Source organism: Erpetoichthys calabaricus, chromosome 14, assembly GCF_900747795.2.
Source record: "Erpetoichthys calabaricus chromosome 14, fErpCal1.3, whole genome shotgun sequence".
NCBI classification, from domain to species: domain Eukaryota; kingdom Metazoa; phylum Chordata; class Cladistia; order Polypteriformes; family Polypteridae; genus Erpetoichthys; species Erpetoichthys calabaricus.
Window position 1 is genome coordinate 34,291,715 of NC_041407.2, and position 72,089 is coordinate 34,363,803.

Sequence of the window (72,089 nt, forward strand, 5' to 3'; positions counted from 1 at the left end):
AATTGTCAATTTATTTATTTCTTACTATATTGAGAAATTGTTCTGTGTACTGTACTGTATTGTATTGACCCCCTTCTTTTGACACCCACTGCACGCCCAATCTACCTGGAAAGGGGTCTCTCTCTGAACTGCCTTTCCCAAGGTTTCTTCCATTTTTCCCTACTAGGTTTTTTTGGGAGTTTTTCCTTGTCTTCTTAGAGAGTCAAGGCTGGGGGGCTGTCAAGAGGCAGGGCCTGTTAAAGCCCATTGCGGCACTTCCTGTGTGATTTTGGGCTATACAAAAATAAACTGTATTGTATTGTATTGTAATTGTTCTGTTGTTTCAATTTCAGCCGTGAATGACTGCTTAACGTCATCCAGCTGACCGGCAAGTTTTTTCAGTTTGGATCTATTTTCTTCAATGTGTTCCTCTATTTTCCCCACTATACCTTTAAAGGTCTAATCAAAACGATTAAATAGACGCATTTCCCGGTCTTTGTTATCCTTCTTAAGCCCCTTAAGCTCCTTCTTAAGCTCATTTATGGCTGTGGAGGTGGCAGTCACCAGTGTTGCGATCATCTCTTTCAGTTCGGACAGGTCGCTTCGGCTTTCATGCTCTGCGGGTGGAATTGCCGCTCCTATTACAGCCAATGCTTCAGGCTCACGAGGAGTACATGAGAGCACGTACTGCAGGGCCTTTTCTAGTTTCAATTGATCTTCTTCTGAAATCAGCGATCCATCGTGACCTGCATCACTTGCATGTTCACTCCCATTTTTGCTCTCGACTGGAGACCATGCGGTGGAGCGAGGTCCTAGAAAGTCTGCGCATTCGTCTGCCAGTTCCAGGTCAGTCTCCGTGAGGCCGTACCTCGCACTTGGGCTTGATGTCTGTCTAGACTTTGATGTAGTTTTAAGTTTCTTTTCCGGTTCTTTCTGACCTCTCTTCTTGTTATTCATGTTTATATACTGTAGTGGAAGCTATCTCTGACTAATAAGAAATACGTAAGAAAATAAAGCCGCTGCTAACGGAGCTCCGCTTCAGACTAACATCTCCTGTAACGGACGAGACCAACTGTTCTTCTGCCTTAGTAGATGGACATCCATCATTATCTAACATCATTAAAGTATATTTTTTTATGAAACTATAAAATGTATATAAGGGTTGGAAAATGGACGGATAGATATTATGTATATAAAATACAGTTTTGAGACCCCGACTGCACTGTGTGCCAACACTCAGTTAACGCAGGCAGGGACTTTTTTTTGCTGCTAGTGCAACTGCAAGTTCGCAGGCTTCCCGTGAAACACACTGCTGCCTGCATGTGTAAAACCGGCCACTGACCCAGCCATGTCTTTATTTTCTGTCTCCGACACTCAGTTAATGCAGGCAGAGATGCTGGTTGTCTACTGCCAGTGCAACTGCAGGTTCACTGGCTTCCCGCGTAAAGTGTCTGTCGCCCGCTGGTGGTTGTGGTGAACATTTAAAACTAGCTGCTGACATGGTTGTGGGCTCACTCTCTGTCACCTTGCTTGTTCAGGAAGACTATCTGTTGTTTGAATCTGAGAAGGGAGCCAATGCAGGACGACGTCATCATCCCTGCTTGCATGCTACATTTGTTTGAGTGACAGCTACTGTTTGAATAAATGCTTTCAGAATGTTCCTGTCTTTACAACAATAAAGCTGATTTTTTTGGAAACCTGAACTCACCTCCTTCTCTCTTGTGCAAGTTGTTTAATGTGTATTTATATTAATCTCCTCCTCAAATTATTATAATTGTTAAGAAACCTAAAGTCCTGCCACACTATATGATGTTTCGTGTTTTTCGGTTCAAAATTTCAAATAAAATTAACTGTATATTAATCACAATTTATCCAGTTTCCTTCAAGCATATTAATGTGTTTCTATAAAGCAGAAATAACTCAGTGTTTAATTTTTAATACAAAACAGTTTTAATAGTGTCTTGCCTATGCATATTAAGTGATTTCAGCTAGATTATTGAGTGATTTTGTGAAAGAGAAAGAATTGAATAAACAGTGATGCACTAATCAATCAACATCTCAAAGTATTTTTTGAACCACATCACAGTGCAAATTATTCTAGCACTTTGATTGTTTTTGTCAGTAACTCTGCCTTTAAAATTATATAAAGATGAAAAATAAGACATTCATTTTCTGTTTATTCAGAGATTTGCTTAAGCATATCAATTTATTTCCACTAGTTGTTCAAGGCATGATATACAGATACAGAAAACAAATGTTCACCAGGGGCCGATGTTGGTAAAAATTACTTTTAAAATTAACTGTTATATTACTCATTCCTTTCAAAAAAGTAACTAAATATTTTATGTAGTTACTTAATATAAAAAGCTTTACCAACAGTGATTTTTCTTTGCATTATTTTTTTTTTTTATTAGAGATGTGAAATCCATACTTGCAATTAAAATAAATCTATTTCCTTGAATAAAGACAATAAAGACTGTTGCAACATTCATTACTACTCCATTCCATATCAAGAAAGAGGATAACAAAATGGGGGACAGACTGAAAAAAAACTTTTAAATATGTACCTTGGTTATGAATCATACAGGATATTGCAGGATAATCTGATAGGGTTATCTATTTAGATATTTTAAATTGCCCAATGTCATAGAATGTATCATTAACACTAGAATTACCAGAGCCTACGAAAAAACTCGTATATCCGGCCCACCTTAAATCGCTTCTTAAATCCGTTCACACCTCTCCGCCAGCATCCTTTGTCCTCTAAATGTGCTGATAAAAGACAAGCTGCCAGCAGCCGGCTATTCCATCCCCCCACCGAGTTAGAACGTGAGCGAACTTTTCCCAGCTCATGACTTGATTGATTATGTGGGAGTGAAGTGGAGTTTTACAGTGGAAATAAGAGATTGTTATTCTAAAGTAATCTGTGTAAACACATTGTTAAAACAGAAACTTTGTCATATTTTAGTAATAAATGTTACAAAATGTAGTAGGCATAAACTATAGAATGTGTAAAGCCCGAGTTCCAAAGATCAAATAAACACTTTCACAAAAGCTTCAAGGACGATACAACAGCCTCCGTGGCGTAGTGCGTTAAGATTTGCCTCTTAGAGCACAACAGCTCTGCCGCCTTACAGACCTGAGTTCGATTCCCCACTGGGGATAAAATGTTGCTTTTTTTTTTTTCTTTTTAACCTCAAACGGACATAAAATTTCTAAATTGGTATGCACTGTCAGTTAATGAGATCGTGTTATTTTCATGTGGGATGCTCCTTTTAAAATATTTTTTTAACAATTGAGACTGCAATTAACAGGAACAACTGTCCTTATAACTGTTATTTTTAAGATCCATAACACACAGACAGACGAGCACTGCGTAATAGAGAGACAGACAGGCAGAGATATATAAATAAACAGGGAAGGCACATGTACTGAAAGAAAAAAAAAGATCAACGTGCGTTGTTTCTGCAGCACTGAATGAGCTCACCTGCTCTAACATCACCCTTCCCCCCGATCTGACTCTCTAAGTAACAGCGCAAGTACAGACACAAATCAAGTGCATGTGTGTACTGTATAATATTAAGAAAAAGAGCAGCTTACTACTGAAAACGGCAAATATAGGAGTGAGTGGGGATCGAACCAGAACTCTTGATTACACTTGGTTTGTGTCTGTACTTGCGCTGTGGATAGAAATATTAGCATCATCAATTAACACTAAATATTGCCCAGTTTTTTGTGGGAACAGTATTCTATATGCTAATATCGGATATAATTTAGGCTACAGTAGGTAATATACAATACAATATTCTTACTGCTTGTCTCTTCTTCTTCTTTCAGCTGCTTCCGTTAGGGGTTGCCACAGCAGATCATCTTCTTCCATATCTTTCTGTCCTCTGCATCTTGCTCTGTCACACCCATCACCTACATGTCCTCTCTCACCACATCAATAAAACTTCTCTTAGGTCTTCCTCTTTTTCTCTTGCCTAGCAGCTCTATCCTTAGCATCCTTCTCCCAATATACTCAGCATCTCTCTTCTGCACATGTCCAAACCAACGCAATCTCCCCTCTCTGACTTTGTCTCCCAACCGTCCAACTTGAGCTGACCCTCTAATGTAGTAATTTCTAATCCTGTCCATCCTCATCTCACCCAATGCAAATCTTAGCATCTTTAACTCTGCCACCTCTAGCTCTCCAACCCATATAACATAGCTGGTCTCACTACCGTCCTGTAGACCTTCTCTTTCACTCTTCCTGATATCCGTCTGTCACAAATCACTCCTGACACTTTTCTCCACCCATTCCACCCTGCCTGCACTCTCTTTTTCACCTACTTTCCACAATCCCCATTAGTCTGTACTGTTGATCCCAAGTATTTAAACTCATCCACCTTCACCAGCTCTACTCCTTGCATCCTCAACATTCCACTGACCTCCCTCTCATTTACACACATGTATTCTGTCTTGTTCCTACTGACCTTCATTCCTCTCCTCTCTAGAGCATATCTCCACCTGCTTCCTGCTATCGCTACAGATCACAGTGTCATCAGCAAATATCATAGTCCACAGGGACTCCTGTCTAATCTCGTCTGTCAACCTGTCCATCGCCATTGCAAATAAGAAAGGGCTCAGAGCTGATCCCTGATGTAATCCCACCTCCACCTTCAATGCATCCGTCACTCCTACAGCAGACCTCACCACAGTCACACTTCCCTCATACATATCCTGTACAACTCTTACATACTTCTCTGCCACTCCCAACTTCCTCATACAATACCACAACTCCTCTCGAGGCATCCTGTATTATGCTTTCTCCAGGTTCACAGAGACGCAATGCAACTCCTTCTGGCCTTCTCTACTTCTCCATCAACACCCTCAGAGCAAACATCGCATCTGTGGTGCTCTTCCTTGGCATGAAACCATACTGCTGCTCACTAATCACCTCCCTTCTTAACCTAGCTTCCACTACTCTTTCCCATAACTTCATGCTGTGGCTCATCAATTTTATCCCCCTTATTTTTAAATATCGGCACCAGTACACTTCTTCTCCAATCCTCAGGCATCCTCTCACTTTCCAAGATTCCAAGTAAACAATCTGGTTAAAAACTCTACTGCCATCTCTCCTAAACACCTCCATGCTTCCACAGGTATGTCATCTGGACCAACGGCTTTTCCATTTTTCATCCTCTTCATAGCTGTCCTGACTTCCTCCTTGCCAATCCATTACACTTCCTGATTCACTATCTCCACATCATCCAACCTCTTCTCTCTCTCGTTCTCTTCATTCATAAGCCTCTCAAAGTACTCTTTCCATCTGCTCAACACACTCTTCTCGCTTGTGAGTAAGTTTCCATCTTTATCCTATATTACCCTAATCTGCTGCACATCTTTCCCAGCTCAGTCCCACTGTCTAGCCAATTGGTACAGGTCCTTTTCTCCCTCCTAAGTGGCCAACCTCTCATACAACTCATCATGCACTTTTTGCTTAGCCTTCGCCATCTCTCTCTTCACCTTGCGCCTTATGTCCTTGTTCTCTCGTCTACTTTCTGCATCTCTCTGACTATCCCACTTCTTCTTTGCCACCATTTTCCTTTGTATACTCTCCTGTACGTCCCCATTCCACCACCATGTTTCCTTTTCCTCCTTCCTCTGTCCAGATGTCACGCCAAGCACCCTTCTTGCTGTCACCCTTACTACATCTGCTGTAGTTTCCCAACTGTCTGGTAATTCTTCACTACCACCCAGTGCCTGTCTCACCTTCTCCCTAAACTCAACCTTGCAGTCTTCCTTTTTCAACTTCCACCATTTGATCCTTGGTTCTGCCCTCACTCTCTTCCTCTTCTTGATTTCCAACGTCATCCAACAGACCACCATCCTATGCTGTTTAACTACACTTTCCCCTGCCACTACTTTGCAGTTTTCAATCTCCTTAAGATTGACTCTTCTGCATAGGATGTAATCTACCTGTGTGCATCTTCCTCCACTCTTGTACGTCACCCTATATTCCTCCCTCTTGTTAAAATTCTTATTCACCACAGCCATGTCCATCCTTTTGGCAAAATCCACTATCCTCTGACCTTCTTCATTCCTCTCCTTGACACCATACCTACCCATCACCTCCTCATCTTCTCTGTCCCCTTCACCAACATGCCCATTGAAATCTGCTCCAATCACAACTTTCTGTCTCTTGGGTACACTGTTCATTATTTCATCCAACTCACTCCAAAAATCATCTTTCTCATCCATTGCACACCCAACTTGCGGGACATATGCACTAACAACATTCATCATCACACCTCCAATTTCCAGCTTCATAATCATTACTCTGTCTGACACTCTTTTCGCCTCCAGGACACTCTTGACATACTGTTCCTTCAGAATAACCCCTATTCCATGGATTTTAATAAATATCTGCCTATATTCCTGTTTATTTCACTTATCTCATCAATACAAGTAAGCTACAATTGGCCAGAATGCCCTTCCTGATGTAACCCTCCCCCTTTATCCTTTATCCGAGCTTGTGACCGGCACGAGGAAACACACTGGTTTGTGCATCCCCTGTGGCTGGGTTATTCTGACTGCTTGTCTACAGGACATTATTATGGATGATACATAATTTTCTTCTGTTAAACAGTAATATAACAGAAGTACTCATTTTTGGTAAATGAATCTGTACAATTTTGCATCTCCCTATCTTATTGATCTTTTACAGACTTATACCCCTTCCCGCACTCTCAGATCCTCATCTGCATCTTTACTTTCTGTGCGACACAATAAACTTTGTTCTGTGGGAGCCAGAGCTTTCTCTTACAGTGCTCTACAACTCTGGAATTCTCTCAGTGCTCATATTCACCGACTAGATTCAATAGCAAAATATAAAATTATTATCTCTTCAAATTTCCATATCAAATATGATTGTATTATTTGTCAGTGAATTTGTGGTAATTTTTTTACTACATTTTTGCTTTATTGCTGTTGATTTTTTTTTTGTTTCTATTTTATTGTTTAATGCTTTGTACAGCGAACTTGAGTGTCAAGAATGGCACTTAATAAATAAAATTTATTATTATTATTATTAATGTATTTATTAATTGCACAACCACATCTCCGGCATGCTGTTTCAGTTCAGATATATCCCTCAGGGACAAAGCTGACCCCACTGACTTTCTGTCTCCCACTCAGACCTATACCTCAACAGCATCTCTGAATACAGAAACAATTATGCATGACCCATAAATCTTTATTGCACGGAAATTGCCTATTTGTAACATTAATGTGTCACAGAAATGAAACTCATTCACTCTGCTTATATAACTGGTTTGATTTTATTTGGTCTCATGTTATTCTCTGCATTTGGAAGAGCTAGTGCATATGTGAATCAATGCGTACGAAAATATACGATGGATCACATCTCTTATTTATTCAATATGGTACACAGTATTTGTGTTTCAGTATGGAATGATCCTGCATTATAAGTAACAGATGGCAATTCTACTGGTGATGAAGATACAAAATAAGAAACAATCAGGCACCAATGACTTGCTACTACAATTAATAGATTTGGATTAATTTTGGCACAGCTTCATTAAGAACACAGGAAGCACGGTCAAATTAACTGGAATAATTTATGCATTTAGGAGTTCCATTAACACTAGAATTACCAAAGCCTACGAAAAAATTTGGAATCCCGGCCCAACTTAAATCCATTCGCACCTCTCCGTCAGCATCTTTTGTCTTGTAAATGTGTCGATAAGCACAAGCATCCTGCTATTCCATCCCCCCACCAACTCAGAAAGGGCAGAAAGTCCTCTCAGCTCAAGTGTTTTTACCTGTGTGTGAGTTGCCGGGAGTTGTATAGGGTAAATAATATATCATTATTTGGAATACATATTTGGAATAATTTGTGTTCCGTGTCTACAACAATCTATATAAACACATTGTTAAAACAGAAACATTTTTCATGTATTAGTAATAATTGACAAAATGTAGACATGAAGTGTATAATGTGTGAAGCCTGAAGTCCAAATATCAAATAAACACTTTCACAAAAGGTACAAGTACAGTGGAACATCGGTTTGCGAGCATAATTCGTTCCGGAAACATGCTCGCAGTCCAAAGCACTCGTATATCAAAGTGAATTTCCCCATAAGAAATAATGGAAACTCAGATGATTCATTCTACAACCCAAAACTATTCATATAAAAATGATTAATACAAAATATAAGGTAAAAATACATAAAACAAATTAACCTGCACTTTACCTTTGAAAAGAATCATGGCTGGTGTGAGTGAGTTTCTAAACTCTTGTGGGATTCCACCCAATGGGACGACACACGGAGGAGCATCCCAAAGCAATCGCAGGCTCCCAGCGCTGTAGCAATTCAGTGTAATAGAGAATCCGAAAAGATCGCGGACATGCTCTAAGCGCCTGCCGTCAATGGGTGATACAAGGAACATTATAAATGCTCAGGGCACAGTACTGCTTGGCCATGACCCTGCCTAACTGCTGTGTCTGTGTATATGAGAGTGGCAGACCCCGCTACAATAAATAACCACGCTGTTGCTGTTTCAAGCTGAATAAAGCTGGTGTTGCTAAAGTACTGAGACTCAGCTTTGCGTTTTGGGGTGCAAGACGGGGACTCGCACGTCACAGCACACACATGTGCGCACACACACACTCACACAGTCACAATGCTGTAGTAAACAGTATACGCTTGTACGGATGTTGACTATATGAGTGAGGCATGCCGACTCAGACGTAGAATAGGAGATGATTGACAACAATCCCGCAGCGAGAGAGAGAGAAGAACCATCAGCTCAGTTGTGATCACATGACGCTCAGCAGACAAAGCGTATACATATTACTCGTATTGTAAGACCTCACTCGTTTATCAAGTCAAAATTTATTAAAAATTTTAGCTCGTCTAGCAAAACACTCGTAAACCAAGTTACTCGCAAACCGAGGTTCCACTGTATAATAAAACAAGTGCACTTTTATTCAAGAATATAACTTCAGAAAAAGAATTTGTGTTAGGGTGCGACATTGACACACCCTTAAAACGACCACTTTGGTGGGATAGCAGGCTTCTTGTGCTTATCGAAACATTTACAACACAAAAGATGCTGATGGAAAGGTGCGAAGGGATTTAAGGTGAGCTTTTTCATAGGCTTTGGTAATTGTAGTGTTAAAAAATTAAATTGCAGAAATTTTTAGTGAGTTAATCATACACATTATGTATCAGAGCTGTTGATTATTCACCACTAGACGAAAAACAACAACAAGCAATACAAAATATAAAATTACAAAAGCTTAGTTTCACTATTTCAACCCTATAGAATAGGCACATAACTTATTAGTTCTGATCTTTCTTTTCATATTTTGAAGACTGATAATTTCTTTTGCTATTTATTAGGCTTCTTGTGTTTTATTCTGTGGTTTTTCATTTGCTCACAGCAGCCTCGGTGCTGGTACACCAGCCTCCCCATGCAGTTCTGTCTCTCTCTCTCTCTCTCTCTCTCTCTCAGAACTTGCATGCATGTGAGATGCTGCTTTGCACTTATTGAATTTAGGATGAGAAACACAAAATAGCCAAAACTTATCCTTCACAGGGTATTTGCTTTGAGTGCAATGGACAGTACCAGTTTGCCAACATTGCATAGTATATGCTTTAATAATTATGACATTATATTGTTGTTGACAAGTAAATGCTGTTTCTCTACTTTACTCAGCATGAAAACCAAACAGATATTTTTCAGATAAGTTGTGATAAATAACATGACACTCAATCTGCAAGGCTACAACTTTTTCAACTTCAACCTTTTTTTTTTGTTGAAATTGGTATATATTTATTCAGCATATACCTTAAGGATTCAGTGCCCATATTTATCAAGCATCTCGGAGTAGTAAAATGGTCCTAACCAGCTCAGGCTTTTCAGAGAAAAATAAATGTGGTTCTACTCTTAAGAGAGTAGGAGTAAAAGCATTAATAAAATTTACTCCTAACATCACCAGGATTGAGAAGAGCTTGTGAGCTGCCGAAATGCAGTGTTCAGATTTTTTGTTTTTGAAAATGCAGGACAACATTGAACTCGTAAAAAGATATCTATCTGACAGAGATGGAATAATATTTGGAACAAATATTGTACGTTACATGTTCACTTCAACTATGTGGAGGAGCCGTGCACTATTTGCAGAATTGAGAGTATTGGTAGTGTTATGTGGAAACTGCAACTTTGCACCAGACTTTAAAAGCCCTTAAGACATATGAGGTAATACGTTGATTTGTGTATTTGCCAGTTCTCCATGTGTGTTGATTTTAAAGAAAGTTACATTGATACAAATTGGCACACACAAAATATTATGAGTGGTGGTTTACGGCAAGTGTTGCCATAAAATCGTGACATCATTCATTCTCTGACATGAATTTCTACTGTTTGCCTGGACAGTGACTAAGTAAACAGTTCTTATGTGGTAATCTGAGGTTGAAGAAATTCCTATCACAGTGTGACTTTTAGTGCAATTCCTAGGAGTAATCCTGAGATGCTTGATAAATACAGGCCCAGATAGGTTCCATGGGAACAATGATTAAGGTTTTTAGTGATTTGTTTGACTAGGTTTATGGGACAGAAAACCGGTTTGATTGTAGTCACTGCAGTTATGATTTGCTGCTTTGCTATTAAGTTGAAATTACTATAGCAGTGTGCATATAAAGACAATGTTTGACACTGCAATACTATGTGTCAGAAAAGACATCTTGAATCTTGTGTATTGTGCAAGACGTTCATAATGTCTGTGCTGCTAATGCTTGTTTGGCAACTGCCCATTTAGCTCTGCCTTCAGTCTTCATTGTCCTGTGTACTAACTCAACCAGGCATTCACTCCCAAGTAGCTCTCAAATCTACAAATGGAAGGGAAAACTAACTGTTCCAAAGAGATCTGGGATTATTAGTGTATGTATGCATGCTTCATAACAATTTTAATTCCATTTAGACTTATTATGGTACCCGTTTAATTAAGGTTAAGTTTAATTTTCTTTTATCTATGCTGCCTTATTGTTTGTATTGTTGGAGCATAATTAACAATGTTTTATAATGAAGAGTGTCAGTGAGTGACAGAAAATGTTTTCTCATTTGTGCGTTGTCCTCCTGTTTTTTTTTTCATTTTTGAGCTGCTACATTAAATATGCTCAGGTTATAAAGTGACATTAACCAGAAATGAGTATCATTGATGAATAAAATGTTTTCAATTGATTTTTTTTTTTGCTTAGGCAATTTAGGCTTGAAGCAACCAGGCAGTGCGATTCTTTTGCAAATATAACATTAATCTGGAGTGCACTGGATATTTCATTGCTTAAAATGTTTTCTGTTTGTTTTTTGTTTTTCTTGTGTCTAAGTGTGTTTTCCATTATAGACAGACTTACAGTTTTTTGAACAACTTTTTAGCCACTTTATTTTACTTAACTTTGCTTTGGACTGTGATGTATCCTTGTCTTTCAACAACTAGTTTTACATCATCAGATGCAAATGTTACTCCACCCAGAGAATACTTTCGCATCAGATAATATGCTATATATCAACTCATGGTCTTTTGAAAATAGTCATGGGCACCCTCTGCCATTTTTTCAGAAAAGAGTAATACAATAACTTCTAAATAGATTAATATCAGACGTAACCTCTCAGTAGAGATTCATTATTTACAAATAACCTAAATTTGGATAAAGTATGATTATAAAAGTATTAAAATATAGTCATTTGTGCCTCCATGTATACAAGCCATTTCCAAAAACAGAATCCACACATTATTAGTATATCAAACTCTATTAATTACTATTTTTTTTCTTGAAAGGGGATTTTACCTATTGTTCAAGCTTTCAGTGTTAGCTATATTTTTAAATATAATGCAGTTTATATGCACTATATATAAGTCAAAGTCAAGATGGCATCAACGTCTCACAAGGGAGCGAAGCGAGTGCAGAAAACAAAATACTCAGCAGACAATGTTTTTTCAGAATCTGATTTTGTTGAGAGTGATCAGGAGATCGAGCAAGAGAGTGAGGAACTGGCATCAGCTGATCGGACACCAGCTGATCAGCTGCCAGCTGAGCGCATTCGCACAGCTGATGTTCCTACGGCAAGGTTCATGTGGCAGGAATATCCAGACATTGATCCGTGGGAGCCAAACTGGCTACCGGACTTCACAAGATGGCATGGCTTGCTGTTGGACACGACAGATTACCAGCCGCTGAACTACATCTGGCTGTTCTTTCCTTAGGCTACCTTTCAGCTACTGTCAGATGAGACAAACAGGTACGCAGAGCAATTTTTTGAATCGCGGGCTGCGTTTGCACCGCATTCTCATTTTTCAAATGGAAACCCACAACAAAAGACGAGATGAAGGACTTTGTAGCATTACAGATATAGATGGAACTAGATTGGCGATATAACTTGAGGGAGCATTGGTCCAAACATGCTTTGTCCCCTGGTGGCTTTGAACAGGTTATGCTGCGTGATAGGTACCTGCGATAACCAGAACCAAATCCCAAGGGATGAGCCAGGCTATAACCCCATGTATAAAGTTCAGTCCCTGCTTGACATTGTGGAACCAACATATAACAACAACAACAACATTTATTTATATAGCACATTTTCATACAAAAAGTAGCTCAAAGTGCTTTACATAATGAAGAGAAGAAAAATAAAAGACAAAATAAGAAATTAAAATAAGACAACATTAGTTAACATAGAAAGGAGTAAGGTCCGATGGCCAGGGTGGACAGAAAAAACAAAAAAAAAACTCCCGAAGGCTGGAGAAAAAAATAAAATCTTTAGGGGTTCCAGGCCACGAGACCACCCAGTCCCCTCTGGGCATTCTACCTAACATAAATGAAATAGTCCTCTTTGTAGTTCGGGTTTATATAAACAATTTTATCAGCTTGGTCGTGATTTCTCTGTGGATGAATCAATGATAAAATACAAGGGACGCCTTATTTCCACCAGTATATGCAAGACAAGCCCACAAAGTATAGCGTAAAGGATTTTGTACTGGCAGAAGCAAACACTGGTTTCTGCCTGAAAGTAATCACATATACAGGAAAGTATTCCTTTCAAAGAGAAAACTGTCCCTTGACAAGTCAGGTTGTGCTGGAGCTGCTTCAGGGCTATGAACATTTGGGTCATGTTGTGTACATGGACAATTTTTTATACATCACCAGAATTGTTCATGGAGCTACAGAGCAGGGGAATTGGAGCTTGTGGCACAGTGAGGGTGAATAGGAGGTGCATGCCTTCACAGTTGAAGCCATACAGGCTGAAGATAAAAAATGGTGACAATACGGTTTTCATGCTGGCGGAAAACTTGGTGGCAATGGCATGGCACGATGTCAAACGGGTGACTTGTCTCTCTACATGTGTACCATCGCATGCGTGAGATTGCACTTACAAATGGCTGTATATTCAAGCAGGCAAAGAGTGACAGCACTATGACTGCAGCAGATTTCCACAAGAAGGTGGTTGACAGCTTGCTGGCAGAGTATGTTGCAGTGCCTTTGGCAAAGCAAGAAAGGCCATCACAAAGAGCAGTGCCAGACAAGCTGACTGAGTGCCACTTTCCTGCAACATAGGAGGACAAAAAATACAAACCTGGCTGTGTTGTGTGCAGCAACAGACAATTGAAAAGGAGGCACCAGTGCAACTAATATTGTAAGCAGTGCAATGTGGCAATGCATGCAATTGGCTGCTTTGAGCGATATCATACTTTGCAGGACTTTGCTGTGTAACATGTATGTGATATGTATGTGAAATCATATAGTATGCAGGGTCATACAACATGCAAGACAGTAACATTTGCCAAAAATAAATACTTTTTGTTGAATTGATGTGTTAAGCCATTGCTTTGTGTTCTTTTTTTAAAAAAGCTAGTTTTTGGAAAAATATTCAGCCCTGGGAGAAAAGAAACAAAAAAAAAAAATTAGCCCTAAAAAAGTTAAGCAGGCAAAAGGTTTGGAATTGATTCCAAGTGTGGAATTTGCATTTGGAAGCTGTCATTGTGAACTCTCAATATGAGGTCCAAAAAGCTGTCCATGCAAGTAAAAACAGGCCATCAATAGACTGAGAAAACAAAACCTCTTAAAAGAGAGAGAGCCAAAACATGAGGATTGGTCAAATCAACCATTTGGTACATTCTTAAAATGAAGAAACACACTTGTAAACTCAGCAACTCCAGAAGGACTGGAATACCACATAAGACAACTGTGCTGATAGATCCCCTTCACAACATTTAGCCAAACCAAGAACACTCTTCAGGAGGTAAGCCTATCATTGCCAAAGTCAACAATCAAGAGAAGACTTCATGAACATAAAGACACAGGGTTTACCACATGGTTCAAACCACTGGTAAACCTCCAGCATAGGAAGGACAGATTAGACTTTGCCAGAAAAAAAATTTAAAAGCCTGCCCAGTTCTGGAACTATTTTCTTTGGACAAAGGAAACTAATATCATTATATACAAGAATATGGGAAAGAGAAGAGAAGAAATGGATCATGATTTGAAGGATACCATAGGTAATTTTATGACATGATCATAAATGGCTGCGAATGGAAGTCAGTCACTAGTGTTTATTGATGATGTGACTGCTGGCAGAAGAAGCAGGATGAATTCTGAAGTGTATAGGGCCAAACTATAGTTTCTTCAATGGCCAAGTCAATAAACTGACCTCAGCCGAATTGGATATGCATTTCATTTGCTCAAAACAAATCTGATGGTAGAAAGTCCAACGAACAAGCATCAACTGAAGACTCGGCCCTTGGAGATGGCCATGTGTTCCAGCCTTCATACAGTCGACCAAGTATTGAAAATGATCATTATATTTATGATTATGTTAGTTTATCCAAATACTTTTGATCCCGTGAAAATTAAAATGTCTGTCTTTTCTAAACAGCTCATACAATGTTTTTGTTAAAACCCTTGAATTAAAGGTGAAAGTTTACACTTCAATCACATCTTGATTGCTTTGTTTCAAATCCATCATGGTGGTATACAGAGCCAAAATTATAAAAATTGTGTCACTGTCCAAATCTTATGGATCTGGACATAGATTACAGACAAAACGTCAGATTGCTGATTTTTACTTTATAAGCAATTTAATAATAAGGTTTTTATATTGTAAACCAGGGGTCTCCAACCTTTTTTCCCCTGAGAGCTACTTTTACAAAATGAAAATGGCCGAGAGCTACTCATGTTTTCTAACATTTATTCTCATAGCTTATTTCAATCCAAACAAACTGAATAAGCTTGCTTTGCCTGAACATTTACAAAATGTTGGTGTCTACAACTCACATTTTGCAATTAAACATCACAAAAAAATATTTAGTTCACCTGCAAGTGCATTTTGTATGTCTGTATGCATTTTCTAGTGTATCTCACACTATTGAATTAAAACATGAATGCTGTCAAAACAAAACAATTAAATTACAAATACACAGATATTACTTATTCTAGAAAGTTGATTCTGTTCATCTGGACATAGTTTTTTCCGATGGAGATACGTTACATCACTCATCCAAGTGACTTCCTCAGTCTCAGTTAACTGCAGGTTTCTCCAACCTTATAAACAGTACCTTTGCATAATTACCGAAACTAGCACCATTGGCTAACTAATTAATCAATGGCCATGAGTACCATTCACAGAGAGTTGGGGAATGGCTGCAATCACAGCATTGTAAGATGGTAAGTGGGCCTAAGGGTACAGCTTTCTCTGCACATTATTTTGAAGGTTTACTAATATATAATATATAAAATCCAATATCTGTATGTCTGTCTGCTTTTCACGAGAGAACTACTTAACGGATTTAGATCGGGTTTTTTCTATAATTTGTTTGAACATTCCAGTTGATTTTGTGACTTCTCATTTCGCTATGTATCATAGTTTCCTTCCATCCATCCATCCATTTTCCAACCCGCTGAATCCGAACACAGGGTCACGGGGGTCTGCTGGAGCCAATCCCAGCCAACACAGGGCACAAGGCAGGGAACCAATCCTGGGCAGGGTGCCAACCCACCGCAGATCATAGTTTCCTTGCAGAACCAATTTATTTATGCAAATCCAAGAAACATGCAGTGTGCCAAGGGGAGGGGCCTTCCTCACTCACTCTCCAGCTTCGGAGCGTGTTCCTTAATTCCGCTTAGCTAGCGAACGAGAGAACAATTGAATTCAACTTTGTTTGATATTTAAAATAAAGTGTTACTTAGGTCTTGATGAGTTTGAATCCGGAAATTCTCTTAAGTGTATGCCACATTGAAAAGATAGATTTCAATTCAGATTGTGGATCGTGATTTGATTTTTTGGAAAGATCGCCCACCCCTAATTTGACTAATCAAGTTTTCAAATTTATGTAAGATTCATAAACTCTTTGGTGAGCTACTTGGAAAGGGGCTACCAGTAGCTCGCAAACGACATGTTGGAAACCCCTGCTGTAAACAATAGTTTAAGTAATTTTAGAGACTAGTGCTTATATATGTTAACACTGGAATCCCTGAAGCCTATCAAAAAGTCGTAATGCCTGGCCACCTTAAATTCAGCATCTTTGTTTTGCAAATGTGTTGATCAGCTGTGGCAGCAAACAGCCTGCTATCCCATCCCCCACCAAGGCAGCTGAAGTCAAGTCAGACACAAAAGTTTCAGAGCTGAAGTCTGTTCATCTGGGTGTGAGGAGTCTAGAATTGTAAAGGGTGAATAATACAGTATATTGTTAGTTGGAATACATAAATTTCATGTGTGTTCTTTGACTACAACAATCTGGGTAAGTATAAGATGACAAGAAATACAAGGCAAGAAATGTTGAACACATAACTAAAACAGAAATGTTTTTCATGTTATAGAAATAATGACAAAATGCTGACGCGAAATGTATAATGTGTGAAGATTTTAAACCAAATATCAAATAAACACTTTCTCAAAAGGTATAACAAAACAAGTGTGCTTTTATTCAAGAATATAAACAAAGAAAAAAAATTATTCAAATTACTTGTTGCTGTTAATGAGTGACAGTTCATAGGCTTCAGGGATTCTATTGTTAAGTAAAGAGCCAGTTAATAGGAATAACACCAATACAGTATATACTGCTTTAATCTATACTCCATACTCCTATACACCTATGTACTGTACACTGGTCCTATAGATGTAGATACTGTTTTCTGTATTTCATTTATGTTATAGTTAGAGCAGATATTCAGGTGGAATGTGGTGGTTAGTGTGCCTGTTTTAGGTGTTTCTGTCCACATAAAACAGATCAGTTCCCAATGGACTAATTTTATTGAAATATGGCACAAATATTATTGGAAGAAATTTGTTGTGAAAGTTCAGCTCTATTTAAATATGCATACAGCGAGCCATGCAAAGTTTAAAAACCTCACATTTAAAATCATTGCCGGAATGTAATATCTGTCATCTTTAAAGTGGAAAAACATTCTATGCTGCTTGTTATAAATTTGTGTACTGTTTCAGATTTACCTTGTGGGAAGCTATTTAAAATTGAGTTTTTTTTGTATGTTTTCATCTTTTACTTGTCTGATAGCCACTCTGATGGCAAGTGCATCCACAGTATAAGTTAGTGAGATGACTGTAGAGTCATGTGTATGGCAGCAGCTTGTGCTGTGTAAGCCATGGAAGGAGCTTGAGAAAACCTCTGTCACACCATATTATCTGTCCTGCTGCTTGAAATAGGTTAACTGTATAAGATTAAAAACAAAAACAAAAAAATCAAAATATTACTTATCTAGAACTTAATGAAAAAAGAAAGGAACTATGTAAGCATTAAATGAACAACCATGTACTCCGTATTAGTGGCATCTCTATGTTGGGGACAAGGCAAGTGTGGCACTGCAACACCATTTATTTTTAATGTACGGTTAAACAGTTTATTAGAAAACTCAAAATAGTCTGTTTTTTCCATACTCAGTGAAATTTCTTACCTAGAAAAATATTCCTTTTTGGAGATTGAAGAATTTTGTTTGTGCCTGGTGCTTTCTGGTTTGCTTAGGCAGTCAGTACTTTTGGTCCCCCAGTGTTTTTGCCAGCTTATGTGTATGTATATCCTAAACCTTTGGCTTTTGCATTTCAGGTTGAAGAATGGAATCCTTTTAGTTGACCTTTGTTTGAATTTTCTCAGACATAATGCAGTGTGGAATTGTATATTTCACTGCATTGGAATAGTCCTCATCAACTTTATCATGCTGTGTTTTTTCAGTTTTTGCACTTTTTGTAAAGTACTTGAATAACAAAGATTCTTTTTACATCTTAGATGAAAAAGCTATTATAGAACACATGTAAATACAAAGCTGCAAGTATTCAAGGATGTGTTTTACTACATCTTTTATGGTTACTAGTAAGACAGAAATTTATATTGTTGTCCTCATATTGATCTGACAAAATTTTACACCAGATGTCCTTCCCAGCTTAACCCTCCCCAGGCTTGGGACTGGCATGAAGAAACACACTGGTTTGTGCATCACCCCATGGCTGGGTTCCAGGAGTATTCAAGTTGGAGGTGGGATTACATCAGGGATCAGCTCAGAGCCCTTTCTTATTTGAAATGGTGATTGATAGGTTGACAGATGAGATTAAACAGGAGTCCACGTGGACTATGATGTTTTGCATGACATTGTGATCTGTAACGCGAGTAGGTTGAGGAGACCCTTAAGAGGTGGGAACATGCCCTGAAGAGGAAAGGAATGGAGGTCAGTTGGTCGAAGACAGAATACATGAGTGTGAATGAGAGGGAGGTCAGAACAATGCTTTGGATGCAGAGACAGTAGAGTTGGCGAAGGTTGGATGGTTTGGAGACAAAGTCAGAGAGGTGAGATTGTGTTGGTTTAAACATGTGCAAAGGAGAGATGCATGTGTATATTGGGAGAATGATGCTAAGATTAGAGCTGCCAGGCAAGAAGAGAAGGTTTATGGATATGGTGAGAGAGGACATGCAAGTGATGCTTGTAAAAGAGAAAGATGCAGAGAGCAGGAAAATATGGAAACAGATGAACCAGTGTGGAAACCCCTAATGGGAGTTCTGAAAGGAAAAGAAGTAGTAAGACAGAAAATCCTAATTTCCACTAAATAAGAATAGAATGCCATTCATTTGACTACTGTTGTTATTGCTGTTTTAAAATGTTTACTAACACAAAGTATCTGGTGAAGAGATCACTGGACTATTGACATCATTAGAAAGCAGGCTTAAAAATGTTGTTCTTGAGTGGAGTATGACTTATTTAAGAATCATTCCACTTTCCAGACTCATTCATCCATTATCAAACCTGCTGAATCTAACTTAGTCAATTTCTAGACTTAAAAAAAAAAAAGCTACCCTACATGCCAGCTTATGAGAACTATTGAGCTAATTAATAGGCATGCAGTCACCTCAGCCTGCTATGAAAGTTTCAGTTGATTTGGAATCACTGACTTTTAAAGAATAAGTTCATTTTTTTAATTTGAAGTTATTTCTTTAAAATCATAGCATATAGGAAGTATTATGCCTCATGAAATGGCATTTTAAAGTGAAGCACATTTTATACATTTAAAAAAATAAGTAGCCTGCCCTTGTATTTTATAATGGAGCTTATACATACCTGGGTCCCATCATAAAGCAAAAGCTTAAAACTTCTCAAATACAGTAATCCCTCCTCCATCGCGGGGGTTGCGTTCCAGAGCCACCCGCGAAATAAGAAAATCCGCGAAGTAGAAACCATATGTTTATATGGTTATTTTTATATTGTCATGCTTGGGTCACAGATTTGCGCAGAAACACAGGAGGTTGTAGAGAGACAGGAACGTTATTCAAACACTGCAAACAAACATTTGTCTCTTTTTCAAAAGTTTAAACTGTGCTCCATGACAAGACAGAGATGACAGTTCCGTCTCACAATTAAAAGAATGCAAACATATCTTCCTTTTCAAAGGAGTGCGTGTCAGGAGCACAGAATGTCACATAGATAGAGAAAACAATCTCTAGCAAACAAATCAATAGGGCTGTTTGGTTTAAGTATGCGAAGCACCGCGGCACAAAGCTGTTGAAGGCGGCAGCTCACACCCCCTCCGTCAGGAGCAGAGAGAGAGAGAGAGAGTTTGTTTTTCAAGCAAAAATCAATACGTGCCCTTCGAGCTTTTAAGTATGCGAAGCACCGTGCAGCTGCACAAAAGATAGCAACGTGAAGATAATCTTTCAGCATTTTTAGACAAGCGTCAGTATCGTCTAGGTGTGCGAACATCCCCCCTGCTCAATCCCCATATGTCAGGATCACAGAAAGTCAGCACAATAGAAAGAGAAAAGTAAGCTTGGTAGCTTCTCACCCATCTGCCAATATATATATATGCCCTTGTATGAAATCAACTGGGCAAACCAACTGAGGAAGCATGTACCAGAAATTAAAAGACCCATTGTCCGCAGAAACCCGCGAAGCAGCGAAAAATCCGCGATATATATTTAAATATGCTTACATATAAAATCCGCGATGGAGTGAAGCCGCGAAAGGCGAAGCGCGATATAGCGAGGGACTACTGTACATCAGTTTTTCAGACCAAAATGTTATGAGGTGTTGAACTGCATGTTGAGATTACACATGTATTGCGAAACAGCATATTCGTTCCAGTGTAAGAAGGAATAAAGCAAAACCAAAACACTTTGTAAAATTCTGCCATTTTTAAAGGCTGAATAGTGTGCCTCACTTTGTCAAGTTCATCTTCCTATGTGATTCAAACGTGTTTATTGCAAACTTTGCAAAAATATGATGTGCAGGTAGCTTGGCTCTGTCATAACATAACTTATTGAAAATACAAAGCCTTGTAGTCAGTTCACTTGAGATTTACTATTATTTGTATTAACTACAATGAAACTCTTATGTGCTCTTTTCTTCATGCTGCTACTTGGCATGAATCTCACACTGTAGTCTTTGTAAAATAGCAACTCCAAATGTAATTGGCGAAAAGTCGGTGCTGTTTAGGAAAAAATAATTATATGATTTGACTGCACATCTGTCTGGGATTGCAAGCCATGGCAAAATATAACCACTAAAGAAACAGAGTTGCAGCAGCAAAAGTATGGATTAAAAGCAGAATATAGCTGGGCATTGGTATCTTGTTGGAGACATCATAATTTCACCCACAGTGACAGCTCTGAGTAAAATTGAGAACAGAAAATGCATCTTTACCTCAAGAAAAATAGTTCTAATAATGTGTGATAAAAAACTATTTTTAGTTTAATTTCATTATAACAAAAATGCTGCATGAATGTAGAAGGCATGTTTTCTTAAACTAAAACCTTGCTGCTCTAAGTTAGATATATTTGGTTAAGTTTTAGGGATTTTTCATTTACCTTTATGTATCCTGGTTCCTATTAGCCCAGATGTATGCTGCAAAAACATATAAGGTATTTTTAAAATTTATAAAAAAAAAAAAAACAGTTCACTTTAGAACACAGTTTTATGTGGCAAGATAATATAGAAAATAGTTGTGAAGCAGTAACTTTCACTTGAAAAATACCAAACTAATCTTTTAAATAAGGCAGAAATGGTTTCTTTTATAACCCGCCATTTTTACTACTTTGTTTGCACGTAAGCTACTGACACTCATGCTTTATCTTGATTAGGGAAGTATTGTCCTTATATCTTTCATTGCACATAGATTTTTTTCTCCTCCCATGATTATTTGAATACTAGTAATTAATTATGAGTTACAGATCACAAGATAATTAACTTTGGAACAGCATCTTTTTATCTTTAGCTGTTTAAATAAATAGATAAAAGGTTAAGAAAAATGAGGATATTGATTGGTTCTAGTCATGTTGATCACGTTATTTTAAAATTTGAAATATAAACTAATGAAAAAAACTTATCTTTGATTAAATGAGTGCAGACAATAATGGAATTATATTTTTCATTTAAAAAGATTTTTTTAAGTAAAACTCTGTTAATAAATTTACCTATAAACTTGGATGCAAACTATACGTAACTTTAAACAGTTTTCACCTACTGTATGTCTTTTTAGAATGTTATGGTAGTACCATTACTTCATAAATGGTTTAGTTATTGTATAATGTCAAGTAAAGAATAACAAGAAACATTTTCACTAAAAAAAAGTAATGAAGTTAAATTAAAAAGATATAAAAAATTTAAACACTCCGTATACTATGTTGGGTGGCACAGTGGGTAGCGCTGCTGCCTCGCAGTTGGGAGACCTGGGGACCTGGGTTCGCTTCCTGGGTCCTCCCTGCGTGGAGTTTGCATGTTCTCCCCGTGTCTGCGTGGGTTTCCTCCGAGCGCTCCGGTTTCCTCCCACAGTCCAAAGACATGCAGGTTAGGTGGATTGGCGATTCTAAATTGGCCCTAGTGTGTGCTTGGTGTGTGGGTGTGTTTGTGTGTGTCCTGCAGTGGGTTGGCACCCTGCCCGGGATTGGTTCCTGCCTTGTGCCCAGTGTTGGCTGGGATTGGCTCCAGCAGACCCCCGTGACCCTGTGTTTGGATTCAGCGGGTTGGAAAATGGATGGCTGGATGGAGTATACAATGTTTAAATTAAATTAACAACTTGCTCATCTAACTGAGTTTTATTAAACATCATAAACTAAAACTTAGAAAATGGAAAGGATTCTGATGTATTATTAAGGGATTTGGGTTTGAATATAGACCCTTCCTTTGTTAAACATATGTCACTCATCTCTGTATTCCTTCCACTGATACAGAAGTTTTGCTTGCACATCTGTAATTTAAGGTAATTGATGACTCTTAATTAACCTGGAGTGAATGTGACATGCAATGAAATGTTTCACTTGCAAGGCCTGGTTTCTCTCTTGCAACCTATGTATATTGCTGTTTTTTTCATAACCTTAGAAATGTTTTCAACTGTTTTAATAAATACATAGATGAACATTGATTGAAATATGCAAATCACATGGGACAATCAAAACTTTGATTCATTTCCATTAACACTAGGTGTACCAATTGGCATGTGAATAGTTTTGTTCTCAGTATTGGCCCATCCCCAAAAACCATTTGTAACCTAATACAGTTTGAGTGAACATAAAAATATTTTTTTTAGCACACAGCATATTTTCTATCTTTAAACAAGTTTTCAATTAAAAAAAACACACTTTTCAAGGTTGCATTTGTGCTTTGCACAAACATACTTCAGTATATATTAGTGAAAAGCAAACAACACATTTCAATCAGCTTCTCATGTAAAATAGCGTGTAGAATATATTTTTACAGAAATAGTCTGATAGTCTACAATCATACTTACGGTTTTCTTCTATTTTTGTCTTGGGACATTTAAAATTCGACTTGATGTTGTTTTGGAGAAATTAGGTGGGCTAGTATTGGTTAACTGTTCATGGGAATTCCACCTTGCACTTCTTTATTCTACTGGGAGTGTGAAAGAGCCAAAGGGATACTGTGACATGGCAAAACAAATCTTTTAATCAGCCGGAGACTTAAAATAATAAAGTAACAAAAAATATCTTGTACATAGTGTATAAAAATGACAGCCATACTTACATATTTCATGGAATATTGAGGTAAACAGGCAAGCAGCCTAATGGACTGAATATTAAACTGTCCTATACAGCAACTTGCACTAATTCACTTTCATACACAATCTCTCATATGGCTTTGCCTCTGCACCTTATTGAGTTCTGCCTCTTTGACCATTGCTTGTGTTGACAACATCTCAGATTGTGTGACTTGAACATATGGTAGGACCAACTAAGAAAAGGATGTTGTCATGAATGCAGATCCCACCAGATAATTTGAGTCAAAGGACACAGCAAGAAGGAAATGTCTTGGTTTTCTTGATATACGAGGGTGTCAAGACTACATTTGGTATCCTTATTAATAATATAAATAATAAAAAATTTAGCAGCATTATTCAAAAGTGAAATTGTTCACTTGTGCAGCCAACAAATTTGCAGCAACTGCATGATGCTGTCATGTCAATTTGGACCAAAATCCCTAAGGAATGTTTCTAGCACCTTGTTGAATCTATGCCGTAAAGAATTCCAACAATTCTGAAGGCAAAAGGGGTCCAAGCCAGTACTAGCAAGATGTACCTAATAATGTGGCCGGTGGGTGTATATACTGTACAAATCTTTATTTATCTTTGTAAAGACAGCAGTTCCTACCACCAAAGCAAAAAGTTCTCTCAGCTCAAGTCTGTTTATCTGCATGTGAGTTGCCTAGAGTTCTATAGGGTAAATAATATATCGTTATTTATTTGGAATACGTGCATTTCATGTGTGTGCCGTGTCTACAACAATCTATGTAAACACATTGTTAAAACAGAAACGTTTTTCAAGTTTTAGTAATAATTGACAAAATGTAGACATGAAGTGTATAATGTGTGAAGCCTGAAGTCCAAATATCAAATAAACACTTTCACAAAAGGTACAAGTGTAACAAAACAAGTGTGCTGTTATTCAAGGGTATAACTGCAGAAAAAGAATATGCGTTAGGGTACGACACTGACACGCCCTTAATACGACTGCTTTGGTGGTGCAGTGCTAAAAACTGCTGACTCGTAATCAAGACATTTGTGGTTTGATCCCAGACGCCTCTATGTTGAGTAATGAGCGGAGTCTATAACAGCTGGTGTAAAGAAGTACTGCAAGTTTTTATTTCATTTGCGGACCAAGCCTGTGTATGTTCATCTATTTGTGTCAGTGTCCATGTTTTTATAGCTTGTATATTAGTCGCCCAGTAATAAAATTGAAAGTTACACAGAGCCATGCCACCTTCTGCCTTAGGTCTCTGTAGGGTCGCCCTTTGGATATGTGGATGTTTTGAATTCCAAATAAATGAGGTTATGGTTGAATCTAATTCCTTAAAAAATTATTCATTGATGTATATTGGAATGTTTTGAAATAAAAAAAGAAGCTTAGGAAGGATATTCATCTTGAAATGTTAATTCTTCCAGCTAAAGTGAGATGGAGGGTAGACCATCTATTCAAGTCTTGCTTAATTTTTCCCATACAGATGGCAATATTTTGTTGATAAAGAGCTTTATGTTTACTTGTAATGTTTACCCCTAGGTATTTAAACTGATCTGCGATGATAAAAAGGGAAGGTGTCCAATCTAATATCATGTGCTTGAGAATTCACTGGAAAAAGCACACTTTTATTCAAATTTATTTTAAGACCAGAAATCTTTTGAAATTCTGTTAGTGCTGTTTGGACTGCAGGCACAGTATTTTGTGGATGTGATATGTACAGTACCATATCATCTGCATATAGAGAAATTTTCTGTTCAAGTCCTTCTCTGATAATCCCCTTTATCTCATAAACATTTCGACAGTGTACTGCCAGCGGCTCAATGGTGATTGCAAAAAGCAGTGGTGATAAGGGGCGTCCTTGTCTTGCACCACATTCTAGTTTGAAGTAGTCTGAATTAATATTGCTAATACAAACTGAAACTTCTGGATTGGTATATAGTAGCTTAATCCATGCACAAATATTCGGGCCAAATCCAAATTTTTCCAATGTAGTGAAAAGGTAGTTCCATTCAACCATATTGAATGCTTTATCAGCATCCAACGCTAATAATATCTCTGGGGTGTTAGACTTTATGGGTGAATATATTGTATTAAACAGGCATCAAAGATTGGAAGCTAAGTGTCTGCCTTTAATAAACCCAGTTTGGTCTTGTGATATTACCAAAGGTAGTACTTTCTCAGTACTTCTGGCTAGTACTTTGGAGAGTATCTTAACATCATTATTCAGAAGTGAAATTGGTCTGTATGATGCACATTGTAATAAGTCCTTATTTTGCTTAGGAAAGATGGTAATTAATGCTTGGCGAAAAGTTTGAGGTAGAGTTTTATTGTCTCTAGCTTCTGCAAAAAGTTGCTAATAAAAGGGGAGCTAGAATTGAGAATTTTTTATAAAATTCAGCAGGGTAGCATAAAATTGTGGAGGAAGCGCTGGAGATTTATAACATAAGCCTGGAGAACATATGAAGTTAGATATTATACTGGATAAATTTGAATAATATTGCATTCCAAGATTAAATGTGATCTACGAGAGCCACAGATTTTTTTACTGTATGCAGAAGCCAGGTGAAACGATTGATCAGTATGTAACTGAGTTGAACACATAGAGTAAAACCTGTGAATTTGTAGAGTTAACAGAATCCCTAATAAAAAGATGGGGATTATCTGCAGAATACCAGATGACACACTCAGAGAAAGGTTACTAAAACAGCAAAATCCGGATTTCAAAAAAGCAGTCAAAATATGCAGGGTAACCGAAATGCAATGGAGAAAACTGTGCAGAAGAACAAAATACATTTAAATACATAGAATAATGAAAATGGAAATAAAAAACAAATGCATAGCACAACAGAGGCATGTGGACATTGTGGATCACATCATGTTCTTAGACAGTATTCAGCATATAACAAAGTTTGTTATATATTAAACAAAAAAGTGGAAGGAACAATTATTTTATATGCTGCTGTAATCACAAGTAAAACAAAGGCAGGTGCACACTGTAGAAAAAAAAACTGAAGTTAATTTATGTAGATAGATTGACTGAAGTAAAAGGCAAAAGGAAAGAATAGATTCTCCCAATTTAAGGTAACAATGTAGTTAATTAATTTAAATTATATACAGCAGCACAAGTGAACATCATGGATGAAAAGGAATATAGAAAACTGATGCCCAGAATAAATCTGCTTGAAACAGAGGTAAGAAAGGGCAATGCATATCTAGAGTTCTACACAAAAACAAAAAAATACTCATTTATAGTAGTGCCAAAAGATGCTTAGGCAATTTTAAAATTGTCTGCTTGGGAGAAAACAACCTTGATTAAAAGAGTGCTTACTATTAATATAGAGGGCAATGCAAAATATGAAACACTGCTGCAAGGATGATAAACATACAAAAGCATAACTCCTGTCGTACACCCCTGCAGAAAGGTCCTGTTTGCGCAAAAGGGCAAACTAGAAAAGGAACTGGAAAGAATTGATATCATTAATGTAGTCAAGAAAGTTGCAGAACTTGATGAATAGGTGAGCTCTCTGGTTATTGTACAAAAGAAAAATGTTATATTTGGAATATGTTTAGACCAACAAGAGATGATTTTATGGCACAATTTGCAAGGATTTTGGAAGCTAAAATGAGATTAGTCTAGTTCTAAATTATGCACATTTAATACCCCATTGGGTAGATATCAGTTTCTGAGAGTGTCTCTTAATATAGCATCAGCACCAAAGGTCTATCACAAAAAAATGCACATGATTTTTGAACATTTAAATGGAGTTGACACCTCCAAGGATGAGCTAATTGTATGAGACTTCAAAAGAATAACATGATGAAAGTATTGGATGCTTACAAGAGCACAAATTTAAAGTAAAAGAAAAATGCATAACAGGAGTAAAGGGACTAAAATTCATAGGAGATATTCTACAGAGCAGTGAAGAAGTAATACCTGATAAAGCAAGGCCTCAGTGTAAGAAACACATACAGAGATTTGTGGGCATGAATACTTATCTTGCAAAATGTATTCCAAATCTGTCCAATATATTGGCATCTTTTAGACAACTGACTGAAAAAAATGTGATATGGACATGGAACCATCAGCAAAAGAGTGTCTAGAATCAAGTCAAGGAAATAGTAATAAAAATCCAGTGTTTAAGCTTTATGATCCACAAAAAAAAAAAAATGAAAATTTCACCTGATGCCTCACAATATGGATTAGGAGATATGCTACTGCAAAAGCGTGAAGAAACATGACAGCCAGTAGCATATGAATCTAAATGTCTCAAGCTGAGACTAGATAATGTGCAAATAGAGAAGGTGCTATTAAGCATCACTTTCACTTATGAATGTTTTAGTTGATCTGGGTCTAGACAAACTGTGATGTTTGAAACAGACACAAACATTTGATTGCTTTGTTTAAAAAAGAAAACAAAAAACTTCATGTCTGTCCGCTACATACTATATACAATGCATTATGATTAAATTACAGAGATACACTCTGCATGTAACATTCACTCCTGGCTGATGAATGTTTACAGCTGACACCCTGTCAAGAGCAGTAGATGAAAAGTGCAGACATGAAGGAAAGATCTCAGAAAAAATATAAGAATATGTGGATATAGTGGTAACAGCAATGTCTGTGTCAGACTTCAAAACACAGTTTATCAGGACAGAGACAGGAAGTGGTGAAGCTATGCAGAAGCTGAAAGAAGTAATCATTCAAGAATGGCCAGAAAATAACCATGACTGCATGAGTACTGCAGCTGTCGGGCAGAACTTGCAGTTCTGGATGGAATTTTCTACAAAGGTGGTGACATTATGATACCTGTATTATTAAGAAAATAGATGTTACAAAAAAATTCATTAATGGAATCTAGGGAATGAGAAGTGTAAGAAAAGGGTATGGGAGGTCATATATTGGCCCAAGATTAATCAGGATATAACTAGTGAAGTGGAAAGATGTTCAGTATGCTTAAAATACAGACCTAGCAATCTTACAGAACCGTTAAAATCTAATACTGTACCAGAGAGGTCTTATGACAAAATAGGTGTTGATCTGTTTATGTGTCATGAGAAAGCACTTGTGATGGTCATGGATTACTTTTCTGCATATTCTGAAGTGTTTGTATTGAGCAGCACAAATAGTGATGCAGGAGTAAAATGCTTGAAAGATGTTTTTTTCCCAGACATAGAATGTCAAATCAGGTCTTTAATGACAATGGACCACAGTTTACAAGTGTTCAATTCAAACAATTTGCAAAGGGCTAAGACCTTATATATACCACATCAAGTCCAAACTTTCCTATGGAAAGGTCTTTTTCAAACAATTAAACATCTCATGAAGAAATCTTAAAAGAGTGAAGGTGATTTTTAAGAGTCTTCTAATATAAAGGGCTCTCATACTCAGTCCCAAGGAACCACTGTGGCTGCAACACAAGCTATTTTAAAATTTTGCTTTATGGACATTATATTATTGTTTAGTACTGTTGTTCAATCTGAATCTCCATTGAATCAAGAATGTTATGATCTTTGTTCCTCACAAAAACATGAGGTTAAAATGATTTGTTCAACATCACTAAAAGCATCATGAGATAAGTAAAAGATAAAATTAAAATCATTTTTGGGTGAGCATTCCTTTAAAGTACAGGTCTTGATTCATTTCAAACTGATAAACTATCCACTTTTCCAATTTTATTCACTACTACCCATTTCTAAGTATTTCTCTTTTACTTTGAAGTCTGTGTGCTTAATTAGGTGTTCCCCTTTGTTGATCCTAGACATCTATATAAAGTCACAAGCAGTTACTATTACATAAGGATTGATTATCAAGAAGTGACAACTCTGGGTTTGGATGTACCTGTTCGTGGTGTCTCTGAACAAGGGTTTTCTAGAGAGGATGATCTTGGGCAAGTTCGTTAATAGTCTCACTCCCACATTCAGTCCTAGTACCCTTTACTTAGTGTCTTTTAAGGCAGTAATTTTCTGTACTGTTACCCTTTGGCAGCCCAGTATCACCCAGATTAACTTCTAAAGGGCTTCTGCACATACAAGTGAAAGAAATATGCAAATGTAAAGTGCCCCTATAAATAAAATGCATTATTATTATTATTAAATACGGTGGTAATCTTTAAGTTGATAGAGTTGGTATTATCAATTTGAAGTGTAATCATAAATATTTTTTAAACTTAAATTAGTACAAGTTTACAGTCTTATTGTATGTAATATATAGCTGGTACACAATGGCAGCACAGGCCAGTACATTATATTAATTGTTGAAATAGTGCTATATGACATTGATTATACTAAAGTGTAATAACTCGTTTTGTTTTTTTTTTTTTGTTTACATGCAATATGTTGCATATAACGTGATAAGTTGAAGAGATATGCATTGATTTATAGGACCCTGCCATCTGTTCTGTGGTATGGAATATTTATATACTGACCAGTCTAATAGGCCATATAATGCAAGTGCAACCTTAACCAGTGCAGCAGGTGGGGCAGGATTTGACTTTATAATCATTGTAGAGATATAATGCATATGACTACATAGTCCCATATATATTTGCAAGTATTTCTAGATATGTGTGTCTGGGTACACACACACATACACAGAGTACTGTGCAAAAGTCTTATGTACATGTGAAAAAAAATCTGTAGGAATGTTTTTAATAATCAACAAACTTTCTGGAAACTGCAGTAAACTATAAAAATAAACATAAATCAAGATTTGGTTTAACCACCCTTTGCCTTAGAAACAGCAGCAATTCTCTTAGATACACTTAGCATATACTTTGTCATGTTACTCATGTGGTAGGTTGTTCCAAGCCTCTTGCAGAATTTGCCACAGTTCCGCTCCAGATTTTGGCCATCTTAATTGTAAATCCTCGACTGACATGATGATGTTGTTATAAGGGCTCTGTGGAGGCTATCCCATCTGCAGCAGAATTTCCTCTTCCTCTTTTCACTGGAGATAGTTTGATTTTGGACATGTGTTACGAGTCATTGTCATGCTTCCCTGATTGTATGACATGGTGCATAAGAATGAGCCTATGCTTCCCAGCAATGAATGGGCCATCAATTTTGATCAAATCAACAAGTTCATTTTTGGAAATGAAGCTCCGAACCTGCAGGGAACCTGCACCATGGTTCACTGTTTCCTGCCTACATTCATCCATGTACCTTCCTCCAACCTTTAGACTGATGAACTTCCATCTTTTAGAGTTGACAAGTTCAAGTTTTGACACTTCAGTGCAGAGCACTTGTTGCCAATTTTCCACCCCCTGTCCTTATGTTTTTGTGCATAGGCGAGTTGTTTAGCTTTATTTCCACCTCTGATGAATGGTATTTTAGTCACAAATTTTCTGTGAAGACTGCTTTTGATAAGATGTCTCTGGACTGCAGACTGGAGTACCAGGGTCCCAGTTGTTTACAACTAGTTCTGAACTGATAGTGGTGCTAGACATTATCAGATTTCAAAGTGGAGTAAGTTTTAATGTATTACTCACTTGCTTCCCTCGATTTCTTGGACAGCACATCTGGAAACACTTGTCTGTTGCTTTATTCTTGGATGTATTTTGTTTTATACTAGGATATATTTTATTTGAAAATACAATAATTTTTAACTCAAAGAATAAACTTTAGACCAAAAGTACTTTATAAAATTAAATAATTCTGTCTGTAAAGATTACATTCATTAACTATATTTATACAGTATATGATAACAGTATCTGCCAAATAATACAAAGAGTGCACAACATGTGTCTCACCTTTATTGGGGCTTGTCTGGTGTACGAACTTTTGCATCCCCTTACGAGGATCGAAACTCAGACCTTTGCCCACCAAGTAACCAAAGTATTTAGTTCCCTTTAAACCAAAAAACATATTTTTTAGGGTTACTTTTTAATCTGGCCTTGCTTAATGTCAGAAGTACTGCCTATACCTGTCATGTGTGATCCTTCCAGGTCCTGGATTATATGACAGTGTCATCTAGGTAGGCAGCCTGATGTTGGAAAGCATCAGATTTCGGAAAGTCGTGGGTGCCCCTTGCAACCGAATGGGAGGGTTATATACTGCCATTAACCACTCGAGGTGCTAAATGCAGTTTTCTCCTTCACGGATTCTGTTAAAGGAATTTGCTGATACCCTTTTGTCATGTCAGGATTTGTCAAATACTGTGCCCTTCCTAGTCACTTGAGGAGCTCATCCTCTCGCATCATCAGATAGGCATCAAATTTCAAGACTTAATTCAGCTGCAGAAGTCATTGCAAAAGTGGCAACTCCATCTGATTTAGGGACTAGTGCAATAGGGCTGGACCAGGAACTAAACCTCTCCTCTATCACACCTAACTCCAGCATGCATCTGATGTCAAACTTGACTTCTGTTCGTTTATCTTCTTGGAGGTGTTATGGGCATTCTATGTCAACCACCCCTGGTTCTGCTACCAGTGTGCTTCTCCTTTGGTCACATTGTAGGGTCAGTATCACAATAGACAGGCTCAGGAGTAGCAACATATCCCTGGCGAGACTTATGGCAGTGAACGGGCCATTCTGAGCGCTCAGCTTGCAAGCCAGCTTGGTGATAATCGAGGGCTGTTACTTTGTTATCGAGCGATGTATAGTCCTGTCTCAAGACCAGTCAGGTGAGTTTTTTTGAAGAGGGCATGTATTAGGAGATCACAAGCCAGCATCTCCAACCAACTCTCTACTGTGCCCCATAGCTCATACACTTATGAACAGGATGGCCGCTCTGGGTCTAACACCCATTCATGACATGCCCTAGCCTGTTGGTCTAAAGTCATCCTGTACAAAACAGCACCTCGGCTTTGAGTTTGTCGCAAGTCACTGGCTGCCAACTTGGCAAGGTCATAGTAAGCCCACTGAACCCGAACCCTCAAGAATGGTGCCAGTATGTGTGCCCACTCTGCATGGTCCCAGTGACGACAACTGGTGTTTATTTTGAAAACCAGTAAACAGGTCTCAATGTGGTCATCGGGAGGCAATAAAACCTGGAACGAACCCGTTTGGAGGTCCTTTTGGAGAGCAACATGAGCTTTTTCATGTACCTCCACCTTGCGAGCTGAGTATTTCCTGTTGAATCCTGCCAACTACACCACTGTAAGGAAGACATAAGAGATTTAAAGATTTTTGGGGCACCTTGAAGGCCAACCCCACATATCCTAATGCTCATAATATGAAAATAAAGTGCTTGGTAAATACAAAATGAGTCAAATGGACTGCCCAAGATGGAGCCTTTTTCCATGTAATATGGATTCTGGGAGAAAGAGACAGGCCCAGATGGTCAGACCCTGGAAGTGATGTCATGAAAGGAGCGTTGTCAATAGTTCTTTCTGCAGAGGGAGAAGGGATTTTTATTAGCTAGTGCCAACTCATGTCTTGGTGGAATATTACAGTTACATAATATTGTTTATCTAGGCATTTCATCTTATATTGCACAAATCAGCTAACCGTTTCTGTTTTGTGTACATTGCAGATGGGGCCCTAAAGAAGGAAAGGTCATCTTTCCTTTTATTTATTTTTTTTTTATTTTTATTTTTTTTAAACATTCCATACAAATAGATCAATTTTACAAGAATATAATTGAAAACAAATCAACCTCCACCCCTGGGAAAGAGAGCATGGGCAGCATAATAAAACTTAAACCTAGTAAAAATAAGCAAATAGATAAATTAATAAGTGAATATAGATAATTGGAGAAGAAAAAGAAAAAAAAAAGAGAACAGGGAGCGAATCTGCTTCCTCAGTGTTTTAAAAGCTTATTCTAAAATGTTATTGATTAGATCCTGCCGGGTTTTGAAAAAATTCTGCACAGATCCTCTAAGTGAGAATTTTATTTTTTCCAATTTCAAATAATATATAACATCAGTTACCCACTGACTTAAAAGAGGAGAGTTAGGATTCTTCCAGTTGAGCAAGATACAGTAAGTCTACGTGCCAATAGTGTAGTAAAGGCAATTAAAGTTTGTGTGTCCTTCTCCACTTTAAGCCCATCTGGAAGTACACCAAACGCAACTGTTAGTGGATTAGGAGGGATTGTGACACCAAGGCTGTCTGAAAGGCATTTAAAAATCCAAAATGATGTTAATTTGGTGCAGGCCCAAAACATGTGATCCAGTGAGGCTGGAACTTGATTGCAGCATTCGCAGGTTGGATCTTGCCCTGGAAACATTTTGGACAATTTTAAGCAAGACAGATGTGCTCGATATATAATTTGAGTTGAATAATTGTATCCTTTGCACATATGGAGCTCGAGTGAATTCTCTGCATTGCTACCTTCCACTCCTTTTCTGATATATTAAAGGAGAGATCCTTTTCCCATTTTCCTCTTGGATCTTTGAAAGAGATCTATTGCAGAGTCCTTGAAACTGATGAATATATTTTCCAGCATAGAGGGAGGTGGGAGATGAGGAAAATTGGGCAGGTTCTGTTTAACAAAGTTCAAGATAGTGAAAGAAATGTGTTGCTGGAAAGTTAAATTTAGAATGTAATTGTTCGTAGGATGCAAAGACGTTGTCTATGTACAGATCTCTAAGTGATTTAATCCCAAATGTTTTCCAGACATTAAAAACTGCATATGTTTGTGAGTGTTGAAAAAGGTGGTTCTCGTGCAGAGGTGCCACCGATAAAAGATTCTCTATCTTAAAATGCTTCCTACATTGGTTCCATATTCTGAGTGAGTGAAGCACTATTGGGTTATTAGTATATTGGCGATAATTTGCATTTATTGGGGCGCAAAGCAAGGAGTATGAAGATGCATATGTTCATCTATTTGTGTCAATGTCCAGGTTTTAATATGTTGTATGTTTGCTGCCCAGTAGTAAAACTGAAAGTTAAGTAGAGCCATGCCACCTTCTGCCTTTGGCCTTTATAGGGTCGCTCTTTGGATGCGTGGATGTTTTGAATTCCAAATAAATGTGATTATGGTTGAATCTAATTTCTTAAAGAACGATTTATTGCTGTTTATTGGAAGGGAGGGGGAAGCAGTGCAGTGTCAACACTGTATATGGTGGGGATGGTGCGCTGCTGACCTCGACTCGGGACGTTGTGGGTCGGTGGGGGGAGTACTTTGAAGACCTCCTCAATCCCACTAACATGCCTTCCAATGAGGAAGCAGAGCCTGGGGACTCAGAGGTGGGCTCCCCCATCTCTGGGACTGAGATCACCGAGGTGGTCAAAAAACTCCTTGGTGGCAGGGCCCCGGGGGTGGATGAGATACGCCCGGAGTTCCTCAAGGCTCTGGATGTTGTAGGACTGTCTTGGTTGACACGCCTCTGCAACATCGCATGGACATCAGGGACAGTGCCTCTGGATTGGCAGACCGGGGTGGTGGTCCCCCTCTTTAAGAAAGGGGACCGGAGGGTGTATTCCAACTACAGAGGGTTCACACTCCTCAGCCTCCCTGGAAAAGTCTATTCGGGAGTCCTGGAGAGGAGGGTCCGTCGGATAGCTGAACCTCGGATTCAGGAGGAACAGTGTGGTTTTCGTCCTGGTCGCGGAACAGTGGACCAGCTCTACACCCTTAGCAGGGTCCTGGAGGGTGCATGGGAGTTTGCCCAACCAGTCTACATGTGTTTTGTGGACTTGGAAAAGGCATTCGACCGTGTCCCTCGGGGAATCCTGTGGGGGGTGCTCCGAGAGTATGGGGTACCGGACCCCCTGATAAGGGCTGTTTGGTCCCTGTACGATCTGTGCCAGAGCTTGGTCCGCATTGCCGGCAGTAAGTCGAACCCGTTTCCAGTGAGAGTTGGACTCCGCCAGGGCTTCCCTTTGTCACCAATTCTGTTCATAACTTTTATGGACAGAATTTCTAGGCGCAGCCAGGGTGTTGAGGGGGTCCGGTTTGGTGGACTCAGGATTGGGTCACTGCTTTTTGCAGATGATGTTGTCCTGTTTGCTTCATCAGGCCGTGATCTTCAGCTCTCTCTGGATCGGTTTGCAGCCGAGTGTGAAGCGGCTGGGATTGGAATCAGCACCTCCAAATCCGAGACCATGGTCCTCAGCCGGAAAAGGGTGGAGTGCCCTCAGGGTTGGTAGCGAGATCCTGCCCCAAGTGGAGGAGTTCAAGTATCTCGCGGTCTTGTTCACGAGTGAGGGAAGAATGGAGCGTGAGATCGACAGGCGGATCGGTTCGGCATCCGCATTGATGCAGGCTCTGCATCGGTCTGTTGTGGTGAAAAAGGAGCTGAGCCGCAATGCGAAGCTCTCAATTTACCAGTCGATCTGTGTTCCTACCCTCACCTATGATCATGAGCAATGGGTAGTGACCGAAAGAACGAGATCGCGAATACAAGCGGCTGAAATGAGTTTCCTCCGCAGGGTGTCTGGGCTCTCCCTTAAAGATAGGGTGAGAAGCTCAGTCATCCGGGAGGGGCTCAGAGTAGAGCCGCTGCTCCTCCGCATGGAGAGGAGTCAGATGAGGTGGCTCGGGCATCTGATCAGGATGCCTCCCTGGTGAGGTATTCCGGGCGCATCTAACCGGGAGGAGGCCCCGGGGAAGACCCAGGACACGCTGGAGGGACTATGTCTCTCGGCTGGCCTGGGAACACCTTGGGATTCTCCCGGAAGAGCTAGAAGAAGTGGCCGGGGAGAGGGAAGTCTGGGCATCTCTGCTCAAGCTGCTGCCCCCGCGACCCGACCTCGGATAAGCAGAAGAGGATGGATGGATGGATATTGGAATATTTTGAAATAAAAAGAGAAGCTTAGGGAGGATATTCATCTTAACAGTGTTAATTCTTCCAGCTAAAGTGAGATGAAGGGTTGACCATCTGTGCAAGTCTTGCTTAATTTTCTCCATACAGACGGCAAAATTTTGTTGATAAAGAGCTTTATGTTTACTTGTGATGTTTACCCCTAGGTATCTAAACTGATCTGCGATGATAAAAAGGGAAGGTGTCCAATCTAATATCATGTGCTTGAGAATACACTGGAAAAGCACACTTTTATTCAAATTTATTTTAAGACCAGAAATCTTTTGAAATTCTGTTAGTGCTGTTAGGACTGCAGGCACAGTATTTTGTGGATCTGATATGTACAGTACCATATCATCTGCATATAGAGAAAATTTCTGTTCAAGTCCTTCTCTGATAATCCCCTTTATCTCATAAACATTTCGACAGTGTACTGCCAGTAGCTCAATGGTGATTACAAAAAGCAGTGGTGATAAGGGGCATCCTTGTCTTGCACCACATTCTAGTTTGAAGTAGTCTCAATTAATATTGTTAATACAAACTGAAACTTCTGGACTGGTCATCTTTCCTGTGTCTGACAGACATGTTCCTGAAGAGGAAGTTGTCCTAAGTCAGCTTTCACCCTGTCTTATGACAGACACCTGTATGAATAACCTGCCATTATAGCAAAACAGCTTTTTTCAGCTTTTAACACTTAGTAGCTTGCAAGCAGTTCATTTTTCTTTTACAAGCCCCAACTCACTTACCTTATTTTTGATACTTCTAGCATTAAGACAAGCTATTTTTAATGTGTTACTCTTTCTACATTTAAATGTTGGTTTATAATATACGTTACCATATGTTTTTATTTCTACACCGTTGTTTGTTTCTCCACGTGTAGATCTAAACCTGGCCTGTCCTAAACACCCTTGCCCCCCATTCCCTAATTTAAACAATCCTCAACTAGCCCACTCATATGCCTCTCCAATACATTGTGCCCCTCCAGTTTAGATGTAACCTGTCTCAGTGGAACAGGTCCCATCTGTTCCAAAAGGAGTCCCAATGCCCCATAAACCTATACCCTCCTACCCTGCACCAAGATCTGAGTGATGCGTTAAGTTTTCTAATCTCCTCAATCTTACCCTGGACTGGTGCATGGCACATGCAAAACTTCAGAGAAGACTACATTGTCAGTTCTGCTCCTCAGCCTGGAACCTAACTCTTTGAATTTGGATCGCAGAACTGTTAAAACTAATAAATTTAGCCAAAGAAAATAGATTATAAAACGTCTACAGCTATCTTACACCTTCTGTTTCCTTAAGCTCCTGTACTGTTCTCCCTCTCAACTGCCTGCTGTTTGCCCTTATATGAGGTGTGGAAACTGGTCTGGACAAAGACAGGCGGACACCGATAATTCACCCAACACACGTTTATTTACAATATTTACAAATAAAGTGCCACACACAACCCCCAAAGTCCAGGCCTCACAATGCCTCTCTTTCTCTGGTCCGCCTCCACTCCTCTCCTCCTGAGCTCCGTCTTGCTTCCTCCTGACTCAAGACATCGTATGGAGGGAAGCAGCCCCTTTTATACACACCCAGATGTGCTCCAGGTTCCTCCCGATTAGCTTCTGCCGGCGCTCCCAAGTCTGGCGGAAGTACTGTCTGCGCACCCAGAAGCACTCCGGGTGTCACTGGTCTTCTTCCCCCCGGCACTTCCGGGTGTGGCGGAAATGCTGAGGGCCAGGGCTCCTCAGGCATTGGGGCGCCCCCTGGCGGTGACCACAGGCCCCTATAGGGTTGAGCTTCTAAGTTCTGTTCCCATGGTTCCCAAAGCCACCAAGGCGGTCGCCCCTTCATGTTCTAGAGGAGGCGTAATCCCTTCTCCGGTCCTTCTGGGCATCCCGGCTGGGTGCCACCCCTAGCCACTTGCCACAGAGGTTAACTTGGCTTTTCTCTGGTTTTCTAAATTTGCACTCCTCTTATTCCTTATATAAAATCTTTCCACTCGCACTGTTTGTAATCCCCAATATTAATGAACCCATACACTGTTGTCCACTTAACTGTTCTACCTCTGGACTGCTAAGAACTGTTCAATCTAAAATAAATAAAACTTGCCTCATGAATATCTGCTGCTATTTCATTTCTGCCCGCTTACCTACACACCACTGAGCCTTCCCCTTTATTGCTTTGAAGCCTTTTTTTTTAAACTAAGGAATGCTGTTTCAGTTACTTAATAACCATTTATTGATACAAAGAGGTTATTTACTTACAGATGCCGATATCAGTTACTGCTGTTTTCTACCCTGCCTTCTCAATGCTAGTTCAAATACAGATAACAAAAACAAGTACACATACAAGTACAGTGAACTTCTCCAGGCACACCTCCAAACACCTAGCTACTTTTGCTCCTGTGAAGGTGAAAATAAAAGCAAAAAACCCCGGTAAAGGGGAAAAAAATGCTGTAGTGTGTTTCATGTTCACTGTTCCAAAAGTTAAGTTATATGAGAAAAAGACCCATTTTAACTTTAATCTTTAAAGTAAGAAAATTAAATTGTGTCTATTATCAAATTGTCATACTAAATTTAGAAAATTTAAAGTATGCATAGTTAAAACTCTTGGTATGCACTGGCATCTTATTCTAATTTGATTCTTCTCTTGTGCCCAGTGATGATTCTTAATTATTTCTGGCTATTAAAAATCTTATACAATTAATGAAAATGACAGATAAATTCAAAGAAAAAAATGGAAATCATTGTTGGTATGATATTTTAAATTAAAAGAATAATACAAGAAAAGTCTAACTCTCATATGAAGAGTAAAATGTTTGTTTAATGTGTTTACTTGGCAATCCTTCCATCTTGGTCTTTCTTGTACCCATGCTGCTGAGGAAGTAACTGTCCACTGTGCAAATTGTGAGTAGGCTTAAGCAGATTCAGAAATGCATGGTGGATATATGAAAGTGTTATGAGGGAAGATAATTTCAACAAAAATGCATCACTCTATTCGTAGAATGTTCTCATGGTGTATACAGGTAAAATTCCGTTACAACAAATATCTTTACAACGAAATTCTCATTACAACAAAGTACTTTTATGGTTCCGACAGTTTCCCCATATGACACGAGTCTATAGAAATCTTGTTACTACAAAGTACATTCAGCAGATACTTTCATTACAACGAAGTGCCCAAAAGACCTTGAAATGCTTGAATGAATCATCCACAGAGCAGTTAGTTCTGTGGTCACAGCTCAGTTGTGCACAACGATCCCCCGAACAAAAACATTGTAAAAAAAAAATTTTCTTTCTTCTAACTTTCCTCATACTGTTTTTTTTTTTTTTTTTTTTTGCTGTTTTTGTTTTCGGTGGTTTTCAGTGATACCTTTTGCTTGTTGCTCATCAACATTTGAAAAACATCCATTGGAATTTAACTCTTTGTCACCCTCCAATAGAAACGGCAGACACGAAAAAACTATAATACCCTGTAGTTCATACTAGAAAAAAAAACTAAAATTTTGTAGCTCTCGATTGCGGCAAAAAGAAAAAAAGACGTTGCCAGTGAATTCGGAATTTCACCATTGACATTGTCAACTTTCTTGAAAGACAGAGCAAAAAAAGAAGAAAAATCTCAGGTTGCAAATGTATTCGAACTGCTGCTTTTGAAGACGCCAAAAAAGCCGTTTTTATGTGGTTCAGTGATGCTTGTTCAAGAAACATTCCTATTAATGCTGCACTCATTCAAGAAAATATGAGGTTTCTAAACTCTCTTGGAACCTCCCCCAGCTGGACAACATGGCGAAGAGCATCCTGAAGTGCGATCACAGCGTCTGTGGAAGAATGTTTATCTGTTGCCGGGGCAACAGCAGGCTCACAGCTCAGCTGCAGCTCTTCACCGAAGCAAACAGAAAAGATCTCGAAGGGTGATGCAGGGAACATTGTAAATGCAGGGAACAGGATTACTTGGCCGCTAACCTGGCCTGACTGCTGTGTCTGAGTATAGGAGAGTGGCAGATCACGCTACAATAAATAACCGTGCTGTTCCTGTTTCAAGCTGAATAACGCTGGTTTTGCTAAAGTACTGAGAATCATCTTTTAGGATTCGCTTCTGTGGTGCTTCACTGAAGCACTGTGAGCCTGCTGTTGCCTTGCCCCGGCAACAGACAAACAGTCTTCCACAGAAGCAGCAATCGCGCTTCGGGACGCACTTCAGTGTTACGTTCCTGTTGGGTGGGGGGATCCCAAAGGAGTTCATAAACCTCACAATATGAAGAAGAAGAAAAGGATGATTCAGCTCTGATTGATAACTGTGCTGCCCACAACATGCTTCCGCATTTAGATAATGTTCATGTTGAATTCCTCCCACCCAATTGCACAACAGTGCTTCAGCCATTGGGTTTGGGCATCATTCATACCCTGAAAGTGTATTATCGCAAGGAAATGCTGAGAAAAATTCTCGTCAGCATAACGTGTAGACAGGAGAAGATTAAAATTAACGCGAAAGAAGCTATTGAAATGATTGCAAACGCCTGGACGCAAGTTAAAGAAAGCACTATAGCAACAAATACAGAATCTCATTACAACAAAATTTTCATTACAACAAAGTATTTTTTAGGTCCCTGGCAGTTCGTTTTAACTGAATTTTTCCTGTATAGTGTAATCAATAGGTTAACCAAATGTCTGGTATTGCTGCATCGATTGAAAATGTTAGTATGTCTAAGCAAGATAAAACATGCACCATTAGAATTTATGAAAACCTTTTAAAAATAGTGTTTATATTTGTGTGCATTAATACACATAGCTGCTATCCATCTGTTTATAAAAAGGATTAAAATCATTATTTTGCGTGACATTTTTTAGAAGGCTTTGGTGATGGTGCTTTCTACCCCCTTAGATTTTAGGGTGGTTTGGTTGGTGCTGTAGAACAGTGGGGAATTTGACACTTCTATGAAAAATCATTGTATTTGTAGAAAACTAAACCTTTACTCTTGGTTGAGGTGGAAATGGGAATGGTCTATACTACGTCATCATTATGTCACAAAGAGACAGGCATCTGGAATGCCACCTGTCATTTTCATTCTTAATGCAAATTAATAAACTAATAGAAAAGTATATCAGCAGTGGCAAAACTGCTCAAAGATAGATTAGAAATGCAAAACTACACTTTACTGGAAAAAAACAAATGTGTAAGAGACATATTTCCAGGCAAGATTTCACTGTCCTGTGAAGATGTTAATTTTTACAAGTATTTCCAGTCAGTGGCATAGTACCCAGAAAGCTTTTAAAAGTTGAACTTAACAAAACATTTCACACACAGCCATTAACCTGCGCCTAACAAAACATTTCACATACACAGCCAGATGAAAAGCTCACAGTGTAGCTGCATACTGTATAGTAGCCTAAGCAAACTTATACTGATTTGAGATATAGGCCATTTACAATTGAAGAAGCAATCGGTATATTTCAGTAAACTTACCCAAATTCTATATATCAGTGCAAAAATGGAAAACTGAAGTGTCATTTGTATATACAGTACCTTGCATCAGTTTTCAGTCCCTTGACTAATTCTGTAATTTTACTAATTAATCAATCCAATTCTAAAGCTTTGTTCTCTGTGATTGTTTTTTAATGTGACAATGTCTTATCTTAAATAGAAAAATCAAAAAAGGAAACAAAATACTGTTTTTGGCATTGCAACTGTTAATTAAAAATTCCTTTATAATTTAAAATCCAACTCAGCAGAGTTAAAATAGACCTTAGCATTAACAGTTGCTGTGCACTATCTATTGGAATGTACTTTGTAATGAATGTAGTGTTAAAAAGCATTTATTCCAACAGAGGACGCACTATCTTCTGGAATGACAAATGCAATGCCTATGTCTCTGTTACATGGCATTTCAAATGGAATTTGCAAAGCAATGTTAATGTTTGTGATGCACCTTACGCAACTGTGTTTGATCTTATTCAGGAAAAGATCCCAGTCACCCCACGGGAGAAAGACTTCCGAGACTAAGGTCAAGCTTATGAAACTGTTTCTGGACAAAGCCAGAATCGTAACAGTTGTGTGGAGCTTTCACCTGCAGCTAAAGTCACTTCAGTACACATTTGCTTTGTCAGCATGTCCGTGTCAGTCAAACACAGAAAGCTCTGCAGTTTATATATGACTTTACGCTGTAGGAAGATACGTAAATAAATCAAGGTAAATAACTTTCGATCTGTCTTTTATATAAGTAACATTTAAATGTTTTTATATAAAGACCATCTCAAAACATAATCACAAACTAGACTTTGTACGATACCTTGGCGAGCTCTGTAAGCTGTGCTTTTTCTTTGAAGGACAGGCGTGGGGCATATTGACTGGCAGGATGATGCCAGACCTCATGCTGCATCCAAACAGTGCCATCTTTTTCCTTTATGCCTCATGCAGCTGAGTTGTTCTTATATGTGAGTGGACGTTTCTTGCTGGGAGGGCTTCTGCTCTCTTTCTCCGATGTAGAACGCTCATACTCATCTGAGTTCACCTCTGTTATAGCACAACTTTATTTGAAAACAGCAGTGTCAGATCGGGGGAGCATGAACATGACTGAGAGAATTAAACTGAATAAAAAAAAACCTAACCTAACCTTTACAAGTACCATACATTTACACTGGCTGTTACAGACTCAAATCAAATGTATGTTTTTATTGTATACTAGTAACAATAAGAGCAGCTCACTGCATTTCCTGTCATCCTACACTTACATAGATCTTTGTAGACATGGAACACACATGAAATGCATGTGTTCCAAATAATGATACAGTAATCCCTCCTCTATCGCGGGGGTCTAACCCCCCCCCCCCAAAAGGTGAAAATCTGCGAAGTAGAAGCCTTATATTTATATGGTTATTTTTATATTGTCATGCTTGGGTCACAGATTTGCACAGAAACACAGGAGGTTGTAGAGAGACAGGAACTTTATTCAAACACTGCAAACAAACATTTGTCTCTTTTTCAAAAGTTTAAACTGTGCTCCATGACAAGACGGAGATGGCAGTTCCATCTCACAGTTAAAAGAATGCAAACATATCTTCCTCTTCAAAGGAGTGCGCGTCAAGAGCAGAGAATGTCAGAGAGAGAGAGAGAGAAAAAAGCAAACAAAAATCAATAGGGCTGTTTGGCTTTTAAGTATGCGAAGCACCGCCGGACAAAGCAGCTGCAAGGATGTACAATGTAAAGGTAGTCTTTCAGCATTTTTTAGAGGAGCGTCCGTATCCTCTAGACCAATGTGTGAACAGCCCCTCTTCTCACACCCCCTCCGTCAAGAGCAAAGAATCTCAGAGCGAGAGAGAGAGAGAAAAGCAAACAATCAAAAATCAATACGTGCTGTTTGATCTTTTAAGTATGCGAAGCACCGTGCGGGAAGCATATCGCTTGACAAAGCAGCCATATGTAAGCCCAGCAAGGAAGAGAGCAATGTGAAGGTAATCTTTCAGCGTTTTTTGAGGAGCAGCCGTATCCTCTAGGGGTGCGAACAGCCCCCATGCTCACAATATATTTGAGGAGTTTTATTTAATACGTAATACGCGCTCTGGTTGGGTAGCTTCTCAGCCATCTGCCAATAGCATCCCTTGAATGAAATCAACTGGGCAAACCAACTGAGGAAGCATGTACCAGAAATTAAAAGACCCATTGCCCGCAGAAATCCGCGAACCAGCAAAAAATCCGCGATATATATTTAAATATGCTTACATATAAAATCCACGATAGAGTGAAGCCGTGAAAGTTGAAACGCGATATAGCGAGGGATTACTGTATATTATTTGCCCTATACAACTCCCGGTACCTCACTCCCAGATAAACAAGGCTTGAGCTGGGAGAGCTTTTGCCCTTCCTGCAGTGGTGGGATGGGATAGCTGGCTGCTTGTGCTTATCGACACATTTACAGTACAAAAGACACTGGCAGAGAGGTGCACACATATTTATGGTGTGCCAGCTTTATGAGTTTTTCGTAGGCTTTGGTAATTTTAATGTTAATGCCCTTGCTACACTTTCCACGGCAAGTTTCGGGAACCCTGCAACAGGCTATCTCAACGAGAGAGAGTCTTTTGCGAAATTTCCGGTCTCAGTGAGCGTGTATGCACGAAATCATACACATAGCCAAATTCTGAGTCACTGCTCTACCAAGCATCTGCATGTGTAGTTGTGTTGAGTGAGGATACAGTATTCTGTCTCGTTTTCATTCTGTGTTCATACCCGTATTTCTATAAAAAATATATCTGTCTCATTTTCATTCTGTATTCATGCCTGTTTTTCTATTTAAAAAAATTACATCTAACATCTCATTTTCATTCTGTAATTTCACACCTGTATTTCTATAAAAGTTATTTATTTCTTTAAGAAAAAATTTCATCTAACATCACGTTTTCATTCTGTATTTTCATACATGATTTTCAATAAAAAAAAGTTACATCTAACGTCACATTTTCAAATAAAATATTTTTTGCAGTTTAAGGAGCGCTGTTTTTTTATACAGATATTGTCAAGCTTGGGGCACAGAGTTGTATGAGAGACAGGAGGATGAGTCCAGGTTTTCAAGGAAAATATGGGTACTTTATTACTGTATAGAGAAGGCAGGTACAATCTCATGACTTCATTCAAAATGAGCTGTTTGAGCTGTGACATGGGCATTCATCCTGCTTTAGCTCCAATCTTCAGATTAGAAGAATACCAGTGGCTCTGAATCACTGTGGCAGATGCAGTATGGAGAAGACAGATCAGAAAAGTGTGAGGAAGAGCAGATCAAAGCCCAGTGTTAAGTGTATTGTGTGACAAGCATGATACGTGGTAAACCTGATCCAGCAGAGAACAATCAATTGCTTTGCCCTTGGTTTACTGTTTACCAGATGCAGCAGAGCAGCTCCAGAACTGTCCTTGCGCCACTGCCGTTAGACATTGCGAATCGCCAGTGGCCCCGGTCAGATTACTATACGTATTTTCCCCATATTTGTTATAACAAAATTTTTTATGGCCCAGTGAATTTCGTTATAATGAGATCCCACCTGTATAAAACAATACACTTGGCACAAACCTAATAACATCTATTATTGTATTCATTATGGAGCTAGCATTGAAGTATGGAGTTTCATTTCTCAAGCAGACAATGGGAAGTTTGTCAAGACTGTTGGGCAAAATATAGAGAGCAGACTGCAGACAGATAAAGAAAACCCTGTTTATCTACACATACTGTATTCTCTCCCGTACAGGAAATTTGTGAATATTTTCCACAAGGCTCTGAATATGCATGTAATAAGTGATATGTAATATTTCATTAGTTACATTTTTACTATGAGGTAAAACATGTTTTATTAGTCTCTACAGCTTTGCAGCACTTTACAGTGTTATACACTCTGTTAATGCTTGAAAATTGCACTGGTGTCATTTTATCAAGTTTATCGAATACACCTAATAAAGTAACAAACTTTTTTTCTTTAAGGAAACTTATGTGTCAAGACCTGTTTCCTGGTGTTACACAGCCTTCTATGTTTAGGAAAGCTAATTATGAATATTTGCTGTTGCATTAGTGTCTTAATGGAATTTATTCTTTTAAGTGCTGTGTGCAGTATGCAAGGATAGATTTATTTTTTTTATCTGTATGCTTAGTTTTACGTCTGTCTAGTTACGTCTAGACAGTATGCAAAAGGATTTTTCATAGCTTGCTTTCCTCACTTGCCTAGTACCACATTATCCTTCCCTTGGTTATTTTCATGAAGAAAGGGAGTTTTTTAAGATTGTTAAAAGTACATCTTTCTTTATAGTGACTACTAGTAGTGCATAAACTAAAGCAACTTGAAGCTCTGACTGCTTTCTGGTAATCTTGATATTTGTCCTGTTGTTGTCTCTTTGTCAGTCTGTCTCTCTGTCTTAAGAGTCAGATGCAGCCAAACTCATTAAATAAACACAACTTTAATCACTGATTTGGATAAGTCTTGGGCTCCCTCTTCTGTTTCTTATTTATTTAAAGTATTCTGCAATTTGTTGCTTAATTTGTTCTAATGAAATTGTAAATTGCCAAATAAAAAAACATCATGTTGGTTATGTTTACTGCTTGTCATGTCTTAGGTACTGTGGTTTCCTATCAGCATATATATCTTTTTATCTTTCTTTTACCATATTTTCTAACCTTATCTTTATTATACCTTTGCCATCTGCACTAAAATCAAAAAACGTAGACACCATTTTTTGTTAAAATAACAAAATAAATAAGTTTTATTTTACTCTGGTAGTCCTCGCCTTAACTGAGTAACTGCCACAGTGTCACTGTTTATAATATTGTAATTTTTATGATCTCAAGTTAATAATTTAATATATTATTTGAAAACAAAGAAAGTAATCATGAAGTAACTAATACCTCATTGTGTGTTGTCATAGCAAGATTCTGACTTCTGTTTCATCCTCATCTGGGTTTCATTTTGCCCAGTTAAAAGTGGCACATGGGGATGATAATAAAACGAGCTTTGATCTGTCCTGCCTGGAACAGAACTTGTTTATCTGATGGACTCCTTAATGTTTGTAAGCCAGCCATCCAAAGCCATTGATATTTTAGAGATTGCTGCAGGTTAGAGAATATAGAAAGAAAAGCATATAAGAACGGGAAGCAGTTCCCAGATGTTAGTGATGGACATCAGAGCTCAGTCACTCTCTTTTTCTCTAAGCCTTATCTGTCACATCCAGCCGCCCTTAGGCTCCTGAGTGCTGACACGAACTTCCCAATGTGACACTCTTTTTATCTTCAGTGCTTTTCAAAACTTCAAAAAAAACTTCCTCGCCCTGAGCCTGCTTTTCATCAGTTCTTTTAGGAAGATTAGGCTGTTGTTTTCCAGTTCTTTATCTAAAAATGACTAGTATATATGAAACAATCACATAGACGTTGTTGTTTTGATTTTATTTTATCCAATATATTAAACATTATTAAAATATTATATGAAAGCATAATAGCAGTGAAACTTTTAATAAACATTAAAAAGATGTTTCAAAATTAGTAATGTTGGTTTATTAACAAATGTCTTTAAAAATATGAATTTAAGTTAATATTCAAAAGTGAATATTCTATTGTGTGAATATACTATAGATATGTGTATATATTCATCATATTGTATACGTAATATTTTTATATCATAATGCTGATCTCTGTACTATTTTTATACAAAGCAGTAAAATATAATAAGTTACTATGTTGGCATTGTTTTTTATTAGAAAAAAAAATGTTCATATGCTGTTTGCATAATTATTCAGCTCTTCTGTAGTGGAAACTCTAAGCTTACCCAGTTAAAAAAAAAAAAATCTACCTAATGAAAACACACTAGCCTTACTCCACAACAGAAACATTAAATAACTGCCACATTTTGTGGATAAAAACCCCACTGTTATTCAGGTTGCGTTTTGGAAGAAAAGTTAGAGATAAAATATTCCAAATGAATAAATTAGGAAAATGCTGCAAAACAATATCTAACTGTTTGGATATCCCATTGAGCAATGTTGGCTCAGTTATCAGGTATTGGAAGCTGCATAGACCACCCAGATGCTGCCTAGAAAAGTTTGCCCCTCAAAGTGCTCTGCACAGATAAGGAGTTACCTGTGTGGTTTTTTGAGAAAAGTCACAGAGATGCTATCAATCACTTTTGAAATAGCTAGACTTCAGTAGCTGAACCAGGAGAGAAGGTGATCCAGTCAACCATATCAAGATTTCTACATAACTATGACCTGTATGGAAGAGTGTCAAAAAAGAAACCAATAGTCAAAAAGGACCTGTTAAGGCATGTCGGAGTTTGCCAAAAAAGGTGACTCAGTTGTGATATGGGAAAAGGTTTTGTGGTCATAGACAGGTGTTTTTAGCCAACTTTAAGAGAGAGATGTGTGATACATATACAGTATATTGCTATCCTTATCTTAGAAAACAGACAGATTTGGAGGTGTTTAATAAGTATAGTAAATATGGTTATAGTAGGCTTATGCTGTGGGGCTTTTTATTTTAAGTAGGGACTGAATATTTCAGTAAAATCAGAGGAAGAGGTGCAAATCCGTAACACATGTGTGAAGCAGATAGGGCAGTGACTTAAATATAAGGTGGGAGTACACTTACAGCTGTGCATGGCTGCTACAGCTCAGTGATGTCACATTATCTTTGCAAAGCATCATTGGGCTTTGGGAAGACAAATGTTCATCTAAATTGGCTTTACGCCAGATTTCCAGGAAAATATTCCACTGGCAAACACCACATATTTGCTATGAGAACCACTTTGGTGGATTTTGCCGATCAGTACCACTGATTTAGAATCAGTTTGGAAATTTCAGTGTATAAAATTGAACAACCTGGAGCAAATGTATCTTTAAGAATTAGATTACTTGCAAACAGTGTGTAAAGATGGCATATACTGTACTTACCACAAAAGATTTATAACTGTTATTGCTTTATAAGGTGACTTTAAAAATTATACAGATCTGAGCTTTGGCTATTTATACAAACAACTTATTTGCCTATTGTTAAGATTTAGTTTATATTATAAAACAATGCCTCTTTAAAAATTAATTTTGAGCTTCAATGCTTTTAAATGAAAATATCACTAATATCAATAGTTTAAAAACCACTTCAGGTTTGCAAATTCTTTGCCAGTTTCACTTTATGTTCATGGAAAAGCTTATTTTCTATTTCTATTTTTTTTAATTAAACTTAGCCTGAAACTCACTTTCTTGTAACCATTCTGTCCTAGGAATGCTGTTCAGTAAATTTCATTAATGCCAAGGAGACATAAAGTATCTGCATTTCCAGTTAGAAGTCATGTCTAGCATCATGTTCATGCACAGCATACAGAGTTGTAAACTATGATACCATGTTTTGTTTTTATTATTCAGTGTTTCAGTTAACAAAATATGATAAAACGTCAAAGCAGATTATTGTAATTCAGTCTGTTCAATTGCCCAATAGATTCAAAACAGTATCACTTCAAGTTTGTTTGTTTGTTTATAGCCTGGCATGATGTTATCAGTGTAAAGTGAATTTATAAATATTTACTCTATGCAAAATTGAAATCTAAGTGTTTATCAAAATGTTCTTATAAATACAAATTATCATAATTAGCAGTCTTAGATGGACATTGTACTTGTCCTATTTTGTAGCCTTGTCATCATTTTGGTAATGTATATTTTGCTTTGTCAATAAATCTTGCATAATTTTCTTTGGCTTCAATTGATTGTTTTTAGTCAGCAGACATTGTTTCCTTTTGAATGTAATATGTTTATATCTTTTTAATCTATTACCTATTGTGCAAATTTCGATCCAGTGAATTGCCAGGTTGACCCTTTGGAGTTTGCATATTATAAGTTTCCTTGTAATTTCACAGGACCATCCGAAACAACTTGATTTTAACTATTTACTGATTGCACGTTGGTATGCATTCCAAAAATGCCTCTTTTAATTTAAATATCTTAAGACAGAAAGTGCATTGTGCTTCAACAATGTATTTCTAAGCTGATCCTGCTTGAAGTGGATTTCACTGCCCCAAACAACATCTTTACTAAACAAGCGGTATATTAACCTGCACTCCATTACTTGGGGTGTATTTGTAAAATATTATTTTGTTCAAAGATATTAATGGACTGTGCTAGGGAAAAATATTATAAGGATGTCTAATAAGTTTCTTTTATGTAAATTCATTACTGAAAGTTACAAAGAAGCATTTACCCTTTAATAAAAACAGAGCTAAGTCTTTGTGCTTCAAATATCATTTTCTTCCTTTATGTGTAGTTTCAGTGCAACTCATCAGTCAATAAAGTGCTCTTCATTACTAAATTAATAGTTTACAGTTAAGGCAACAATTTCAGAGTGTTGATATGAACTTTTTAAGGATTTAATTATGTTCACTACTTTGGTTTTTTATTCAGAAAAGCTGCAGCTCGTATAAATCAATTTTGAATTAATTTCCTGAAATACTTTTGCAGTCATTTTTCAGCTTATGTATATTAGTAAATTTTATATTCGTATGTAACATTTTCGAGAAAAAAAAATGGGTAAAGAACAATGTAAAAGAATTTTATTGTTTTTCATAGTATGAAATCATTACATCTCCACTTGATTAATATAACAATGTTTAAAGCCATAAGAAAATCCTTTTTAAAAATGCATTTCCTTAGGTTAAAGCATTTTAAACATTCTGAATTGTTTTTATTTTAACTTTAAGGAAATAATAAAATTGCATAGTATTATTTCCTTAAAGTAACAGGGCATTTGACAGGCCTACAAAAGAAGTGTACCATTACATACAGTAGGTCAAAGTGACTCATTTCATATTTGTTAAAAGAGGGTTTCATATGAAAACATTAGCAAGATGGGATAAATGTATAATAATTTAAATAGAAATTCAAATATGTAATCCCTACCATTAAGGGATTTTGTAATTCAGTTTTCCATCATACCAAAATAAAATGTTTAAACATATAGGATAGGTTGTGTATATTACATTAAACAATGAAATATGAACATCTGGAAACCAAACAAAGTCGCATGCTACATCTTTCACGCATTGGATGAATGAGACTCAAGGTAGATATGTGCATAAATTCATTATGTTCCCATCCATTTATGTAATCTAGCCAGTACTTTAGCAAATTATGTTTTTACCTGCTTTGAACCATTACAGAGCAGATTGATGCAAAACTAATATGCTGCATGTTTGCTTATATCATGTATATTCATGTTGAAGTTGAGCTTCATTCTTTAATTTTTTCCTTTAATTTAAAATATGCTTATTTTTTGTCCCAGTTAAGATTTGTTTTTCTTTCTTCCTTTCTTTGACATTTATTGTTATATTTTCCTTACTATAAACATGTTTACCATCAAGTCAACAGCAGTGTCACTGAATGATAATCACTGTCATGTAATGGAAAGATTTCCCCTTTTTACAGCTATTTGATCGCTTCCTCCCTTACCATCCCTGCAACTTTGTACTTCAAATAGAATTGTAACTTTAGTTGGAATGTTGTTTATCCCCTTTAAATACGCTGAACCCTGTAAGAAAAGAAAAGAAACGATCACAACTATGTTTGCAGTGCAATGATAAAAGCTGGGCCCAACTGTGTATAATTTTCTCAGTGAATGAAAATGCCTTGCAGTGGTAGTGACTTTGCCTTGAGTTTGGGAGGGGTGAATCGTTTGAAGTATGTGACCACTGTTGTTAATTTTAACTGTACAGAGGTGACTTTTCTTCTTTTCCTTCTCTTTCTTTTCCTGTTGTACTTGGAGGTTCTGCCATGAATTTTCCCTAAGCCCCCTGGGACGTATTTTCTCAGCAAAACCTTTGATGTTTGTGCCCAGATGCTGATTGACAAAAGAAGTTCCAGAGGCAGCACTTTAGGAGAAAAATAAAACTGGGGGAGGGGGGAGTGGTGGAGGGTTAAGGGTTGGGGGTGTCACAGTGGGTGAAAAAGGGGAGGTTTTTTTGGAGGGGGGCACAAATTGGAACACAGGACTTTGAACTGAACTGATCTTTTGAGGCAGCAGGACTGTGTTCCTGATTATCTTTTGGAGAAAACCTTTTCCTTTTAAGTAATGTAAATAGAGGGTTTTCAACAATACTTGCAAACTAATCCAATTTGTAATTTCTAGTTTGAACTAATCCCATTATTTTACAGCACTCATGATTTTTTTTCTTCTTATTTCTTCCACCAAACTAAATGAATGAAATTCCTTGACTTAGAAGAAATGTTGCAGTAATAGTGAATAGTGCTGTGATTTGTTTTTAGTAGTCATACAGTGAGGTGCTAGTCTGTGTTGCTTTCATAGTACATAGTGTGATGATTAGCACATCACTATCAAAGAGTCTGTGGAAATTTTGATAAAGAATTAAAACTACAAGTTAAATACAAATACATTAATTTGTTTGTCATTTTTAATACAGTAATTTGTAAATATGCAATTGGTAATCTATCTTATGCTGTGTCCTTCTAAATTAAACTTTCTTCCTTGTTTCTGGTCTAGGTTATATTTAAAATAATAATTAATATGGTCTTTAAAGTTAAATTTCCATTGTCCACATTGTTGAAGAAAATATCAAATTGCAGATTTTGTAATCATTTTAAAGATTTTTGGGTTTTATGCTTTTTCTGTTTCCTCCTTTTCTTAATTTAGTGAAAATCAGACAATTGAACCTGTTGAACATCTCAAATTAGTGTTACTTACTGGGGACAGGTCTTTATGACTATCTGTGCAGACTCCTCCACTGTAAGATAAATTAAGTATACAGCTAACAATTTTTTCTTAACATTCATCTTACTACTCTGGAGTCACTACATGTTTACATGAAATTGTTGCATCTATACCAGAGCAATCTTGTCTTGAACTTGACACTTTTTTTGGAGCAACAACAATACAGTGCACTCCATTTAGCTGCAATGTTTGGGGGGCTGAAGGCCCAATTGTAGGTAATCGGAGATTGCAAATAAGTGGAGTTAGCTTATAATAGACTGTGAGCCATGTGCTTCATGCTAGGTACGCACTTTATGCATGTATTGCATCACTGTGGTCGCCTATTTATAAAGGACGCGCCTAACTGCAGTGCCTAGAGCTAAGGAATAAACACAACGTATTGTTACTAACCAGCCTCAGATATAGTTTAATCGTCTAATGTAGTCAGATTACAGTACATGTAATATACATAGTCTTTCCAGTCTATAGCTGCTAATGTTCAATTAACACTAGAATTACCAGAGACTATGAAAAAACTTGTAGATTCGGCCCACCTTAAATCCCTTCGCACCTCTCCATCAGCGTCTTTTATCCTGTAAATGTGCCGATAAAGATAAGTAGCAAGCAGCCTGCTATTCCATCCCCCAACCGCCGCAGAACGTGTACAAAGTTCTCCCTGCTCATGCCTTGAGTATCTGGGAGTGAAGTGCTGGAGTTTTAGAGTGGAAATAATAGATCGTTATTTGGAACACATTCATTTCATGTGTGTTCTGTTTCTACAATAACCTGTGTAAACACATTGTTAAAACAGAAACGTTTTTCATATTTTAGTAGTAAATGACAAAATGTTGGCATAAACTATATAATGTGTGAATCCTGAAGTCCAAAGATCAAACAAACACTTTCACAAAAGGTTAAAGGATGATACAACAGTACAACAGTAGTGAGATGTTCTTATTGTTAATATTATACAGTACACACATACATTTGGTTTGCGTCTGTAACAGACAGTGTACATTTATAGTACTTGTAAAAGTTACTGTTTTTTTTTTCACTTTTATTCTCTCAGTCATGATCACGATACATACTACTGCCCTAGGGATCTGACGCTGTTAGTTTTTATTTGAAACTGGGAATAACTGTAGATGTGAGTGGTGTTTTGGCAATAGAGGTAATGGAACTGGACATTCTCTGATCTGGAAGGATAAAAGCTGACACACAAACACTGGTGAATCTGCCTTCTTCGTATCTCACCGTCACTTGATTTTTTTTTATTCAGTTTTATTGAGTCTTCCTGCTCACACTGAATTAGTATGCGCCCAAAACCTGCATTGCAGCTAGGCGGAGATTGCAGCTAATCAAATTGCAGGTAAGTGGAGTTGACTGTGTTTATTTGTATAGCACATTTTCATATAAATGATGTAGCTCAAAGTGCTTTACAGGATGGAGAAAGAGATACAAGACAAAATATAACAATAAAATTAGGCCATACTAATTAACATAGAATAAAAGTAAGGTCTAATGACCAGGGAGGACAGAAAAAAAAAAAAAAAACTCCAGATGGCTAAAAAAAAAAAAAAAAAAATCTGCAGGGGTTCCAGGCCACAAGACCGCGCAGCCCCCTCTAGGCATTCTACCTAACATAAATGACCTCAGTCAGTTCTCATGGTTTTCAAGCTTCACATGGAAGAATTTGATGATGATGGTCATGTGGACCTCTGGCCTTCAATCCATCAATGTAGGGACAGCATGGTGCTTTGATCAGGTGGTGGTGCCGCAGATCGCCAGCGCAGAAAAAGTAGGGGTTAGTACGGATTTCGGAGCCACCATTAATGATAACAATTAAATGCATATACAGAATATCAGGATTAAACTAAAATGAATCTATGAGAAAGCCATGTTAAAACAATGAGTTTTTAGCAGTTTTTTTAAAATGCTCCACTGTATTAGCCTGGTGAATTTCTATTGGTAAGTTATTCCAGATTTTAGGTGCATTACAGCAGAAGGCTGTCTCACCCCTTCTTTTAAATTTAGCTCTTGGAATTATAAGCAGACACTCATTTGAAGATCTAAGTTTACGATTTGGAGTGTAAGGTGAAAGACATTCTGAAATATAGGATGGAGCGAGATTATTTAAGGCTTTGTAAACCATAAGCAGTATTTTAAAGTCAATTCTAAATGGCATGGCTAACCAATGTAGTGACATTAGAACTAGAGAGATGAGCTTGGATTTTCTTTTTCTACTTAAGATTCTGGCAGCTGCATTCTGAAAAGTTGCAATCGATTAATGTCTTTTTTTGGGTAGTCCTGAGAGGACTGCTTTACAGTAATCTAGCCGACTGAAAACAAAACTGTGAACTAATTTCTCAGCATATTGCAATGTTATAAGAGGTCTAACCTTTGCTATATTTCTTAAGTGAAAAAATGCTGTCCTAGTAATCTGATTAATATGTGATTTCAAATTTAGGTCAGAGTCAATAATTACCTCTAAATTCTTCACCTCCGTCTTGACTTTTAATCCTAATGAATCAAATTTATTTCTAATACCCTTGTTATATCCATTATTGCCAATCACTAAAATTTCTGTTTTCTCCTTATTTAGTTTGAGAAAATTACTACTCATCCATTCAGAAACACAAGTAAGACATTGTGTCAGTAAACCAAGAGAGTTGGGGTCATCAGGCACTATTGATAAATACAGTTGTGTGTCGTCAACATAGCTGTGGTAGTTCACGTTAAGCCTTGAGATAATCTGACCTAACGGAAGCATGTAGGATCGAAAAGAGCAGTGGACTCAGGATAGGTCTTTGTGGAACACCATATGGAATATCATGTGTCTTTGAAGTATAATTTCCACAGCTAACAAAGAATTTTTCTACCTGTAAAGTAGGACTCAAACCAATTTAAGATACTGCCAGAGAGGCCCACCCACTGACTAAGGCGATTTCTAAGAATATTGTGATCAATGGTATCAAATACGGCACTTAAATCTAAGAGGATGAGAACAGATAAATGGCCTCTCTCTGCATTTACCCGCAAGTCATTTACTACTTTAATTAGTACAGTTTCTGTACTATAATTTGTTCTGAAACCCGACTGAAACTTATTAAGAATAGCATGTTTATTGAGGTGATCATTTAGCTGCATAATGACTGCCTTTTTTTAGGATTTTACGTAAGAAAGGCAGGTTAGAAATAGGTCTGAAATTTTCAAAAACAGAGGAGTCAAGATTATTTTTCTTGAGCAGGGGTTTTAACTACAGCAGTCATAAGACAGTCTGAGAAGACCCCCGTATCTAAAACTTGTTGGTATTGGGTCAAGGACGCAGGTGGAGGGTCTCAGTTGAGGAGTTATTTTATATAAATCAGGTAAATCTATCCTGGTGAAAGAATTTAATTTGTTTTAAATGGAGTATCGGGGTTTAAGAGGATCAGTATTGGGGAGATGTATTATATTATTTCTAATATCATTAATTTTTGATTTAAAAATATAGAAAAAGCCTCACAAGTTTCACTGGAAGTTTTTTGGAGGTATTCCTTTGAGTTACCTGGGTTTAACAGACGATCAATTGTAGAGAATAAGACTCTGGGATTACTAACATTGTTATTTATAATTTTAGAGAAATAGGACCGCCTCTCGAGACAGACTTATGTTGTTGTATTCAGTTATTTTAGCCTTCAGTATCTCATAGTGGATAATCTGTTTAGTTTTTCTTCATTTACGCTCAGCTCTCCAGCATGTTCTCTTTAGATCAGACACTCTTTGGGTCTTCCATGGTGTAACAGTGCTAGAGGATTTTCAGGAGCGACAGCAGCACCTCTCACTTTAGTATAAAAATTTTCCACCTTACTATTTACATTATCGACACTATTGTAGTGTAAGCACTACAAATGGACTGGTTGCTTAGAATGTTTGTAAACTTGGAAGCTGTAGATGAATCAAAGAAGCGTTTTTTTAACAATATGCTTCTCCTTGTCATTAATTTTTTTTAGCATTATTTCTATATTAAATAGTAAGAGAAAATTTTTAATAGATTTTCCTTCCAATTGCCACCACCTTCAAATGACCAGTCTCCCCACACCATCCCTACTACATCAACAACACCTACCATATCAGCTGCAATGGCCACTGACAAGTCCAGCTCCGACTATCAGTGTGGACTCTCCATAACTGAAAAGCAAGTAAGGAGGCGACACACAGAAAAAGCTGCGGGGCTGTGCTGACCATTTTTGTGGTGTCCAATGTCACCTGTTCAGGTCTGTCCCTAAGGGCTTCAGGAAGTGCTACTGCTGTGGAAAGCATCCTGCATTGTTCCAGTTCCAAAGAAGACAGGCACGTATTCACCTAATGACTACAGACCTGTGGCACTTAAGTCTCACATCATGAAGACTTTTGAAAGACTGGTCCTGGACTATATGAGTTCTCCTGTGGTAGGCCACCTGGATCCACTGCAGTTTTCCTATTGGACAGTGATAGGAGTAGAAGATGCAATTATTTATCTGCTCCACAAGGCTTATTCTCACATAGAAAAAGTTGGCAGAACTGTGGGAATTATGTTTTTTGATTTTTTCCAATTTTTTCAATATCATCCCAGCCATCTCTGTTAAAGGGTAAGCTGAGAGATATCCAGGTGGATGGTGTCCTGGATAATGAACTGTCTATCAGGGAGACAACCATTTGTGAGACTCAAGGACTGAGTCTGTGAAACCCTCCTTTCAGCAGCTCCGTGTACGACTTTATTTTTCTACTTATTTATTTTTCTACTTTTTTTCTACTTTTATTCTTCTCTTTTTTGTTGATCACTCCTATCACTTAATTTTATGAGGATTCTTTCCCAGGACACACTTTTACAACGTGGGCATGGATTTTTACACGCCAAGACTCGTCTATTCAAGTACTCAACTTAGAACACTGAGAACAAATGCCAGTGCCGGAGTGGTACCCTATTTACCCGACAAGGTAAGAAGGCGGTATCGTGGCAGCAGAGTCGGCACTAAGCAAAAAATGAAGCGGCTTGCAAGGAAGTGGCGTTTTAAGCCCTCTGTGCCTTCTGTGATTCTGGGAAATGTGAACTCAATCTCAAATAAGATCGACGAAACTGGCTGCGCTGGTGAAAAATGTCAGAAACTACAGAGAATGCAGTCTGTTGTGCTTTTGCGAAACGTGGCTAACTACCACCATCCCAGATGCTAACGTGGAGCTACCCAGGTTTAGCACAGTTAGAGCGGACAGAGATGCAAGTACCTGTGGGAAGCACAAAGGAGGAGGACTCGCTCTCTATGTTAATACACTGTGGTGTAACTCTGTACATGTAAACGTCAAAGTCTCCACTTGCTGCAGGGACATCGAACTGTTGCCGTAAGTTTGCGTCCCTATTACCTGCCCAGAGAGTTTGGACATGTCATTGCTGTTATTGTATACATTCCTCCTCGGGCGGACATGGAGACAGCGAGTGACATCATCCAGTCTGCTGTTGCTAAGTTACAAACGCAGCACCCCGAGGCACTTGTGCTAATCGCTGGAGATTTTAACCATGTGACGCTGGACAAAACATTACCTGCCTTCTCCCAGTATGTGGACTGTAACACGCGGGGAAATAAGACTATTGATTTACTGTATGCAAACGTTTAAAGACGCATACAGCGCCACCCCGCTGCCTGCGCTTGGGAAAGCAGATCATAACCTGGTTCTGCTTCAGCCTCACTACAAACCAAGAGTGATGGTCCTACCTACAACTACACGCTCATTCAGGAAGTGGTCCCCTGAGGCAGAGAAGGCTCTGAGAGAATGCTTTGGAACTACAGACTGGGATATCCTGCAGGGATCACATAGTGAGAACATTGAGGAGGTTGTTGACTGCACTACCGACTACATCAACTTCTGTATGGACATTGTAGTTCCAGTAAGAACAGTACGCTGCTATGCTAACAACAAGCCATGGGTTACAAGTGACATCAAGGGCCTTTTGAACCAGAAGAAAAGGGCTTTTAAAAGCGGTGATCAGCATGAGCTCAAGTGTGTGCAGAAGGAACTCCGAGTCCAGCTCAGGGTGGCGCAGGAGCAGTACAGGAGAAAGTTGGAGCAGAAGTTGCAGAATAACAGCATGAAGGAAGTGTGGGATGGGATGAAGATCATCACTGGCTGCAGCTCGAAGCGAGGTGCCATCATCGAGAGAGACGTGAAGAGAGCAAACCAAATGAACAACTTCTTTAACAGGTTTGACCACCCTAACCCACTCTCCACTCTCACCTCGGAGTACTGCACCCTCACACATCCTTCTGCTGATGCCAGCATAGGAGAGACATCCCCACCCATAATTACAACAGCGCAAGTGAGCAGAGAGCTGAGGAGACTTCGTGCCAGCAAAGCAGCGGGTCCAGATGGAGTATTGCCATGACTGCTGAAGGTCTGAGCATTGGAGCTGGGGGGTCCTCTACAGCACATCTTCAACCTGAGCCTGGAACAGGGGGAGAGTCCCGAGGCTTTGGAAAACATCTTGCATCACCCAGTCCCAAAGATATCACGTCCTAGTGAGCTGAATGACTTCCGGGCCTGTTGCTCTGACATAACATGTGATGAAGCCCATGGAGCGGCTGCTACTTCACCACCTGAGGCCACAGGTTCAACATGCCTTTGACCCTCTGCAGTTTGCATATCAGGAGAAGGTGGGAGCGGAAGATGCCATCATCTATATGCTACACCGATCCCTCTCCCACTTGAACAGAGGCAGTGGTGCTGTAAGAATTATGTTTCTAGACTTCTCTAGCGCCTTCAACACAATCCAACCTCTGCTTCTTAGGGACAAGCTGACAGAGATGGGAGTTGATTCATACCTGGTGGCATGGATCGTGGACCATCTTAAAGACAGACCTCAGTATGTGCGTCTTGGGAACTGCACGTCTGACATTGTGGTCAGCAACACAGGAGCGCCACAGGGGACTGTACTTTCTCCGGTACTGTTCAGCCTATATACATCGGACTTCCAATACAACTCGGAGTCCTGCCATGTGCAAAAGTTCGCTGATGACACTGCTATCGTGGGCTGCATCAGGAGTGGGCTGGAGGAGGAGTATAGGGACCTAATCAATGACTTTGTTAAAATGGTGCAACTCAAACCACCTACGCCTGAACACCAGCAAAACCAAGGTGCTGGTGGTGGATTTTAGGAGGCCCGGACCCCTCATGGACCCCGTTATCATCAAAGGTGACTGTGTGCAGATGGTGCAGACCTATAAATATCTGGGAGTGCAGCTGGATGATAAAATTAGACTGGACTGCCAATACTGATGCTCTGTGCAAAAAGGACAGAGCTGGTTATACGACCTTAGAAGGCTGGCGTCCTTCAACATCTGCAATAAGATGCTGCAGGTGTTCTATCAGACGGTTGTGGCGAGCGCCCTTTTCTACGCGGTGGTGGGCTGGGGAGGCAGCATTAAGAAGAAAGATGCCTCACGCCGGGACAAACTGGTGAGGCAGGCAGGCTCTATTGTTGGCATGGAGCTGGACAGTTTAACCTCTGTGGCAGGGCGATGGGCACTAAGCAGGCTCCTATCAATTATGGAGAATCCACTGCATCCACTAAATAGTATCATCTCCAGACGAGGAGCAGCTTCAGCGACAGACTGCTGTCACTGTCCTGCTCCACTGACAGATTGAGGAAATCGTTCCTCCCCCAAACTATGCGACTCTTCAGTTCCACCTGGGGGGGAAAACGTTAACATTTAACATTATACAAAAGTTATTGTCTGTTTTTTACCTACATTATTATCAATCTTTAATTTAATATTGTTTATTGTATCAGTATGCTGCTGCTGGAGAATGTGAAATTCCCCTTGGGATTAATAAAGTATCCTCTATCTATCTATCTATCTATCTATCTATCTATCTATCTACTCTATCTATCTATCTATCCTATCTATCTATCTATCTAACTAACTAACTAACTAACTAACTAACTAACTAACTAACTAACTAACTAACTAACTAACTAACTAACTAACTAACTAACTAAATAACTAACTAACTAACTAACTAACTAACACTAGGTCATGTCTTGTGAAGAAGTTCTCAGACTATTCTCCCCTTATGGAGTGTATTGATAAAGAGGGCGAGACAAGAGTATATGAGTCAAGTGGAGAACTTTGTTTCTTGTTGCAAAGAGAATTGTCTGAAACTTATCAGCAAAACCAAGAATCTAGTTATTGACATTCACCGCACCAAAGAGCATCTGTGTCCAGTCACTATTCAAGCAGTGAATGTAGAGATGGTCCACAGCTACAATTACTATATTAATAACAGGTTGGACTGCCGCTTTGAACACAGACCAACTATATAAGAAAAGTCAGAGCAGGCTCTCTTTCCTTAGGAAACTGCATTCCTTTAATGCTGGAAAGTGACATCCTTCCCATCTTCTATTACACTGTGATGGCCAATGCAAGTTTCTATGCTGTGGTTTCCTGGGATGTACAGTGGGGCAAAAAAAGTATTTAGTCAGCCACCAATTGTGCAAGTTCTCCCAATTAAAAGATGAGAGAGGCCTTTAATTTTCATCATAGGTATACCTAAACTATGAGAGACAAAATGAGAAAAAAAAATCCAGAAAATCACATTGTCTGATTTTTGAAGAATTTATTTTGCAAATTATGGTGGAAAAAAAAGTTTTTGGTCAATAACAAAAGTTCATCTCAATACTTTGTTATATACCCTTTGTTGGCAATGACAGAGGTCAAACATTTTCAGTAAGTCTTCACAAGGTTTTTCACACACTGTTGCTGGTATTTTGGCCCATTCCTTCATGCAGATCTCCTCTAGAGCAGTGATGTTTTGGGGGCTGTCGCTGGGCAACACTTACTTCCAACTCCCTCCAAAGATTTTTCTATGGGGTTGAGATCTGGAGACTGCTAGGCCACTCCAGGACCCTTGAAATGCTTCTTACGAAGCCACTCCTTCGTTACCCAGGCGGTGTGTTTGGGATCATTGTCATGCTGAAAGACCCAGCAACGTTTCATCTTCAATGACCTTGCTGATGGAAGGAGGTTTTCACTCAAAATCTGACGATACATGGCCCCATTCATTCTTTCCTTTACACGGATCAGTCGTCCTGGTCCCTTTGCAGAAAAACAGCCCCCAAAGCATGATGTTTCCACCCCCCATGCTTTACAGTAGGTATGGTGTTCTTTGGATGCAACTCAGCATTCTTTCTTCTCCAAACATGACGAGTAGAGTTTTTACCAAAAAGTTCTATTTTTGGTTTCATCTGACCATATGACATTCTCCCAATTCTCTTCTGGATCATCCAAATGCTCTCTAGCAAACTTCAGATGGGCCTGCACATGTACTGGCTTAAGCAGGGAGACACGTCTGGCACTGCAGGATATGAGTCCCTGGCGGCGTAGTGTGTTACTGATTGGTAACCTTTGTTACTTTGGTCCCAGCTCTCTGCAGGTCATTCACTAGGTCCCCCCGTGTGGTTCTGGGATTTTTGCTCACCGTTCTTGTGATCATTTTGACCCCACAGGGGTGAGATCTTGCGTGGAGCCCCAGATCGAGGGAGATTATCAGTGGTCTTGTATGTCTTCCAATTTCTAATAATTGCTCCCACAGTTGATTTCTTCACACCAAACTGCTTACCTATTGCAGATTCAGTCTTCCCAGCCTGGTGCAGGTCTACAATTTTGTTTCTGGTGTCATTTGACAGCTCTTTGGTCTTGGCCCATAGTGGAGTTTGGAGTGTGACTGTTTTGAGGTTGTGGACAGGTGTCTTTTATATTGATAACGAGTTCAAACAGGTGCCAGTAATATAGGTAACGAGTGGAGGACAGAGGAGCCTCTAACAGAAGAAGTTACAGGTCTGTGAGAGCCAGAAATCTTGCTTGTTTGTAGGTGACCAAATACTTATTTTCCACCATAATTTGCAAATAAATTCTTTAAAAATCAGACAATGTGATTTTCTAGATTTTTTTTCCTCATTTTTGTCTCTCATAGTTGAGGTATACCTATAATGAAAATTACAGGCCTCTCTCATCTTTTTAAGTGGGAGAACTTGCACAATTGGTGGCTGAATACAGTAATCCCTCCTCCATCGCAGGGGGTTGCGTTCCAGAGCCACCCGCGAGATAAGAAAATCCGCGAAGTAGAAACCATATGTTTATATGGTTATTTTTATATTGTCATGCTTGGGTCACAGATTTGCGCAGAAACACAGGAGGTTTGTAGAGAGACAGGAACGTTATTCAAACACTGCAAAACAAACATTTGTCTCTTTTTCAAAAGTTTAAACTGTGCTCCATGACAAGACAGAGATGACAGTTCCGTCTCACAATTAAAAGAATGCCAAACATATCTTCCTCTTCAAAGGAGTGCTTGTCAGGAGCAGATCACGTCACAGAGATAGAGAAAAGCAAACAGATCAATAGGGCTGTTTTTCTTTTAAGTATGCGAAGCACCGTGGCACAAAGCTGTTGAAGGCAGCAGCTCACACCCCCTCCGTCAGGAGCAGACAAAGTAAGCTGTTGAATGCGGCAGCTCACACCCCCTCCGTCAGGAGCAGACAAAGTGAGACAGAGTTTGTTTTTCAATCAAAAATCAATACGTGCACCTTCGAGCTTTTAAGTATGCGAAGCTCCGAGCAGCATGTCGTTTCAGGAAGCAGCTGCACAAAAGATCACAACGTGAAGATAATCTTTCAGCATTTTTAGACGAGCGTCCGTATCGTCTAGGTGTGCGAACAGCCCCCCTGCTCAATCCCCCTACGTCAGGATCAGAGAAAGTCAGCGCAAAAGAAAGAGAAAAGTAAGCCGGGTAGCTTCTCAGCCATCTGCCAATAGCATCCCTTGTATGAAATCAACTGGGCAAACCAACTGAGGAAGCATGTACCAGAAATTAAAAGACCCATTGTCCGCAGAAACCCGCGAAGCAGCGAAAAATCCGCGATATATATTTAAATATGCTTACATATAAAATCCGCGATGGAGTGAAGCCGCGAAAGGCGAAGCGCGATATAGCGAGGGATTACTGTAAATACTTTTTTGTCCCACTGTAAACATCACTTCAAAGAGAAGCCAACCAATTCAACAAGCTAATTTAAAGTGCCAGCTCAGTTATAGTTTACACTCTGGACCCCCTGGAGGATGTAGCAAAGGAGAGAGTGCCATTATGAACAATGCTGCACATCTTTTCTTTGACACACTGAGTACTTTCAGCCAACGAATTATTCAGTAGAAGTATGTCAACAAACACTCCAGGAGCTCCTTTATACCAACAGCAATACAGCTGCATAATGCCTGACTGCGACTGCCAAGTCTGACTTTTTCTTTCTTTTTATTACTTTATAATCAAACCAAATTGTGTTCAAACGAAAGTATGTGTGTATATTTATTTATCTACCTATAGATAAATGGACTATAACTCCAGGCATTCCCTGCTGGTTCCGGAATGGGCACCAATATGGAGGGCTGCTGCCATCTATACTAGCACCTGGGAGGAATAAACATCCCTCAGAGACTGTCCTTCCCTGACCTCTTTTATCCCAACCAGGAAAGGTATTAAGCATATGTCTGGTCAGGACGCCTGTCAGTTTGTTTGGGGCGTCCCTCCCAGGTAAGGAACCATCTCCTCTGGTTGGGATGTCCATCCATCCATTAGAGCAGCCTTGTCCAGGTGTGACATCCTTCCCTCTCTTGGCCGGGATGCCACTCTGGGCCTCCTGTCTGGGTAAGGCATTTTCCCAACTTCTTGCCAGAATGCCTGTCCATCCCGTGTGCCTCCTACAGCAACAAGAGGTCTGAGATTTTTAAACAGGATTTTAAGAAGCTTTTTAGCCTTCTCCAGTCCAATCCCATCCTATGGAAGAGGATATGGGCATTTTAGTCATACTCTGAACCTGCAAAATTGATATCAGGTGACTTCTCCTTCATCCAATTAGTCTTTATTAAAAATTTTATCTTTTCTGGAATCAAACTCCTTTTTTCAGGAATGACTGAATTCACCCAACTATCCTAGGTGCTCTGCGGTGGGTTGGTGCCCTGCCCAGGATTGGTTCCTGCCTTGCGCCCTGTGTTGGCTGGGATTGACTCCAGCAGACCCTCGTGACCTGTGTTCAGATTCAGTGGGTTGGAAAATGGATGGATGGATCCTAGGTGCTCAAGTTTTAATAAACAATGCATTTTATTTAATGTTGAAGAGCTCTATGAAGTGACTGATCTCCTACGATTTTGACAAGCCTCTCTATCATTCGTGGTATAATCACTGCTAGATCAAATAAACATTATAATGTAATGCACAAAAATGATTTTGCAAAACCAGCTAGCCTCCTAAAAATGTAGTGCACATCACCTTAAAGAAGCTTAATTTTTTTGCACACTCCATTCCCTCCTTGTCTGTTATGAAGTTTACACTATCCATCCATCCATTTTCCAACCCGCTGAATCCGAATACAGGGTCACGGGGGTCTGCTGGAGCCAATCCCAGCCAACACAGGGCACAAGGCAGGAAACAATCCTGGGCAGGGTGCCAACCCACCGCAGGACACACACAAACACACCCACACACCAAGCACACACTAGGGCCAATTTAGAATCACCAATCCACCTAACCTGCATGTCTTTGGAATGTGGGAGGAAACCGGAGCGCCCGGAGGAAACCCACGCAGACACGGGGAGAACATGCAAACTCCACGCAGGGCGGACCCGGGAATCGAACCCAGGTCCCCAGATCTCCCAACTGTGAGGCAGCAGCGCTACCCACTGCGCCACCGTGCCGCCCAAGTTTACACTATTGAACATAAAATCACTCTCTAGTAAGAGCTTTTATATTAGTGGTTTTATTTCTTAATATTGTCTACATTTTCTGTTTCTTACTGAATGCTGGCTCTCATCCATTGTCTCAGCTTCACTTATTAAGGCTTCTCCTCCAGATTATAGCTTCTTATTTTCTGAGAGACAAGGCAAGAAAGGGGGTGTATTTGCAACTGTCTTTTCTAACTTGTTCAATGGCACCAGATACACTTTTGTGTGAGAACCTGAGTTTTAATATTGATGGCTCTATGTTTCTGAAAGTTTGACCATCAAAAATCTTGGAGTGATTTTTGAAACTTGTCTCACGTTCCAATCTCATATCAAGGCTGTTAGCAAGAAAGCATTTTTTTCATCTTAGTAATATTGCAAGAACTATCTTTGCATGACACTGAAAAATTAATTCATGTATTTGTTTCTTCTATACTGGCCTTCCTTATTGTGCTATTAGAAGTCTTCAGCTTGTTCAGAATGCTGCAGCTAGAATCCTGACAAAAACCAAAAAAAAAGATCTTGTAACACAGCTATTTATATACCTAAATTTAGAGGCATGTCTTTCAGAAAATAAAAAAAAATTGGATGGGTATAAACGTTCAGCTCTGAAATGGTGATAAAACAGAGTTATTGGTTGTTAGACTAACCAAATATGGAAAATTGAGTGCTTGAGTGTTAGTATTGATGGCTGTTATATTCCTGAAAGTTCAACCATCAAAATCTTGGGAGAGATTTTTGATATTTGTTTCACATTACAGTCTCCCATCAGGGCTATTACCAAGACAGTATTTTTTCATCTTATAATATTGAAAGAATCCAATCTATTCTTTATTTGTGTGATGCTGAAACATTAATACATGACTTTGTTTCTTCTAGACTGGTTTATTGCAGTGCCTTTTTCTTCAGTATTTGAATGAAAACTTGAATCAGATAACATTAGAAGCCTACTTCATATATATTAAAACTATCTAGATAGATTGATATCTCACAAGATTGATTGACTTTATTTTTTTCACTGGGCAATTACACTGTTCTTCAGCCAACATAGAAAAGGTACATGCAGAACCATCAAGATGAACTAGTAACATAGACAGATAAATAAATAAACATATATCCAAACTCCAGCTAAAATAAACACATTAAAATGGATTACAAACATAGTCTGGGCAGAAATTGTGTTAGCACATCTTGCGAGAGCAGATGAAAAAGGCCTCCTTAGAGTAAAATGGTTCATTAGTCTAAGAAATCACCCTGGCAAGGTTAGATGTAACCATCTGACAGTGTGTGTAGGAGCAGGCTAGGATAGAGCTCAGCCTAAGATTGGAGACACAGAAGTACACCACATGCAGGTTACAATCTGTAACTATCTGCTTGGGAACAGAAGGTTCTAGTTTTGTTTTCTGCTATGAGAAGGGTATATTTGTGTCTTTGTAATTCAGAGGTCCTTGGTTCACATTTCAAGAGTGGCTACTTGGTATATACATGAACTTTTCCTTCCAGCTAGGTGAGACCTAAATAAAAGGGAAACCTTCATAACTGTGCCAACAATGTAGAAATAAATATAGTCCACTTTTAGTATATAAGATCTAAGGTCTAAACCTGTTATGGAGTTCTTCGGTTCTACTAGTAGACGACTGATGTTTTTCCAACATGCCTTCTCATGCTGGGTACTATTTTCTGGCCTTATCCGTTTAGGAGTTTAATTTTGTCATCATTTTCAATTAATTTGAAGGTACAGTATTTTACCTTTACTCTTAAAGATTAAATCTGTTATGTTGATGCCCAGTGGAATATTAGAAGGATATCTCTTGTATAGGTGAATATTTTACCATGTTTGAACTTTGTTTTTCATAGTTAGGTCCATAAATATTTGGACAGAGGCAACTTTTTTCTAATTTTGGTTCTGTACATTATCACAATGAATTTTAAATGAAACAACTCAGATGCAGTTGAAGTGCAGACTTTCAGCTTTAATTCAGTGGGGTGAACAAAACGATTGCATAAAAATGTGAAGCAACTACAGCATTTTTTTAACACAATCCCTTCATTTCAGGGGCTCAAAAGTACTAGGGTGTTGTACCGTATTAGCCATTATGAATGTAGAGAAAAGCCAAGCAAAATGACACCTTTTATTGACTAACTAAAAAGATTACAATATGCAATCTTTCGAGGCAACTCAGGCCCCTTGATTACATCTTGCCTGAAGAAAGGGCCTGAGTTGCCTCGAAAGATTGCATATTGTAATCTTTTTAGTTAGTCAATAAAAGGTGTCATTTTGCTTGGCTTTTCTCTACAGGGGCTCAAAAGTAATTAGACAAATTAAATAACTGGAAATAAAATGTTCATTTCTAATACTTGGTTGAAAACCCTTTGCTGGCAATGACAGCCTGAAGTCTTGAACTCATGGATATCACCAGTTGCTGGATTCCCTCCTTTTTAATGCTCTGCCAGGCCTTTACTGCAGCTGCTTTCAGTTGCTGTTTGTTTGTGGGCCTTTCTGTCTGAAGTTTAGTCTTCCACAAGTGAAATGCATGCTCAATTGGGTTAAGATCAGCTGACTGACTTGGCCATTCAAGAATTTTCCACTTCTTTGCTTTAATAAACTCCTGGGTTGCTTTGGCTGTATGTTTTGGGTCAATGTCCATCTGTATCATGAAACACCGCCCAATCAATTTGACTGCATTTAGGTGGATTTCAGCAGATAGTATTTCTCTGAACACCTCAGAATTAATTCGGCTGCTTCTGTCCTGTGTCACATCATCAATGTGTCCCAGTGCCACTGGCAGCCATGCACGCCCAAGCCATCACATTGCCTCCACCGTGTTTTACAGATGATGTGGTATGCTTTGGATAATGAGCTGTTCCACGCCTTCTCCATACTTTTTCCTTGCCATCATTCTGGTAGAGGTTGATCTTGGTTTCATCTGTCCAAAGAATGTTTTTCCAGAACTGTACAGGCTTTTTTAGATGTTCTTTAGCAAAGTAAAATCTAGCCTTTCTATTCTTGAGGCTTATGAGTGGCTTGCACCTTGCAGTGCACCCTCTGTATTTACTTTCATGCAGTCTTCTCTTTATGGTAGACTTGGATATCGATACGCCTACCCCCTGAAGAGTGTTGTTCACTTGGTTGGCTGTTGTGAAGGGGTTTCTCTTCACCATGGAAATGATTCTGCGATCATCCACCACTGTTGTCTTCCGTGGACGTCCAGGTCTTTTTGCGTTGCTGAGTTCACCAGTGCTTGCTTTCTTTCTCAGGATGTACCAAACTGTAGATTTTGCCACTCGTAATATTGTAACAATTTCTCAGATGGGTTTTTTGTGTTTTCGCAGCTTAAGGATGGCTTCTTTCACCTGCATGGAGAGCTCCTTTGACCGCATGTTGTCTGTTAGCAGCAAAATCTTCCACATGCAAGCACCATACCTCAAGTTAACTCCAGGCCTTTTATCTGCTTAATTGATAATGACATAACGACGGACTTGCCCACACCTGCCCATGAAATAGCCTTTGAGTCAATTGTCCAATTACTTTTGAGCCCCTGAAATGAAGGGATTGTGTTAAAAAAAAATGCTTTAGTTGCCTCACATTTTTATACAATCGTTTTGTTCACCCCACTGAATTAAAGCTGAAAGTCTGCACTTCAACTGCATCTGAGTTTGTTTCATTTTAAATTCATTTGGTAATGTACAGAACCAAAATTAGAAAAAAGTTGTCTTTGGCCAAATATTTATGGACCTAACTGTATCCCGATATACAGCCCCCAAGTAATTTTTGTTTAAGAATTTGGATATGAGTTGTAGACGTATTATTTAGAACAATAAATACCCCAGAATATAATTTGACAGCGTTTCACTTTAGTGGCTGTCATTTCACTTACTAATTTTGATCTTTCAAATTTCCTTTTTTCAATGGAGGAATTTGTTAGGCTCTTCAGAGTCTTGAAGACTCACATTTCATATTTAGTTATACAATATGTCAACATTTGTGCCGCTTTGGCTATAAGACTTGTTTTTTATGGTTTAAATCAAAAATATTTAAGTTACTTTATTATTGTCATAATAAATATGGTCAATCATGGGTCACTGCCTAAAATATTGAATTAAGAAAATATTGGGTTATTTTTGTATATGAATTTTTCCACCATATAGTGTAAACATTTTCCATTTTCTGAGTGATATGGTTGTAAAATATGATTTTGGCTAACATCTTTAATGATAAATGATTTACTTTCTTTCAAGTTTTAAAAATTCTGCCAGCCTGAATCATCATTTTTTCCTATTAGACTTTCCCTTCAGAATATAAAATGTATTTCAAAAGATCGCAAATGCAGGACATAATTTTCCACACATCTCAACTTAGGTTTAGGTTTGTTTATTTATTTATATAGTACCTTTAAAACAACTAAAAGTTGACCAAAGTGCTTTACATAGAATAAGTAAGAAATAAAAGCCTAATAAAGAATTTCATATATACGGTATATATATATATATATAATAATATATATATAATATATATATATATATATATATATGAATTCTATATATTTCATATATAGAAAATATACGTGATGTGAAAGTGGTGTGGTATGATTCACCCAGAACATGTGGCCCAGTGAGGCTGGAGCTTGAGTACAACACTCACAGGTTGAATAATGCCCTGGAAACATTTTGGACAATTGATAAGGAATGATTGAATGCTTTGGGCATATGAAGGTAGAGTCTATTCTGTGCATGACTGCCTTCCATACCTTTTCTGAAATATTAAGTGAAAGATCTTTTCCCCAGTGTACCCTGAGGTCTTTAAAAGGAAGGGACTTTAAAATATTTTTATAAATTGTAGAGATGCTATCTGAGTCTTCAAGACTGATCTGTATTTCTTCTGGAATAGGACTAGGTGAGAGGTGAGGAGGACTGGACAGGCTCTGTTTAGCAAAGCTTCTAGACTGAAAGTAGTGGAAGAATTGTGTTAATGAGACGTTAAATTCGAAGTGTAATTGTTCGTAGGATACAAAGAAATGATCTTTTTGCAAGTCTCTGAGTGTTTAAATCCCTGACATTTTACAAACATTAAATACAGTTTATGTTTGAGAGGATGGAAAAAGGTGGTTGTCATGTAGAGGTGCAACAGATAAAAGCTTCTCTGTCTTAAAGTGCTTCTTACATTAATTCCATATTCTGAGAGATTGGAGGGAATTTGGATTATTAGTGTATTGGTAATAATTTGTATTAACTGGTGGGCACACAGCAGGGAACTACTACAATATTGTGTTTCCATTGCAGAACAGGCTTGTGTATGTTCATCAATTTGTGTCGATGTCCAAGTCTTTACAGCTTGTATATTTGCTGCTCAGTAATAAAATTGAAAGTTAGGTAGAGTCATGCCACCTTGTACCTTAGGTCTTTGTGGGGCCGTACTTTGAATGCATGAATGTTTCGATTTTCCAAATAAATTAGGTTATTTATTAACAAATCATTTTTTAATAAATTAGATTCAATGTATATGGGGATGTTTTGAAATACGAAAAGAAGCTTGGGAAGGATTGGTCGTCTTAACAATGTGGATTCTCCCTGCTAATGTAAGATGGAGGGTAGATCATCTGTTCATGTCTTGTTTAATTTTTTCCATGCAGACAGCAAAATTTTGTTGAAAAAAAAGTTAATTAGAAGTTAAGTGTCCAGATTGGTCTTATGATATTACAGAAGGAAGCACTTTCTCAATACTTCTGGCTAGAACTTTGAAAGGTATCTTAATGTCATTATTCAGAAATGAGATTTGTTTGTATGATGCACATTGTATTAAGTCCTTATTTTTCTTAGGGAAGATGGTAATTAATGGCTTGGAGAAAAGTTTAAGGTAGCATTTTGTTGTCTCTAGCTTCTATAGATGTTGCTAATAATAGTGGAGCTAACTTATTTGAATGTTTTTTTTTGTTTGTTTTTTTTTTTTGTTTTTTTTTTTATAAAATTCTGCTGGGTAGCTGTCAGGGCTGCTGCTTTCCCCTTTGAAGTGAGTTTATGGCATCTAGTAATTTTGAAAGTGTCAGGAGTTTATTCAATTCCTCAGCACTGAGTTTCTAGTTGTGATATTTGTAAAGAATCAGAAAAATCATTGGGTTGTGTCTTATCTTATTTAAACTGAGTATAATATAAGGACGTGTAGTACTTTCTAAATGTGTAAGTTATATTATTTTGGTCAATAATTGTATCTCCGTCTATGTTAGTAATTGCTGTTATTGCATTGCTGACTTCCTACTTGTGGATTTGTAGGGCTAAGATCTTATTGGCCTTCTCTCTGTGTTCATAATAATGATATCACGATTTAAGGAGGTGCTGTTGTGTTTCTTTAGTAGTAAAGAGTTTTAAATTTTATTGCAAAATCTGTCTTTTCCTATAAAGTGCTTCATTTGGAGACCTGGGGCCTCATGTATAACGCCGTGTGTAGAATTCACACTATAACATGGCGTACAGACAAAAGCAGAAATGTTCGTACACACAAAAAAATCCAGATGCATAAATCTGTGTGAATGGCAACTTCCACATTCTTCTGCTACATAAATCCCGGTCAGCGTGAAAAGTAACGCACATGCATGCGCCTGCTGTCCCGCCCCAACTCCTCCCAGAATTATGCGTCTTTGAATATGCAAATCAATATAAATAGCCCTTAAGCTCAGCCTTCTATGAAAAGACAATTGCAAAAGCACGGGGGAAAATAAAAGAATTTCAGCGAATACAAAGTGGAGGCAATTAAAAACTTACTGTTTGTTGGTTTAAACAGTGATATAATAAAAAAAAGGAAGCTGATCGAGTGACAGAGTGTCAGAGAAACTCGAAAGCTCAAGTTCACAAAGATGCAAAGTGCCCGAAATAAAAAAGAAGCGGTCAGATATCAAAGTCACTGTGAAAAGGCGAGTCATAGCCCACTGTCTG